Source organism: Gossypium hirsutum, chromosome D12 (assembly GCF_007990345.1).
Source record: "Gossypium hirsutum isolate 1008001.06 chromosome D12, Gossypium_hirsutum_v2.1, whole genome shotgun sequence".
Classification (NCBI taxonomy): domain Eukaryota; kingdom Viridiplantae; phylum Streptophyta; class Magnoliopsida; order Malvales; family Malvaceae; genus Gossypium; species Gossypium hirsutum.
In genome coordinates this window covers 45,128,175-45,200,016 of record NC_053448.1, presented here as the reverse complement: position 1 = coordinate 45,200,016, position 71,842 = coordinate 45,128,175, and the positions used below count along the sequence as shown (strand labels likewise).

Genomic DNA, 71,842 nt, shown 5'->3' with positions numbered 1-71,842 from the left:
AGCATATCGTTTTCGGCATAGCTTCCAACCAGAAATCATGGCTGAAGCGAAAGGAATACGTCAAGCTATGGTGGGAGCCTCGTCAAATGCGTGGATGTGTGTTCCTCGAAACCATGCCCCCTAATGCAACAACTTCAACGGATGCTGACGCTACTCTGCCTCCGTTATGTATCTCCCAGGACACTTCAAGGTTTCACTACACTTTCAAAGGTGGCCTACGGTCTGCAATTCGAGTGGCGCGTGTGGTTTTAGAGACCGTCGCTCTTAACCATACCAACGTACGATGGTATGTCTTTGGGGACGATGACACAGTTTTCTTCCCACAAAATCTGGTGAAGACGCTTTCTAAATATGATCATCGGCTTTGGTACTACATCGGATCTGGCTCCGAGATTTATCAACAAAACAAGTATTTCAGCTTTCAGATGGCATTTGGTGGAGCAGGTTTTGCCATAAGTTATCCTCTGGCTAGAGTTTTGGCTAAAGTGTTCGATTCATGCATAGAACGATATCCTCATCTTTATGGAAGCGATTCCAGGGTCTACTCTTGCTTGGCAGAGCTTGGTGTAGGATTGACAAGGGAGCCAGGCTTTCATCAGGTAATAACAATTGCATTGGTTAAGCTTAACTCATACATTACTTTTGACTTGTGATATGATATCTGCAATTTTCAACCAGTTTGATGTTCGAGGTGATGCGTTTGGTTTGTTAGCTACCCATCCTTTGACACCCTTGGTTTCACTACATCATATGGATCATGTGGACCCAATCTTCCCCAACATGACAGCTACAAAGGCATTGGAGCATCTATTTCATGCTGTAAATGTTGATTCTCAGAGAATTTTGCAACAAACAGTCTGCTATGATCGTTGGTTTTCGTGGACGATCTCAATTTCATGGGGTTATGCAGTTCAAGTGTATAGTAAACACATGTTCTTACCAGAAGTTCTCTCTGTGCCAGAAACGTTCAAGCAGTGGACACCAGGCGGTGTTTTAGCAGGATCTTACACTTTCAACACTAGGGAATTTCACCCTGATCCTTGCCAAAGACCCACAACTTTCCTTTTAGATACTGTATCTTCAGGTAGGCATGGGATTATGACTGTTTACAAGAAATCTTACGAAAATTGCACACTTGACAATGGTTCACCAAGGAAACTTGGAGAAATTAGAGTCTCTACCAAGAAGCTAGACCTCAATTACAAACAGGTAACTAGTAGGTTTCAACTTTTTTCTATTGTCCTTTGTCAAGTCGGTTTAATTGAGATTTATGCAGTCTTTTGTTATATTACTCAAGATGCAGGCTCCAAGACGGCAATGCTGCGATGTGTTACCTTCGAAATCGGGCGAACTTTTGGACATCGCAATAAGGGAATGCAATGAAGATGAACTAATTCACATGCATGCATAGATGTTTTGAACTTCAAAATAAATTTTCTTTTTTCATTTATCATATCAGGATAGATTTCTCAAATGTTAATAGAATAATAGGTTCTGGAGAGCCCCTTAAATCCTGCAATTAGATTCGGTTATCCTCTTTGCCGGCCTGCTGAATAGCTGTGATCTAAATGAAGCTTCAAACATACCACACTGTAGAGTTTGTCAACACTCGAAATTGTAGCTGTTAAAATACTTGGGAATTACTCAAGGGAAATTCGGTTTTTTGGTTCTTCATTAAATTTTATTTGTAACTTTTTAATGCAATTGTCCTGCTAGTACTTACAGAACAAAACAAAGATATTTTCATTCATGTCCGAATGGTACTATGCCTTACTGACTTTTCAATATGACGTGGTATGATTTGGTAGAGAGTTAGGCATGGAAATGGTAAATTTAATAATATATGCCTTATTATTATTATGAAAAGTTTAGAATTTTATTAGTTTCTCCGTATTTGTTCCTACAGAAACTTAAAGAACACTGTTTGAGACTTTGAGATTGGCCAATTTCCATTACACCTTGAGCATGTAATCTCGTGCTGGGAACTTTAAAAAAAAGGTGGGCAGAAGAATATTGGGTTGTACACTTTTACAGGCATAAAATGTGAATTATCTAATATATTAAAGTAAACCCATGCAAAAACTTGAGCTGGAGGGGCTCGAGTTTCATTCATATGAAGCCTTGTTTTCTGTTGCTTCTAAACACGAGTATTCTTAACCTTTGGCTTCGAGGTTTTAATAAAGCAAGAGGTTTTTTTTACATGTTTCCGGGTTGATTTTTGACATACGAACGAAACAGAGCATTTTTTTTTCTTTTTGTTATTTCTATTGGACTGAATGGCGTAGTCCAAGTCTTGGAGTGTGGACTGAAATTATATGGACTGGGAGTCAAAACGATTTCCCACTAACAACCACATTTCTCGATTAGGTGTTAACTGCTTAGGAGATAATCCCTCCATGGCTATACGCCTCAAACAGTGATAAATTCACAATTAAATATTCTTTCAAATCCTTTTTAAGAGTAGTTTGGCAGGATAGCATAATATGATAGGTGGCCAAGTCAAAATAAAATACTGGTAAATTATAAAAATAATCTATTTTTATTTTGGTTATCCAGATTTAGAAATTTCTATTTTGGTCACTAATATTATCAAAATTAAATATTTTGGTTACTCCTTCGTTAAATCACTAATGGTAACTTTTTTATTGACATAATAATAAATTTAGCCCTTCAATGTTTATAAATTCTATCAATTTAGTCCTTAATCTAAAAAAATCAACAAATTTAACCATCAACTTTACATAATCTGTAAATTTAATATTGATTATTAAAAAATAAAAATTAAAAAAATATTTAAAAATAAAAAAGATTTAAAAGTTCATTTTTCAATAAATATCCATAAGATTTTATAAAAAAAATACATATAAAATTATAAATAAATATTTTTCTCATTTTCTAGCATGAAATTTATTTATTAAAATAATAATTCTATAAATAAAATAATAGTCTTAAAAATAAAATAATTTAAAGAAAAAAATCATGAAGAAAACTTACATTCAAATTTTCCTTTTTTTTAACATTAACGACCACCATGTTTAAGTTAGATCAAAATCTATAGTCTGAGGTTGAAAAGGATGACAATCTATTTCTTTTTGTTGTTGCCTAGAATGAATTTATTGCGTTTAATGTTGTGCTTGAGGGCGGGCATGATTAGGAGATATATAGGTGGGGATGAGGTCTTGGAGACCCATTAGATAGAAGGTCATGCCAACAACTCTAGAACCAAATCCTAGTTCGATGGTGCGATGATGGAAGATATGGAAATCGAAGAGTTCGAAGTAAGGGTTATTGATACTAGTGGTTGTGGGCGAAGGTGGTGCCCAACATTCAACAAATTTGATGAGAGATAAGGAACAAGGTGAGACGTATGATAAAATTATTATTTATAAAATAAACAGAAAAAAAAAGGAAAAAGTTTGAATCTAACTTAAGTCTTGTTGTGGGATTTTAATATATATATATATTCTATTTATAAAAGTATTATTTTAATAAATAATTTTTATGTAAGAAGGAAGAGGAAAACATGTATTCATTTATTTATAATTTTGTGTGTATTTTTTTTTATAAAATCTTATGTATTTTATCAAAAAATGAACTTTTAAATAATTTTTTATTTGTTAAAGTTTTTTATTTTTAATTTTGAATTTTCAAGAAATAAAATTAATTTGACAGAATGTGTAAAATTTAGAGTTAAATTTGTTAACTTTTTTAGAATTAAGACTAAATTGATAAAATTTATAAACATTGGAGGATTAAATTTATTACTATACTAATAAAAAATTTACCGTTAGTAATTTAACGAATTAAATTTAGATAATGTTAATGAATAAAATAGAATTTTTTTTAAACCTGAATACAACGAAATTTTTATATAAAATCTAACTTTTTATATAAAATTTCTGATTGAATAATTGAAATTATTTAAAATCATTTAGCAGACACAACTCTTCCATTTCAACAATTAATCTATTAATTTTATCTCATGCTTTTAAACTATTAAGTTGCGCTGGATGCTATGTGGCACGTTTTATTTCTATTAGAGCTAAAGGATGTGAACCTCACCATTTGCATAATTTCCAGAGCAACATCAACATGAATCATGCAATGTACAAGGTTGAAAAATTCAAGTTCAACATTATTACATTTATTTAATGGTAAAAAATATTTACAAAATATTACGAATAAAAACCAACTTTAAACGGGCTTCAGAACAGAGTTTGGGTCTCAAATGTCAAAATAGGGTAATAAGTGTCAAGATTTGAAATTATCCACCCGATCTCGAATACTTAGGGTCAAGTCTTGATACTTGGTGACCAAGTATTGATGTTGGTTTATCCAACTGCAAAAACATATCAAAACTTTGAATAGGCCTTGATACTTATTTATATTGATCTCAAACTTTGAGCCCAGCAGTGCAAAAAAATACTCACTCCTAATTGGTTTTAAACATATAAATATTCATACAAATTTAACACATCATATCAAGTCTAAATCACGATATTATACAATCAAAAACTTATTAAATCAAAAATTAATTACCTAAGTAAAATTACACATATACCAAAATTCAGTCCATAGGTATATCAACATGTCATATAAATGACAAGTAACCAAAATCAACATAATGCCTCGTCATATAGCCATCAAACACCGAATTCACAACTAGGCTCCTAGTACATGCCCAAACTAAGTGAAAAGCGTCCAAAACTTTATTACAAATTCAAAAAACTAGTGGATCCCTCTCAATTGACGTAGCTTGACCCCAACTACAAAGTCATGCATCGATGGAACCTTTGCACGTAAAACAGATCCACACGTTGAGCTTTTCATTGAGCTCAATGGTGCAAAACACATTTCCAATATACTATATGTTATACTAAATTGAAAAGCTTACCAATAATGTTATTAAAAATAGAAATCCAGCAACAAAGAACTCAGAACTAAATCATGGAATCACATTATTAGAGAACTTATGTTGATATCATAGCATGCTCAGTAGTTGCATCAATGCAACAATGTACAAAAAGTTTTATAACATAGCCAACATAACTTGTCCGAAACCATTTCACAATGTAATAGATCAATGTTTCCAATTCTTATTAACATGCTTTAGTGTCCTTATTTAACTAAACTCAAACTTGTAAACGAATACACGGATCCAACCAATTCCTCGACAAGATAGTGCATAAGCATATATAAGAGGTACACAAAACAAATCTCTGGTGCGTGTATAACACGGTTTTCCAACCAAATCCTCAAAGTTGTGCAAAGCATCGCAAAACAAAATCTTTCAAGTGCAACAAGACTAACTTGAAGGTAATAGTAACAAATTCAACATATACATCCTATGGCATGTTAACTATATCCGAGAACTATCCAAAATCATTTAAATGTATAATTTATCATATTAAACATGGTCATCATTCATTTACTGTTTTTAAAGAAAGCAAGCGAGCAGCATCATGGTTTCCAATTAACATACATAAGTAGGCACCAAACCAAGCATCAACTAGCATAAATCATGCTTCATTTCCAAATTAATTTCTTAAACGTATCATCATAGCATCATTAAATGCAACATCAAAAACGAAAATCATAGACAATATCACAAAGTGGGCTGAAAATCAAATCAAATTAACATATCATCGTAGACAATAACAAAAAGTAAGGTGAATGAACTTGTCCTCGCACTATTATAGGAACAGAATTAAATTAGTTCCTCTATTATTAAATGAATCAATTTAGTCATTGTATTATTAAAAAGAATTAAATAAGATCAAATTTCAAGAGAGTTAACATTTATTATTTAAAAAATATCATTTACTGCTCAACAAAGTTAAATTTTGAATTTTTTTATGATTCTGTAAATAAAATATTTTGTTTAGAGTTGAACCGTAAATGGAAAAAAAATTCATGTCACTTTTTAAACCGTAAATGTTAACACTATGTCGCTATCCCAATTTGATTTTATTTAAATTTTTAAATAATATATGGATTAAATTGATCTATTTAATAATAGAGAGACAATTTGATCGAGTCCCTATAATAAAAAGACTTAATAGATTAAAAGTTGAATTGCGTTCGAACTTTCCCCGATTTCGTTTGCTTCAAAAACAATATTAAAATGATAAAATAAATCCGTAGAGCAACAAACAACAATCAAAGCGAGACATTTCTCCCTTTCTCAAAGTAACTATAATTAAGCAGAACTTAGTAAAACGAAAATCTGAAATTGGAATCATGTTTAGCAACTCAAAGTTCAACTTAGGACATTAAAATCTGAGCTAGAAGCTAAAGACTACCCCACTTTCGCTCAAGCACTTAACAATAACAAAACTTTAGAACTCGCCTAAACTTAAAGACATCAAATACCTAGTCCAATGTTTAATAATAAATCTTACTTATCTGGCTGAAAATCAATGTTTGAATTTTAGGAAACTCAAACACCACCCCCTCCTTCAATGAAGAATTTACAATAACACTTAGTAAAAAATAATAATGGAACTTTATTTTAGAAGTTAAAATGTAAATAAATTTGGAAAGAAACTTACCAACCAAAATCTTTCTAGAATTCAAAAGAAAAGATGAGAAAAATATTTGCTTGGATGATGAAATCGTCGGGAATACACTTCCTCTAATGCTTTTTTAGGTCCTTAGTCTAATTCCATTTTAAACCTCCTAAGGTTTATAATTTAGACATTAACTCCAAAAATTTTGCCTCTCTTGTAACTTAGTCCTCACCTCCCTCTCCCATCTAAACTATTGCCCACTTAATCAATGCTAGTTACTATTGATAACACGCTCCCACAAACACAACCCGAAATTCATTTTCGAAAATCTTTCGGTTTGCCTCCACGATGTAATTTAACTTCTAAAATTGATTCAAAAACAGGATTTTCATCATTGGAAAAATTTTAGAGCATTACATTGAAGGTGCAATTAAATGAGAAACTTAATAACAATGTCGCGACTTACCCTCAACTTCTAGACCAGCGACCAACGTTGCAGCGTCCATGCAAGGAAGTCACGACATGGTCAACATTGTGATGTAAGAAATTAAGTAATTTGTAATACATAAAAGAAATACTTAAAACATGAATGAATTGTTTAAAATTTGAAAAGGGTTATAAGATATTATGTAATTCATAATATATGAAAAAAAATTGCTTAAAACAAGAAAAAAAGTTTTAATAAGTAATTTGTAATGAACAGAAGAATTATTTAATACATAAAAACATTTTTAAAAAATTAAATAATTCATAAAACATGAAATGCTTGTTAGCATTATTATAATTCGTAAAATAATAAAAGATTACTTAAAATCTCAATTGTTTTAAAAAAATAAGTTTTTTGAAAAAAAAAAACACTTTTCCATTTATTCCAAATCCTCCAATTAATAAAAGAAAAAAGATATTCATATTCGTACACGCTGGCGCGTATAACTAAAATCCGGTTACGTTAGCATTAGAATATGAATGAAGGCCAGCATCCTCAGTAACAACATTTCAGGCGTCCTTGCTTATCCTCGACTACTGGCGGCGCCAAGGATTAGGATATCTAGGGTTTTTGGTTGTCTCTTTACCATCACTAGTAATCCTCCCTCTTGTACTTTTTCATCTCTTGCAGCGATGTCTGGCGTTGACGCGCCGGAGATGGAGTGGCCTGCGAAGAAGGTGAGGGACACCTTCATAAAGTTTTTCGAAGGCAAGAATCATGTTAATTGGAAGTCCAGTCCCGTCGTTCCCCACAATGATCCCACACTCTTGTTTGCTAATGCCGGTAAGCTTTGCCTTCCCATTTTCAATTTACCTGCCGTTGGATTTAAACTGAATAATTGGCCATTTTCGATTCATTTTGTGTGTGTGTGTGTGTTTTGATTTTTTTGGTTCTATTTGTTTAGTTTATTTGTATGCTTCCTGAACTTTGTGATACTGAGCTTTTTTTTTTCCATCACATGATTTGCATCTAATTTTGCAGTCGAAAATCACTAAATGCAGGTTTTAGAAAGTTGATTTGTTTTTATTTATTATTTGTGATTGTTCAGGTATGAATCAGTTCAAGCCGATCTTTTTGGGGACCATAGATCCCAACACTGCTATGAGCAAGCTCACAAGGGCCTGCAACACTCAAAAATGTATTCGAGCTGGCGGGAAGCATAACGATCTTGATGATGTAGGAAAAGACACTTACCACCATACCTTCTTTGAGATGTTAGGAAATTGGTCTTTTGGAAACTATTTCAAGAAGGATGCAATTGAGTGGGCTTGGGAACTCCTCACCAAGGTATATTGTTATTGACGTTTCAAAACATTTTTAGTGTTATAAGTGTGTCTCACATATCTTTAGGATAGTAGTCTCTTCATATAGCTAATTTAATAGCGGCGTGATTTGTCTAAGTTTGAAATGTTATGTGCAAATTGTTGTCTTGTGCTAATACTGAGCTGCTTTTGAATTTTGTTTATTGAACTACAGGTTTACAGCTTGCCTACAGATCGGATTTATGCCACTTACTTTGGTGGTGATGATAAAGCTGGTCTGCCACCTGATAATGAAGCTAAAGATATATGGCTCAAGTTTCTACCTCCTGAACATGTGCTGCCATTTGGTTGCAAAGTATGCATTCCTTGATTGCTATTTTCCTGTTAAATTTGGAACATCAACAATTCCTTTCTACCTTTTTGTCTGTGCATGTGTATCTTCATCTGTTTCTTTTCCTCCTATATTTTTGGCCACAAGAACTCTTAACAGTTACTGCTATTATGACAGTATACTAGGAATCTTCCTTGACATAATTTCATTTTATTCTTCTTTTTGGATAAACTAGGTTATTCTTGGCGCACCTCTTAAGTATTTTAAAACTTTTGAAAATTTAATGTGAATGTTATACCCTTCTATACTAGCATTTATTGTGTGCATTTGTGTTGTGTTGAATCATATGGTTGAGATCTATTGTCCTCCATTTATTTCTTATTCGAATAAGGAAGTAATATGTTTGATAGAATAAAGAGTGTGGTTTAGGGTTTTTTTCTTTGCATTGCATAATACGACTCTTTCATGAAAATCTCTATACTTAAGTGTATCTTCATGTATTGGAAAAAGTAATTTAATTTATCTGCACTTTATCCTATCCAGTCACTTTAACATGTTACTTTTATTTTTCTAAGTTTGGATCACATTTGAGTGATACGATGCTATGGTCTATCTTATTGATTTTGCCCTTTTTTTGCAGGACAATTTCTGGGAGATGGGTGATACAGGTCCTTGTGGGCCTTGCACTGAAATTCATTATGATCGAGTAGGCAATCGTAATGCTGCTTCCTTGGTGAACAATGATGATCCATCATGTATTGAGATATGGAACCTTGTTTTTATTCAGGTACATGTTATATTGTTTATGGTTATCCTTTCACAATTTTGTTAATTAGCCTATCTCATATGCATTTGGCCCATCACTCTTAAAAATTCGAAGTTATCCCAGAATTTAGCATGCTTACATGTGGGCGGTTGTGTGTGCCTCTCTGGCTCTCTGGTGTTTTTTTGGGGCAATAGGGAGATTACTAAATCTTCCTTAACTTCTTTTACTAACATGTCATGCCAGCCTTTTATGACAATGTCACGATTGGGCTCTTGAAGATTTTTCACTGATATATGTCTTACTCTCAATCTCTCATACAGTTTAATAGGGAAAGTGATGGCTCTCTAAAACCTCTTCCAGCAAAGCATGTTGACACTGGAATGGGCTTTGAGAGATTGACTTCAGTACTTCAAAACAAGATGAGCAATTATGATACTGATGTGTTCTTCCCGATTTTTGATGTTATCCAACAGGTCAGATGATGATGCCTATGGGGATTATTATTATTACTGATTTTCTTTATTCCCTATTTCCTTTGCAATTAATAGCATGACTTATCATATATGTAAGTTTCTAAATTAAACAAATGTACCATTCCAGGTTGGTGTTTTTGCATGTACTGCTTGTTAGAGACTTCTTGACTTTGATACTGTTTCCATTTCCGTAGTTCTGTCTTTTTCTTGAAGTCATATTCTTCTTTTAAATGCTCCATAGGAAGGAAAAAGCAAAAAGGTACTGTACAATTTCTCGATTCAATGATGTTTATCTACACTAACACCGACACGTGCTTATACTTGATGTTGATTTATGTATGGAAATTAAGCTTGACGCTTATGATGCATTATGATACTTTGCTTGATCTTGATCAGCACATTAATAGTTTATATGCTTCTATTTCCATTTACTTTAGGGAGCATTTTCCTTAGTTGCTACTTACTAGTTGGACCACATATTGGAACACTTGTATTTCTTCTTTTATTTATTTATTTGGGTAAACTACACCCATGGTCACTCTAAAATAGAGTTTGTCTTATTTTGGTCACTCCAAATTTTTTTTTCTCAATTTAGTCACTCTAAATAAGATAATTGTGCGAATTAGTCACTGCCATTAAAATTTCCGTTTTCTTTTAACGGATTGCTGACGTGGCACATTAGCCCATTGAGTGACTGACATGTGGCATTCTTTTTGTTGGCTCTTGACTAAAGTTTAGGGACCTCTCTATAAAGTTTAGGAGGAAAAAGTTTTAGACTAATTATAAGTAGGTCCCTGAATTTTAGTCAAAAGTCAACCAAAAATGTCATGTGTCAAACACTCAATGTGCCACATCAGCAATCCGTTAAAAGAAACAGAAATTTTAAAAGCAGTGAGTAATTCACACAATTATCTTATTTAGAGGGACTAAATTTAGAAAAAAATTTTGAGTGACCAAAATAGGATAGACCCTATTTTAGAGTGACCATGGGTAGGAGTGTACAAATTTCGGGTAAAACCAAATTAATTCGATCGGGGGTCAGTTAATAATTTTTTGGAAGTTCGGTTGACGGTTAATTCGGTTCGAAATCGGTCAATTAACCGAATTAACCGAATTTAATAAATAATATTATAATATATAAGTATTCGGTCGGTTCGGTTAATTTTTTGGAAATATAAATTAATCGGTCGGTTAAATCGGTTAATTTTTGACATGTTTTATACTTTTTTTAACCAAAAATATGTAAATTTCGGTTAACTGACCGAATTAACCGAAAAAGTTCGGTTCGGTTAATTTTTTTTGAAAAAATTTCGGTTCAGTTAACAGTTAAGGGTTTAAAAGGGTCCGTTAATTCGGTTAATGGTAGTTCAGGTCGGTTAACCGATTGAACACCCCTAACCATGGGTGTAGTTTACCCTATTTATTTTTACTACTATTGAATTATACTGTTAAATAGAGATGCTAAATAAAGGATGTTCAAAATGTGAAGCTATTTAAAATGCTTTTGTGTTAGATTAACTAACTTGGCTCTAATTGTCTTTTTTTTTCTTTTGAAGTTTTTGCAACTGAAGCTAGAATGAGGAGGATTGTATGCATAATCTTCCATTGTTCTCTCTTTTAACAGGTGACAGGGGCACGCCCATATTCTGGAAAAGTTGGGCCAGATGATATTGACAAAGTTGACATGGCATATAGGGTTGTTGCTGACCATATTAGAACTCTTTCGTTTGCCATTGCTGATGGTGCTTCACCAGGTACATATTGACATGAGATTTTTTTTGAATGTCTGTTCAAATTCAGTGGTCTTATTTCTTACAGTTGATTGTCCATTTTAAAAGAAAAGGAAAAATGTTTCCTACGATTATTGCAAAGGCTTTGGATTGACCATCTTTTATGTGCCTTTTAGTTGATGTTATGTGTGTACGCTGTTAACAAGAGGGTAGTAATTGGATTAGTAGTCCAAATGTTATTCATGACATTTATGTTTGGTGGTTAGGTAATGAGGGACGTGAATATGTCTTAAGACGTATACTTCGTCGTGCTGTTCGCTATGGCAGTGAGGTTTTAAAAGCTCCAGAGGGATTTTTCAGCAAGTAGGAACGACCAATATTTTTCTGTTCAATTTTGTTAACAAATGAATCTATAACGCAATTTATGTCCTTTAAACAATTAAATCAATTTTTGCATATGTTAGCTCGACACTTATGTCATTTCCTTGCACATCTTTATAAGTTATTTGTAATCATTAATTTAAATCCAGGCTTGTTAAGATTGTGGTGGAAGTCATGGGTGATGTTTTTCCGGAGTTGAAGCAGCATGAGGTTCGCATTGGAGACATAATTGCTGCAGAAGAAGCGAGTTTTGGAAAGACTTTGGTCAAGGTGAGCTTGAGAAATTTTGTGGTCATTACTCTATATGTCTTAGAAATCAGTGGCCTGTAATTGTGGTATGATTTGCATGCAGTCAAATAGATATTTCTTTATTGCCTTCTTTACCAATTTTTATAATGGAAAATGCCCTTCCAACAATGAGAAACATGTTTAGCTTAAGCTGCTTCTGATGATAGGCTTACATTTTGAGTGTGTACTTTGTCACTTTTCATCTATGTTACTCAGACCCTTCATTTTTCTTGAAAATACCCGTGTCTGACACTCATTTCCAACACATGGATATGCCTCCAAGAATCCTCCAAATACTTGGAAAACATGGAAAAGACTAACCATACCCAGTTGGATACATTCTTGTATCCAACACTCACACCCGAGTCAGTAAAATAGCTTTTCATCGCTACTAAACATTTTATGATATTGATGTCCAATCTAGAGCCCTTCTTCATTGCTTAATATTTATAATATTTATAAATATTTATAATATGTCTTACCAACATGTTCAATGGTAATCATGAACAATTATTGACTTATGTCCAGGGAATTGAGAAATTTAAGAAGGCAGCCCAGGATGTTCAGGGGAGGATATTAAGTGGGCAGGTAAGTGCATTTCTGTTTATCTTTTTCTGTCATTGAGGAAAATATTCACTATCAATGTGATGTGCTCTCTATTTATTTCGGAATCATACTGTTTTTATTTATATTTGGCACTTAAAGTGGTTTATAAGAAGCTTTTACAATCTCCTTAAAGATTTCTATGCAAGTTTGTTGATACTGGAACTCTGAGGAATTTGGAGTGTTATCTTGAAAAGCAGAACTAAAATTTTAAGTTCTTGCTTTAGAAGTAGTTGATGATATATACATGTGTCTTTATTCACACATTATCTGTGTGTATAATCCGTCTGAATTTCTGAACTTATTTTTTATTTATTCTGGCCTAGTGGACTTGAAAGGAATGAATTTGGTTATGCGGTAAGAGCCATGACCTCCTTTCTACCTACCATTGGCTATCTTACAGCTTTATTGTGTCTTTTTCAGGATGCATTTATCCTGTAGGACACATATGGGTTTCCATTAGACTTAACTCAGGTAGACGAATGGACTTGGTTCTCTTTTCTATATATTGATCTATTTGGCTCTGCATCCTAATGTTTTTCCTTTTGCAGTTGATGGCGGAGGAAAGAGGTTTGATAGTAGATGTTGAGGGTTTCAATAATGCTATGGATGAGGCACGGGAAAAGTCAAGGAGTGCTAGAAATAAGGTAATAGGAGTTTGATTCTTCAATTCCACAATAATCTGCTTAAGTTTTTTTTTCTGCTTTTTAGTAAATAAAAAATAAAAGTTGCTAGGCATGTCTCGACTCTATTTGACCATAAAAGGAAAACAGTTGATGCATCAAGAAGCTAAAAATAGTAAAAAGAAAATTGTATCTTTGGGTAGAGGAGGAATGTTTACATAATTGAGTTTTTCCCATATTTCATGCTTATAGCTTTTTGCAGCAAGCTGGTGGTGCTATCGTCATGGATGCTGATGCTACCTCTGCACTGCTCAGAAAAGGGGTGTCCACAACAGATGATTCCTTCAAATTCATTTGGTTCCAGGTCTGCATGCATCTTATTCATTGATGGAGCTTTAGTTAGATTGTCATTTTGTTTGCTTTCTTATTTTGGCTTGTGAAAATATTGGGAAGCTTTCATTAGGTGTTGGCTATTAGGAGTACCTGTATTTCAACTGTGTTGGAACACTGGCAGCAACAACCAAACAATGAAACACTAAGAGCATAAGCTCTTCAAACAGCAAGCAGAAACACAAAGCATCAAGAGCATAAGCTCTCGGTTAACAGGCAGAAAAAAGAAAAAGAAAGAACAATGGCAGCAGCTCTTAGAAAAAGAACAAAACAGAGAACAAAGGAGGAAGAAACAAAAATAATTTACTTGCTCACAAACGTGCAGCAAGGAAGCAATCTAAGTTTCACAACTGATATGCTTAATTTTTCAATAAGAAAAACAATACATTTATAGCCAACTACATCAGTTATTACTACCTAATACCACTAAGTAGCCTAGTAACTTTAAAAACATTGCTTGTACACATGGATAAGCTGACTTATCAGCTCAACCAACCCATCAAAACATCAACATCAAAGTTCATTCTCAACCAAACTAAATTACAGAATCATCATAGTACCATGCATTTTAACAAAAACATAATAGCAGCATGGTTGGCCATTTTTAACACTCCTCCTTGGACTCCATGCTGCAATACCAGTCATTCATCAAGTTTTTTTGAACTTGGCAGCTCTTAGATGCTTTGATTCAAGCTGACCAATTCATTTTCAACCTTGGCCTCATTCACAAACAACAAATCTGACTTACACACTTGACTATCCCAGTCTTTTGTGCCAAAGATTTGTTCACCAAATGGAGTCTTCTCCTCCTTCACAGCCTTGGTTGACAACTTGTTTCTTCTTGCACAAACAGTTCCTGAGTATAGTTGCTTGCCTTCATTCTGCCATTTTGGCTTGCAACAATACAACACACATTGAGCTTCCACATGTTGCTGAACTCACACCTTTGACAGACTCACATCTTTGCATATTGTCTTCCACAGGTGTCTTCATCAGCTCGCACTTTGCTAAGCTTGCAGCTTTGACATCTTGCTAAGCTTGCACATTTGGAAAGCTCACACCTTTCCTTGAAACTCCTCCTTCAGCTTATTGAAGCTTGTTTGGAGGTCCGATGTTGAGCAGGGGAAGCAAAATCAATGGTCCCTTAAGACTTAGGCTCATGATACCATTTGTTGGAACACTGGCAGCAACAACCAAACAATGAAACACTAAGAGCATAAGCTCTTCAAACAGCAAGCAGAAACACAAAGCATCAAGAGCATAAGCTCTCGGTTAACAGGCAGAAAAAAGAAAAAGAAAGAACAATGGCAGCAGCTCTTAGAAAAAGAACAAAACAGAGAACAAAGGAGGAAGAAACAAAAATAATTTACTTGCTCACAAACGTGCAGCAAGGAAGCAATCTAAGTTTCACAACTGATATGCTTAATTTTTCAATAAGAAAAACAATACATTTATAGCCAACTACATCAGTTATTACTACCTAATACCACTAAGTAGCCTAGTAACTTTAAAAACATTGCTTGTACACATGGATAAGCTGACTTATCAGCTCAACCAACCCATCAAAACATCAACATCAAAGTTCATTCTCAACCAAACTAAATTACAGAATCATCATAGTACCATGCATTTTAACAAAAACATAATAGCAGCATGGTTGGCCATTTTTAACAAACTGTTCATGCCTACTTGGGAAACAGACTTGGTTTCTCTCTGAGTAACATCTATGATAATGCGAGAATCTTCCCAGTGAAGATGGGAAATGATATTTAGACAATTTTATATTTGGTATTTCAAAATGTTCAATACTTCGGTTGAAAAAATTTTGTTTTGGTCTTAAAGCGATTCCTTGTTCTCCTGTTTGATGACTGAGAATATTTCTTCTAAATGATTATACATTGCTTATGGTATCAGAAAGACTAAATGAGTCTGTGAGATTGTCTTCTTTTTTTTCCCTTTTATCTATTTTAAGGGCCAGTGAAATGTCTGCGTCATTATAAGATGAGACTCTTTTATTTCCTAATAAGAAATTTAGAAGTCAGCTATTCATTGCTATCCTTTTCATAGTGAAGTATTCCATGTTTTAATGTTTTCCACGATTCCTATCACTGCTTTAGGACCACGAAAGTGTAATAAAGGCCATCTACATTGGTTCAGAGTTTGTTGAAAGTGTCAGTGCTGGTGATGATGTTGGTATTGTTTTGGAATCTACGAGTTTCTATGCTGAGCAAGGTGGTCAGGTATTTATTTCAGTATATGAGAATTTTTATCCTAACAATCTCTTCATTTTACCTTTTTGGGTTTGTATGAACCACTGTCTATAGTACAGTAGGTGGGTTGCCTCAATTAATTAATTAATTTTTTTAAAGAATTGGTTATAGAGTGGGAATGAAGTTTATGGTTTTGGGGCTCTATTGTTTGGGAGAGGACAAGCAAAGTTAATGGTTGATTTAAGAAATTGAATATTGTGGGGTAATACAAAGTAAAAAACCAGCCTCAAAATGATTAATCTTTTTGGCTATGTATGAACCACTCTGACTGTAGTACAGTATGTGAGTTGCCTCAAATTAAAAAAATGGTTATATCGTGAGCAAGAAATTTATGATTTTCGGGCTTTATAAGTTGGGAAAGAACAAATAAAGTTTATGATTGATTTAGGATTGAAAATGTTGAATCTTGTGGGGTAATAAAAAAGATTAAAACCAGCCTACTAGATGGGGTTGGTTTGCGCAGGAATTAGTCATGGCTTTAAAGAGGCTATTTAGGTTTTGCATGGAATTCATTTTGTGCTGGTTGTAAGTTAGGAAATTTGATTGGTGCATCACATCTAGATTTCCTTACGTAATACGTACGTATATTTGTACATTTATTTTATGAGATTCTATTGTTAGCAATGTCCATATGTTGTTTGAAATTGAACTACATGTTCCATCCATATCTAAGAAAGCAATGGGATAATTAATAGGATGTCAGTCCAATTATTGCATTCTTTATTCACCTGACGTACTTGCTTCTGTGCATAGGTTTTCTTTTTATGTGATTCTGTGTATTTGTTGTTTGAAACTGAACTGTCTCACATCCATATCGGCTTTTTTATAAAAAATATTCAAAAAATTTTATTATTTACGAAAATAATTTATTTTGGAAATTATGTATGTAAATAACCTATTTTGAACAGTAAATACATCTCTAATTTTTTTTAAAAATTAATTTTTTTGGGTGTTGTCGTTGTCATTTGCAGCACCGGACTGAAGTATAATTATATAGAACATTTAGGGATCTTATTTAAAACTTGAGGAAAAATTTTTGAGGGATATATTTGGTTAATTTAAATAAGAATTTTATATATTTTTTAAGTTTATTGTTTTTAAAAAAATAATAAAATTTGAAAGAAGTTTATTTTTGTTATTCTTATATTTCTAAGGGCTATTTAAATTTAATTTCAAAATGGTACAGAACTAATATGGAAATAGACCAAAAGTGTAAAAGCATTGGTGCCGCAGGAGGGATGCCCTTTCTTTCATTCAATCTAAAAAGGGTAATTGCTTCATCAGGCCCCGGAACGTTTTATATAATTATACTTCAATTCGGTGCTGCCAATGACAACGGTGGCACCCAAAAAATATATTTTTTTTAAAACCAGAGGTGGTGACGCAAATGGCAATGGCGTCACCGACGTTTACTATTCAAAATGGGTCATTTACGTAGATAATTTTCAAAGTGGATCATTTTTGTGTATAATGAAAAGTGTTGAGTCATTTTTATAAAAAAGCCATCCAAATCTTAGAAAGCAGTGAGACAATTAATAGGATGTCAGTCCATTGCTTGATCTCTTTTGTTTTGCTTTCTTTATTCTCCTGACATGTTTGCTTCTGGACATAGATTTTTGACACAGGATCTCTTGATGGTTCCTTTGGTTCATTCCAAGTATGTAATGTTCAAATTTTTGGAGGTTTTGTACTTCATATTGGTTCTCTTTCTGGAATGACTGGCAAATTCTCTGTTGGTGCTAAAGTAACTTGTAAGGTAAAACCATAGACTTTAAATTACTCCTATTTCAGGTGCTATTTTGTTTTTTTTCCCCATTTATAAAATGATGTGCTTCTTTTAGTTTGCAACTTTTTGAGTGCTCCAATAATTTATGCAGGTCGACTATGATAGGCGTAGGTTGATTGCTCCTAATCATACTTGCACACATATGTTGAACTTTGCACTCAGGGTACAACTTTATATGCTTATGTTCATAATGCTTTACTCCTTTTTGTTCTTATTGTGATATTCTTATTACTTTTCCATGTTTCATGTCCTCGCAATTTGAATGCAGGAAGTGCTTGGTGATCATGTTGACCAGAAAGGGTCCATTGTTCTTCCTGAGAAATTGAGATTTGATTTTTCCCATGGTAAGTTTAAACTCTGGGTGTCTTTGATAAATTGTTGAAAATATTTAAACCATTCCAAATTGAAGTTTTCAAACTTTAATTTATTAATCATTAGCAGTTCACTTTTAGAAACCACTTAATGGAAGATTTTTAATGAAGAAATGTTTAAAATCTTAGTTAGCTACTGATTGTTGTCAGTCAATTCAATTAAGGAAAACTATGTTTCTTTAATTGCATTAATATCACATATTATCCTTGTAAAGTTTTACCAATGCAAAATGCATACAAAATCAACTCAACATTTAATTTTCAGTAGCATACCAACCAATTTTTATATATCAGAAATTTAGTACTTGAATCTTTTAACTACAAAAACTTCAATACATAATTTGACTTGTTTTAACTTTTTTATTTCATCACTTAGCACCTTAGTTATTTACTTTGCAGTATGATTCAAATTATTGCTAAATTTGATCCAACGTTATCAGATCCGAACAGAGATGGGGCTATCAATGCTGACCATTTGAGAAAAATTGAGTCTATTGTGAATGAGCAAATCAAAGCTGAGTTAGATGTATATTCAAAGGAAGCAACACTTGCTGAAGCCAAGCGTATCAATGGTTTGCGAGCTGTCTTTGGAGAAGTAAGCTTAAGCATTTTCTTCATTATGTGGTTTCTAATTTGGCTTTGAACATTCCTTCTAGAAGTTGTGTTATGCTTTGAATGTAGGTTTATCCAGACCCAGTTAGAGTAGTGGCAATTGGTCGCAAAGTGGAGGAACTCCTTGCAAATCCAGAAAACAGAGAATGGTCATCAATCTCTTCAGAACTATGTGGAGGTTAATTTCTTTATTTGAATGACTTCACTAGAAGTCTGTTAGGAATTTTGTGTTGAGGCCGACTTCAATGATGTTTATAGGTACACACATAACAAACACACGGGAAGCAAAAGCATTCGCTCTTTTGTCCGAGGAGGGAATTGCTAAAGGAGTGAGAAGGATAACTGCTGTCACTACTGAGAGTGCTTTGAAGGCAATGGAATTGGGTGACCTTCTTTTACAGGAAGTAGATGACGCATCCAAGATGGAAGTAAACTTGCTAGATAAGGTTTGTGATATACTTAAATGTTTGTAGGTTCTTATTATCAATGCCTTTATTTTTATTTATGTTCATCTTTTATGCAAAATTAGCTAGGGGTAAAAAGCTTATTCTCTCCTTTTTATTGCACATGGAGGATTCATCCTTCTATGAGGGCGTAGCATACCAATTTCCCTTCCGTTTTGAAATTTATTTTGCTGCTTTACAGAAAGTGGCCTCTTTAAAAACGAGTGTGGATTCTGCATCAATTCCTGCTGCCAAAAAAGCTGATATTAGGGCCAAGATTGCGCAACTTCAGGTATCACAGCTCATCTATGAACACCATCAAATTTAGTTTTCATCACCTCAGCTTGAGAAACCATGTTCCTTTTAATTGGTTTGTTTTATCAGAAGCAACTGAAAAAGGTACAGAAGAAGATTGCTGAACAAAATATGCAGAAAGCAGTCACAATAGCAATTGAATTGGCTGAACTTGCTACCAAAGAGGGAAAAACCTTCTGTATCTCCCGGATTGATGTTGGTTTAGATGCAGCTGCTCTACGTGAAGCAGTTTCAAAAGTTATTCAGCAGAAGGTTTCTAGCTAATGTTGACCCTTACTTTTAATTAATTGAATCTTTTTATCGAAGTTTGCACGTTTGTGTTAAATGTTGCCAATTAATAAACAGGAAATGCCAGTTATGGTTTTCAGTATCGATGAAATTACAAACAAGGCTGTTGTTTATGCTGGTGTACCAGAGAAATCTGAATCTATCAAGCGATTGGAGGTATCAGAATGGTTGACAAAGGCACTTGGGCCTCTGAAGGGGAAGTGTGGTAGAGGCAAGGGTGGTTTGGCTACAGGACAGGTAGGTAACTTGTTTCAAAATTCGGTTCTGTAAGAACTGTTTGGATTCTTAGCACTTAAATCTTGAATACAGTTGCATGTTGTTCTTTAGACTCCAAACAGAAGCGAATCTAGGGGGTGGCAGCGGCCCGGCCCCCCTAATATTATAAAAATTTGATTTAATCCTTTAAAAATTATAAATATATAGACTATTAAAAATTAAAATTTTATTTGCCCCTAAAAAATTTTTCTGGCTTCGCCCTTGACTCCAAACCCTTTGGTGTTTTGTGATAATTAAGTTGGCTCGCAAACCCTCTGTAATTTATGGAAATGTATGTTTCATTTCAGGGAACGGATGCATCACGTGTTAATGAGGCTATTGATTTGGCAACTTCATTTGCGTCAATGAAGTTGAGATGATAACCGATTTTCTAAGCTTGTACTCTGCCGATGGAGGAGGGCATTGCTGCTGCTAAATTTTATCATAACAGCTAAATATACGTTGTCCTAATGCATCCCCGAGCGAGCTACTGATTATTACACCACAATTACTTCTGCAATTAAATTGTTTCTTAACTTGCCGACGTTATCAAATACCAGGATTTGGCATATGCAAGAAAACTATGCAATTTAGTGTGTATTTTAATATTTTATTGTGCTAGAAAGCTCAGGTATTTTTGGGTGCTTGAGCTGGTTTGAGTTCCTGAATACGACGGTAAAACTTTTAGACGGAATAATGTCGGGGGAGTTTATCATCAAACGTGCTCTGAAGTTGAAGTCCGTAAAAGTTTTAGTATGTTATGATTTTTATGTTTATATGTTTGAAATATTGAAATCTAGAAAAAAAAACCCGTAAATTAAGGATTGGGAAAAGTTGATACGTTTGTTAGATATTACTTTTTTTTTTCCATGGAAACCAGCTGGAGCCTTTTATTAAAATAAAATAAAACTAAAACAGAAATAACACCAAAACCAAACGTTAAGAAAAGAGAAGAAATTTTTTTTTAAAGTTGAGTTTAGATCAACGGTACGTTTACTTGCTATTAATATAAATATTATAATAATATTGTAATGTGAGATAAAAAATAAGCTAAACATATCGTATTCAATCGCCTATCTAAATCAACCCTAACCGGTACTTAACTCCAGTCCAGTAAAATGGACCCACTCAGGACTTAAACACCACGGAATCTACCTCTCTTCAAACCTTCTCTTCCTAAAACGTGGGCCACCTTAGATATTACTCTTTTAAAATTGCTGACTTATGTACGCGTACCCTTAGATTAACAACAAACATAGTATAAATTTTATTTTTTATTTTTACTTCTTGCAAAACTTGATGTCAAGATAACGTCATCCCTTTTCGTATTAAACGAACTGATTGAATGATGTTACTAAATCTAAGTGACTACGAGGTTCTCAAGTTTCTTATTGAAAAGAAGGGGACTTTGAATTTTGTGGGCAAAGAAGAATGAAAATGATTCATTCATCAATCGACATTCCCCGCTATTACATGTCGTTTCGTTAGCAATATTTTTTTTAAGTGTTGATGGCCGGTTTGTTTTTTCCGGTACCGCCAAGTCGAGTGCTGCAATAGTTCAAAGAATCCTCTTTCCAAGCACCCAAAACGCTAAAACCCTAAACCCCAAGTTAGTGCCGGTGAAGAATACTGAAAAATATGGCGTCACTTTGGCTCACTCGCTCCGCCTCACGCGCCCGCCTCAGACACTCTCTCTCTTCTTCACTCTCTATCATCTCTTCTTCTTCTTCTTCATCCCCAACCACGATTACCAGCCCCAATTTCATTACTCGACTCTCTCATTTGTTCCCTGATTTCGAAAATTCTCGTCATCATTTCAACGTTTCCAAGAAAAATCTGTCGCTCCTCTCAAACTTCAGACCTGGAATTGCTTGGATTTCGACCTCTTCTGGCGTCGCGGACAACTCGGGTAAAGGTGATCAAAATAACAAGAATGTTGCGGGGGGTCCCTCTTGGATTGACGTTTATTTGCCTAGAGGAGTTCAGCCTTACGCTAAGCTTGCCCGCCTCGATAAGCCAATTGGGACTTGGTTGCTCGCTTGGCCTTGTATGTGGTAAGTCGTCCGTTCTCCTTCTTTCTTTCTTCTTCCTCTAATTGTTGTGTTGTTCGATTTGTAAATTTGTTTGAAATTTTGTTGCTTTTGGCATGAAAATCTTTTACATTTTTGTAGGTCAATTACATTAGCATCAACACCAGGCCAACTTCCTGATTTTAAGATGGCGGCTTTATTTGGTTGCGGGGCTTTGCTTTTGAGGGGTGCTGGTTGTACCGTCAATGACCTCCTTGATCGGGATATTGATACTATGGTAGATTAAATGTTTTCTTCACCTTTCCTGTTCGCAATTTCACATGTATTTTTGCTGGCTTATAATCTTAATATATCAAAGTTTTTATATGATTAAGAGATTTAGGAATTTGAACGATCCTAAGATCAGACAAATGCACGGTTCAATATTCCAGACATTTGATTATAGGAGCATTTTGCACGCAGGTAGAACGTACAAAGCTAAGACCACTTGCAAGTGGTCTTTTGACACCATTTCAAGGCATTTGTTTTCTTGGGTTTCAACTGCTTTTGGGTCTTGGCATTCTCCTTCAACTTAATAATTACAGGTTAGAGTCCTCCTCTTGTTATTGCTTCCGGTTATCGTTTGATTGATTTGGACATCTGCAACTTTAGCAAAAAACCTTCCATGATTTTACTTTAGATTTTCAGTTGGAATACCATTGGGTTTGACTTAATCACAGGAGTTCTGTTTCATATCATCTAATTTTAATATTGTCTTTTCTCAATTTCCTTTTGAAATTTGGAGAATCCAATCTAACATGTTGGTACTCAAATTTTGATGGTATAACTGATATTGCTTAACCATTTCTCGCAGTCGTGTATTAGGGGCTTCATCCTTGTTGCTAGTCTTCTCGTATCCTCTCACGAAGAGGTTTACATTTTGGGTAATGATATTTATATATATCTTTTCTTCTTTTATGCATTGTATTGTTTATTCGTTTACCATTGATTCATCTGGTCAATTCAGCCCCAAGCCTATCTTGGTCTGACTTTCAACTGGGGAGCCTTATTAGGTTGGTCGGCTGTTAAAGGAAGTCTAGATCCTGCCATTGTGTTCCCACTGTACTTCTCCGGAGTATTCTGGACCCTTGTGTATGATACAATATATGCACATCAGGTACAACTTTATCTCTTGAAAGCTATATGTACTTCCTCCTTTCTTGACAGCTTTTACTGGAGTAGAATTCTAGCTTGAAACAGTCTGTTATTGTTAAGTTTTGAGGAGCTAGTATGGTGTTGTTTAGTTGATTCTTGTCTTTTATATTGGATAAACAAAATATACATTTTATTACATTTTAACTCTGGTTGGACTTAGCTGGGGGCGAATAGGTTTGTGATAACTATTGAGGCAGTTGCATTTTAGATGGTAATGGTGATGAGGGTTGATTTATGCAGCTAACAATTTTCCTTTTGTGAACCTAATTTTTTATATAGAAAGAAGATGAGATATAAATTGAAAGGAGAAATTTGGGGGCTCTAATAGTTTACTGTATCTGTAAGATCAAAAAGGAAAATGAAAATTTTATTTGTTAGTTGTTTCCTTTTCCTTCAACCCCCACCCCCCCCCCCCAAATTATATATAAACTGTGAGGTATATTATTATCAAATATGGCTAAAGATATGTTTTCCGTTATCTGTTGGGACTATGAGACTATAGGATATTATAGCTGCTTTCTTTGACGTTATCAGTATTCATTCAGGATAAAGAGGATGATTTGAAAGTTGGTGTTAAATCTACAGCTTTGAGGTTTGGGGATTCAACTAAGGAGTGGACTACTGGGTTTGGGATTGCATGCATAAGTAGTCTTGCTCTCAGTGGATACAATGCTGATATAGGTATATTCCTGCATTCTATTTAAAATTCATTAAAAACATTTATTTCACTAATTTTTCTAAGTTGTGTTTGAGCAGGATGGCCATATTATGCCTTCCTTGCAGCTGCATCTGGACAATTGGCTTGGCAGATATGGACTGTTAATCTAACATGCCAAGCAGATTGCAATAGAAAGTGCGTGATAAGTTTATGAAATCATTTTTTGGTTGCTGTGCTTGTCAATTTATTCTAATGTACCCGCAGTTTTGGATGTAAATAAACAAAATCACTAATCCATACATAAGGATCTTAAACTTCCTTTAATGCCTGCTAACTGGATATTTGCTTTTGCCTAAATGTTTGTTTTTATTTGTACTCAGCTCACATTTCCTTTTTCTCTTGTAACAGGTTTTTGTCCAACAAGTGGTTTGGTGCGCTTATTTTCAGTGGGATTTTATTTGGAAGAGTCTTCTGATAAAGGTATTCATTTATAAATTCTTTTTGCCCCCTAAAGGTGCTAGTGTCCTACCTGTAAAGGGCATAATATAAACAATAGTAGATTATAGTTGTAGAAATGATTTTGCTGTATTTTTATGACCAGCTTAATACTAGTTGGTAAGGACTTTATTATTACCTTGAAGCTGGTATTATGTTCGGTGAATCTCACCTTTTTTACCAACCAGGTACAACTAGACTTCCCAAACTATTGAAACCAGAAACATTTTTTGAGTGATTAGGTAAATAATTTGAAGAGGGTTAAAGTTTACTCTTCGTACATCCGAAATATTGATACTTATCTCAGTGTTTGTTTGATAGTGATCAAATTGGGTGTTACTGGTGTAGTTTAGAGGAGAAGCTTGATAATAATTCAGTTGGGGGGTATGAGGAACCATATTCTTATGTCACGGGGCTAGACCTTTCGTCTCGCAATCCGTGCGGCCTTAGGCGATCCGTTTGCTCCAAACTCGCCCAAGTCAGCCTTATCTCAATGAGGATTCTTTAAGAACTCCTCCAAGGCACCAATTGAACAGCGGAAGCGATTTATGCCAAAAGAAGCTAAGCAAAAGAACAACAGAAAGAGCGCTCGCAAAGTGTTTGAGTAAATGCTCTCTACTTCTCTTATTCACAAGGAATAATGAAACAATTCAGGAGTGAGTACAAATGAGGGGGAGGCTCTCTATTTATAGTTGAGCTCCCCCAAAACTAACGGTTAAGATACAAATACATCGACGGACGAGATTAACCATATCCCTTTATTTTAGAGATTTACAAGATATGTCATATCAAATCTAATCTAATCTTTACAAGATATGATTCTCTCTATCTTCTAAGATTAGTTACCATATTAGCCTAAGTTGCCATCTCTTCGCTATCGGGCCAACCAGGCTTCAATCTGACAGGCTTCTCCAATATCTCATTGAATCGGGCCAGTTCTCGTGGGCCAAATGATCCCCATCTGAGCAATAGACCTTCATTGGATGCATTTGGTGCGATGGTCACGGGCTTTGAACTGTGGCCCGTGACACTTAGACGGGCTTTGGGAAGTGTCATTTATAGTGTGGTAAGGAGTAAAAATGTGGCTATTTTTCCTGTTAGGACAACTCAGAGAAGAGAGAGGGGCACAATTAATTTGCAAGCATAACTATGTTACAATATTCCAGCGACACTTATGGCTCAAAAAGAGTGATGTTTGAACCATATGGACCTAAATATTCTTTACTTTGTTCAAAAGTGTACAATATTTTTGGTTTGTGATCGGTTCAATTTTAAAAATTTTAAAAATTATAATATTAAAAAATAAAAAATCCGATAAAAACTTGCTCTTAAAAAATTTATAAAAACTAATAAAATTACAGATATCTTTAAATTTTAAAATTTAAATTTTTATTATTATAAAATCCCAATTTTAAGAAAAAGTTCAAACTAAAAAATCTTAATTTTTCAAAAAAAAATAAAATTTGTAACAAAATTTGGAAAAAGGCAATAATAAACATTAAAAAAATCAGAATAGTATGCGGTCCCATTTCACAAAACAACATCGATATTTGAACCACATATTTAAGCAGGCATGACATATCCAATTTCAAGCACATACAAAGCCAAGAAAGCAATAAAACAAAATTAAATTGGGACAATAACTTCAATTTACGTCTTTCGAGCAAAAGGAAAAGTATGTCTCCCTTCAAATCAAAGCTATGGTAGGCAGGCGGCGTAGATGATCAAATTTCTTTCTCATGATGGGATTATAATGAAGATAAATTGAGTGTCATATTGGAATTTTAGTATTTAAATCAATTGGTGCGCGGTGTGGAATGATTATTTTTAAAAAAATTTAAAAAAATCATTTTCTTAAAAAGATTATTTTTAGTTTACTTCCAATTTTATAAAAAAAATCATTTTAGTTTTCTATTTAATTTGCCTTATCGTTTAACCCTTAAACTTGTATTATTTGTCAAATCACTCAAAATGGATGAAAAATTTATGTCTATTCGCTTTGTTGATGCTAACAATTAATTAATTTTTTTAAAAATTAAAAATTATTTAAAAAGTATAAAAATATAAAAATAATTTAATTTTTTTAATAAATTGTTAATGTGGCATACACGTCGATTGTCATATGAATGTCACATAAGTAAAATTAACAAATATTAATCTTTCTATCCATTTTAGAGTGATTTGACAAACAATACAAATTTAATAACTAAAAAAGACGAAAAATTAAATGAATTGTTAAAATGATATTTTTTGTAAAGTTGAACGGTCAAATAAGTTATTATGTCTAAAAATTGTAAGTGCACAATGACCTGCAAATGTGTTTTTGCACTTGAATCTAAATAAATATATAAATTTAGTTATTGCAATTAAAGAAGGGTAAACTATACAAATGGTCACTCAACTATGCCCGTGTTTCTGCTTTGGTCACTCAATTTTAAAAATTTTTAATTTAAGCACTAATATTTGTATTCGTTCCTACTTTGGTCACCCACAGTTAAATTGATAATGGAAGTGATGTTGTGACCTTTTTTTTAATTGGTATAATAACATATTTAGTCCCAACACTTACGCATTCTAACAAATTGGTTCTAATTCTACACAATTCAATAAATTTAACTCTTCACATTTACAAGTTCTACCAATTTAGACATAAATTCATATTCATAAAAAATAATAAATATATAAATTCATTACTTTCTCCTTACTCTTTTTACAGAAAGCCAAAAAATAAGAATGGAAAGATTTTTTTTTTTTGAGGTTAGTATTTGGTACATTAGGAGATACTTTTTTTTATTTCACAATTAACTTTTTAAAAAATTAGCATGCACTTTTTAAAATATTTTACCATTCCCCTGTAGGATATTTGGCAACCCCTTGACAATCTACTAAATATTTATATATTTTTTTACTACTTTATAATAAGGTGATCTTAGGGTTTTTTTTTTCACGAGAGAATAATATCAACATTTATTTCCAATATTATAACATTTTATTAATAATTAATTTGAACCGCATAAAAAGTCGGAAGAAACAAAAATTCTTAATTGAAAAAGACTAGTGATTCTCCTGTCCAGACTCGGTATTATTGGACAAGAAGCAAGTGAATTAGACAAATTATACTCAACTTTGCTTTGATATTTAGTTGCATAGATGCTATATCCCATCTTAAACAAAGCCTACAGTGACAGGGGCGGCCGTCGGTGAGCTAACTGGTGCTAATGCTGGTCCCGATGCTAGTGAAGACGATGGTGAATATGAAGAGAACATGCCCCCAATACCGCTGATCATGTCCTTGGCCCAATCAATCCATGACTCATTGGAATTATCTTGTTCGTCAGGACTTGGTGCGTAGGCTTCTGCAGCGTCTGATTCCATTGACGGTGCAGTTGACGTTGTGGCGTCGCCCATGACGGAATGGATTGAAACAACCATGATCATTGAGACCAAAACAATCTTTGCCATTTTGTTTTTTGGGTTTATGTAAAAAAGTGAGAAAGTAATGAATTTTTTTTTTATGTTTTATTTTTTTATGAAAATGATTTTATAATCAAATGGATAGAATTAAATTTATTGAATTGTTTAGAATTAGGATCAATTTGTTAAAATGTGTAAGTGTTGAGGACTAAATATGTTACTATACCAATTAAAAAAAGGGCACGTCATTACTTTCATTATCAATTTAACGGCGGGTGACCAAACAGGAACAAATACAAATGTTAATGCCTAAATTAATTTTTTTTTTAAAGTTGAGAAACAAAAATAGGGACGCGACTATAATTGGGTGATCATTTGTATAGTTTATCTTTAAAAATGATATATTAATAATATTATTATTGTATTTAGAGTGAATATTTGATACATTGACAATTTATTTTTTTATTCCATAAACAACCTTAAAAAATTTAAATGTGTCTTTTTTTAAAATATCTATTTATTAGAGTACTCATACTAAGTCTGCCCTCTCTGGCACGTCTCTATCTGCTCTCTCTGGCAGGTTTTAGGTTTTAGGTTTTATGTCTATTGTTTTATGACGACGGTAAGTCTTCTAGTTTTCTTTATTATTTTGGAAATTTGGTTCATACGATTGAGTTTGTCCACAACCATGGAGTTAGATTTTGCTGGGTTAACGATTAATGAGAAGGAAGAAGTTCTACAATTCCAATTTGAGCCACAAACAAGAAGAGAGGTTGGGGTTTTTCAATTAGTGGGATGTTTCTTAACTGCTAGCACTATTCACTTTTCAGCAATGAAAAGTACAATGGCAAATCTCTGGCATCCAGTTCAGGGTGTGCGAATTCGAAATCTAGGAGGAAAAAGGTATTTGTTCCAATTTTTTCATGTTATGGATATGGAGAGGGTTTTAAAGGGGTCCCCTTGGACCTTCAACAATCACTTGTTGTTATATAAGTTACAATTGGAGGAGGACCCATTAATAGTCCATTTAATCTATATTCCTTTTTCGGTACAGATCCACGATATTCCTGCTGGTCTTTTCTTTGAAAGGTTGGCAATACAATTGAGTAATTTTATAGGTACTTTTATGGAGTATGATGGATCCAATTTGGGAAAAGAAAATCAAAATTTTATGAGAATAAGTGTTCAAATTAACATAAAACGCCCTCCGAAAAGGAAGAAGCAGATTATGTTTTTTGGCAATTGTTCATATGTCAGATTTAAATATGAACGATTATCTCTCTTTTGTTTTTATTGTGGACGATTAGGGCATAATGACTCTTTTTGTGAAACGAAGATGGCGCTAGGAATGGAAGTTGCTGATATGGGATGAGATTTATCTTTGCGAGCACAATCTAGAAGAGCCCTAGCGATGAATAGTGTTTGGCTGCGCGAAGAAGGAGAGGGAGATTGGGGTGGAAATCGTGAGGGAATTCAAGTATTATGATCTAGTGTAAGGGCTTTAAGGAGAAACATGGGGCAAAGTAGTAATATAGATCCAATATTGGGATTTAACTTGGAAGGGAAATTATCTACCTTTAATGGGGGTGAAAACTCACTTATGGGCCAATCACATGCCTCAATGGATTATGATTTAGAAGACAGGGTGTTAATCGAAGAAAAGGGGAAAAAAAAGCAAGAGGGAAATCAAAGATGTAACAGCCAAGGAAGAGATTAGCATTTTGGCAACAAGAAATCGGAGAGTGGTGGAAGCTAATCAAGTAGTATCGGCGGCTGCCAAGAAACAAGCCGACCTATCACAATAAAAATATTAAGTTGGAACGTCCGTGGTTTGGGGAGCCCACGAACAGTTCAAAGACTTCGGTATTGGCTGAGGTTATATAATCCCCATATGGTCTTCTTTATGAAGACAAAAATCAATAGGAGAAAGGTGAAAGGAATTCAAAGAAGATGTGGTTTTTTCAATGGTATTGATGTTGATTCGATAGGATCTCGAGGTGGATTATGTTTGAATTGGCGTGGGGATATTAATATTAGGCTCCAAAGTTATTCTAAAAGCCATATTGATGTGAAAATTGAGGATACAAAGGAAGGTAATAAATGGAGGTTCACTAGTTTTTACGGATCTCCCTATTCAAATGATAAAGAATAAACGTAGAATTTGTTGCGGCAATTACGTAATGTTGGGGAGCTTCCTTGGATGGTTTGTGGTGATTTCAATGAAATTTTGTATGGCTTTGAAAATAGGGAAGGTTTACCTCGAGAAGATGGTGAATGGAAGCTTTTCGTAAGGTTTTAGAGGATTGTGAATTAAGGGACATGAGATTTTCTGGAAGCTGGTTTACTTGTGAAAGGGGAAATCTGCCAGAAACAAATATTCAAGAACAACTAGATAGGGGAGTGGCTATTGATGATTGGTTATCTTTATTCCTGAAGTTTCAAATTCGACACATGCCTCATTCTTTTTCAGATCATTGCCCACTGTTTATTACTACCAAACATGAGGATAATGGAAGAATTAATAGAAGTTTTAAATTCGAAGCATGGTGGGTTTTGGAGGAGACTTTTATTTTAGAGGTTAGATATATTTGGGAAATTACCACAAGAGATTTATTGAGTAAGTTTGAAAGTCTCAAGAGAGGTCTGAAGAAATGGGCTGAGAAGATTCAATATAGCAGGAAAGGGAAGAAAGATGCGCTAATTTTAAAATTAGAAAAACTGGTGGAAAATGAAAGAAATGACGAAGCTTTGACAAAGCTCATTGACACGAAAATTCAACTTAATTTTGATATTGAAAAAGATGAGCGCTATTGGGAACAGAGGGCGCGAGTTAATTCGCTGAAACATGGAGATAAGAATACAACTTTTTTAACAAACAGACAACTCAGAAACAACAGAGAAATTTCATTAGTAGAATGCAATCTGATAATGGCAGGGAAACAGAAAAAATTTTAGAAATAGAGGGTATAGCCAGGTCGTATTTTCAACAGTTGTTTTCTGCTGGAAGAAGGGGCAATTATGATAATATTTTGGCAGGAATTAATAGCTGCATCTTTGATAAGAATAATTTAAAGTTGAAGGCGAGGTATACAAAAGAAGAGATTCGTGAGGCACTAGCAGGATTAGGTCTAACGAAAGCACTAGGTGAGGATGGATTCCTGACATTATTTTACCAAAAATGCTGGCCAATTATTGGGGAAGAAGTTACATCATTCTGCCTTAATCTACTGAATGGAGGTATGGATATCAGTCCAATAAACAAAAATAATATCGTGTTAATTCCAAAAATCCCTAATCTTTTGAATATTACCCATTTTAGGCTAATTAGTTTATGCAGTGTACTTTATAAACTGCTGGCTAAAGTCATTTCTAATTGTTTCCGTCTTGTGATGAATAAATGTATTGATTTATCTCAAAGTGTTTTTGTACCGGGGAGACTGATTTGTGATAATGTTTTATTGGCTTATGAAATTCTTCATACTTTGAAGAATAAAAGGATAGGTAAAAAAGGGTTTATGGCAGTGAAATTAGATATGAGTAAAGCGTATGACAGGGTTGAATGGAGCTTTGTTGAAAAAATAATGAAGAAACTAGGTTTCAATTCAGAATGCGTTGATATGCTAATGAAATGTGTAACCACAATGTCATATTCAGTGGTCTTTAATGGTGTTATCAGAGAAAATTTTTCCCTTCTAGAGGTCTTAGACAGGGTGACCCTTTGAGCCCGTTCTTATTCCTATTCTGTAGAGACGGGCTATCTAGTCTTATGAGGCTAGCAACAGAAGGAAATTTAATTCGAGGAGTAAAGGTTAGTAGAAGCGGACCACAAATTTCACATTTGCTATTTACGAATGATTGTATTCTGTTTGGAGAGGCCACGGAGAGAGGAACAAATTCATTGAAGAGGATATTAAATGAATATGAACTCTGGTTTGGTCAAAGTGTTGATTACACTAAATCCATAATCTTTTTCAACTCTAATATGCGGGAGGAGGAAAAAAAGGGTAACTACCAGGGCGCTTGGAGTTCGTAGCTCAAATAATCTAGAAAGATATCTAGGATTACCAAATTTGGTGGGTAGAAGCAAGAAAGTGGCTTTCCAAAGTCTGAAGGACATATTAAAGCAAAGAATTTATAATTGGAGCATTAAGCATATTTCTCAAGGAGGGAAGGAGGTTTTTATCAAAGCCGTTTTACAATCCTTTCAAACCTACTTTATGGCTTGTTTTTTGCTTCCTAAGTTTCTATGCAATGAGCTGGAAGGTATAATAGCCAAATTTTGGTGGCAAAAAAGTCGAGGCAAAAAAAGGATTCATTAGTGTGCTTGGAAGGACATTTACGTATTAAAAGAAGCAGGTGGTCTCAGTTTTTGAAAACTCGATAAATTCAATATTGCATTATTAGATAAACAGGGTTGGCATCTTATTAATTATCTTGATTCTTTGTTAACCCGTGTTTTGAAAGCTAAATACTATCCAAATGTGAGTTTTTTAACTGCTCAGTTAGGAAACTTACCTTCACTTACCTGGAAGAGCATCTAGTCGGCAAAAGGAGTTCTGGAAGAAAGACTATGTTGGAGAGTTGGTAAGGGGGATCATATTTCTGTTTGGACGGATCTTTGGATTTCAGGCAATGGAGAAGATAGATTGCAGTATCAACACAGAAATGATAATATTGTATTAGTATAGGATCTGATTAATGAAATAAATAGAATGTGGAAAGCAGACTTAATTGTCAATACCTTCAGAGCGGATTTCGCTAGAAAGATCATACAGATTCCTTTGGCAAGTTCAGTGCATGATGATTTCCAAGTTTGGAGAGGAGAACCTTCTGGTAACTTTTTTGTTCGAAGTGCCTACAAACTATTACAGGAGGCTACTCTAAATTCTATTAGTATACAGACCGAAACTAAAGCTTTTGACAAAAAATTATAGAATTTACAGATTCCCCCGAAAGTTAAAATTACAATATGGAGGATATCTTGGAATTACATTCCAACTTTTGTTAATCTAAAGATAAGAAGAGTAGTTACTGATGCTCGCCGTCCTCGGTGTAATCAGGATGAGGAGGATAGTAATCATGTCTTCCGTCGATACCCTACAACGACAGAAGTATGACGGTTTTTAAAGTTTTTTTGGATACTTTATTGTAACATCGACAGTGTATGGAACTGGCTAACCTGGGTTTTCAGCCAATGGACAAATGAACAGTGTCGCCTTTTTTGCTGTGGGCTTTGGATAATTTGGAGAAGTCGTAATAAGTTAATATATGAAAACAAACAAACAACAAGCAGGGATATCTTAACACAAATCTCAAGTTACATTTCAGAATTAAGATGAGTTGAGGAAAAGAAACTTATCTTAGAGGCAAGCAAGGGCCCTAAGTCTGATGAAAGGAGAACGAGTGTGGCAATTTACTTTGATGCGGTTTTTGATCAACAATTCTTAAGATCTGCCTCAGACTGGTAGTTCGAAATGTGGGGGTGAAATATTGGCTTTCAAGTCAGTCATCCATTCCAATGTTGCAACTCCATTTGCGGCAGAGGCACATGCAGGGTTACAAGCTGTAAAATTAGGGATCTCTATGGGGTTTAATGTTTTGCAAATAATAGGAGATTCAAGAACGGTGATTACAAAATGCCAAAATTAAGAATATGATAGATCGACTATCGGCGCAATCATTAGAGATATTCAAAACACAAAAATCCATTTTCAAGATCTCGATTTTCATTTTATTCCCAGATCAGAAAACACATTCTCTCATTTTGTTGCAGTGGAGGCACTAAAGAAGGGAGAAGGACATTAACTGGTTGGAGATATTCCCAGCTCTGCTTGTTGCGCAGCGGAAAGGAAGCAGCCACGACACCTAGGTTGAAAGAGAAGATAGGATTGTTTGAATTTTGTAGCAGAAGACTAAAAGATTTGTGGAGATTTGCTACCATTAAAGCTGTGTCGGTGATTGGAAATGTTAAGACCTTATAGAGGCTAGTTGTTACTGTCGACTGAAATTCTTAGATTAAGATTCCTTTTATTTATTTGATTTTTTTCAGCTTATTTTGGGCCAACCGTTAGAGGCCTGGTTTGTTTTCATGTATTTTTTAAGTCTGCTTTATTGGACTCAAGTCGACTTTGCAGTCTTGGCTTAGGTATTTATTTCAATATAATTCAGTCGATTTCTTAAAAAAAATATTTCTATTTATTAATATTTTATTATACAGCTATTAAACATTAGTCTAACCCTTTAACCCTACTTGTGTAGTCTAAAAACTCTACTGATAGTGTATCAAATAATTTTCATTATAAAACTAGTAATGTAGTTGTTAGATTACACAAACAGGATTCTTATAAGGGTATAATAAAATATTAAAAAGAATATGTAAAAAAACACATGCAAACTTTTTTAAGTTACTAGTGAAATAAAAAATATATATAGTACGAAATATTCACCCAAATATTTTTTAATAAAATTTAATTTTAAATTAGTTTCTACGATTGATTAAAAATAAATAAATTTCAAAGTGGAAGTGATGAGGGTTTTCATTATTTTTCCCCGAAGACCTTACTATTTTTCCAGCTTGGTTTGACTAAAAAAGTACTTTCAACAAGGTTTTATCAACCAAACAAAGAAGTGACGTTGCAGAATATATTAGGGTGTTTTTTCTTTCTTCACCTTTTCTTTTTAACCAACCAAATACATTCTATTTATTTATTTATTTCAATATACTTTTTTTATTAATTTACTTATTCTGATAAATATATATACTAAAAATTTTATCTATATATACAAATTATGTTCTTAAAATATAATTATCAATTTAAAAATAATATATTAACAAGATCTAAATCCCACCACATATAAATTATTTTAAAAAATATTATCAAATAATATAATATTTAAAAAAATTAAATTAATATTCCATAACACCAACTCAAATAAAAGCTAAAATAATAATATAAATATATATTTGGTATTTTCGCTCAGGAAAACCTACCCAAAGATGTGCGAAGAAATTAAAGATGAATGGGAGTGGCAGCGTAGCGTCGGGCGACGGGCCCACTGATTGTATAGCCCTTTCTGTCTGAAACGTGTCGACATGCCATTGGTGGTAGGTTGTAGGTTGAGGACTCAGAATCCGTGCCCACTCACTCACTGCTTATTATTTTCTCCCTATCGCCTTCCAATCCCATAACCATTTTATCCATCTTGGCTTTCTTTGTTTGTTACAAACAATTCTGGTTCATTCAGGTGAGGGGAGAGAGTAATATATATAGTGGAAATGGTAATTTGAGTGAAGAATTGGGGTTTGGTTGCATGCTTTTTCACAGCTTTCTTGAACTTGGCTACTCTCTCTGGCTCTGCATGCCTTCTCTTCTCTATTCCTACTGGAAGCATTAATCCTCAGTCAGTGTATATGAAGCTCAAGAAAGCTGTGGGAAATCATGGACGCCCCATTTTTATTTTATTTTTTTATTCTTTTGCTTCTTTGTTTCTCGGCTTTTGGGCTTCTACAAGGTATGCTTCTATTTAATTTCTGCTTATTATTTCACTTCACTGCTCTCTATGCATACTTCATACCACCATTTTTATTTTGGGCTTCAGGTTCAGTGGCTGTATTTTCACCCCAAGTGTACATTTTGATTACATTTTCTTCCTCATATCACATCTTTTGATTGGATCTGATTGTTAACATATGCAAAAAGTGATATAAACATTACATTCTAAATGTGGCTCTCATTTTAGGGGCCACGCTAGGGAGTCGCTAAAACCTCAACCTTTGAATTTTCTTTTCAATTCTTTATTTTAATTTCCACATTAAACATCTAAAACAATATGATAAAATTTAAAATTTAAAATTTAGTCCTTAGTGTTTTTATTTTCGATAACTTATATCTTGTACTTTTATTTTTTTTTTCAAGAATAAAGTCCTCTTACATTTCAATTTTCAAAATTTAGAGTTTAGGGTTAACACTATTAAAATTATTTTATTAAATTTTGTTTCATTACAAGGCCTTTTTTAGTTGCATGATTAATAATAAGTATTTTTTTATTTCAAAATGTCACATCAATAAATTAAAAAATAATAATTGTGCTAACCATTAGAGCTAAATTTTAAAATATGAGAAAATTCTCTTTATTTAAGTCTTTAACTATTATTTTATCCTTTTTTTTAATTTATTTTTTTGAAACTTAATCTTATTATATGTTTTTAGCATATCTAGCTCTTTTTTAGATACAATGCTTAGAACTATTTATAATCTTTCTCAAACCCTGGTTCAAAGTACTTAACCCACGTTCTCCTTTACTGACAATAATGTCAATGTCAATCGAGTTAAAACTCAAATCGACTTAATTTATTTTAAATGTAACCATTTATCGTTGTTCCTATTTTTATATATAGAGGTTTTTATTAATAAAACAATACAGCCTCCAATTAATTCAATAAATTCTATTACATTTTCAATTAATTAAATGAAAATGCTTTTTTTTCTATTTTGTAATATAAAATTCTATGCATATTTTAATTATCTTACTTATCACTACAAACTTTTTTAACAATACAACTTTAATTCGTACAAAAATTCGATATATACAACTTTATTATGATATTAATAAATTAAAAAAATTTCATTATAAGAATATCTATATATGTTTGCAATATTAATAACAAATTTATAATATTTAAATTTAATATTTCCATTCTCAAATTATTTTTCAAATCCAATCAAGCTTAGGCCTTAGATAAATATATAGATTTGTCCAATGTTCAATCTAATCTATAAGATATTAGATAAAAATTTAATATTAATTTAAATATATATTTTTAATTAAAATTAAACAACAGATATTTTATAAATCTTTTTGTAGCAATTTTATTATTACTTTATCTATAATAAGCATAAAAACATAAATTTGGAAAAAAATTTGAACAGATGAAAATACTCTTTATTTTCTATTATATTACTAAATTTAAATTTAAAAATAATTATAACATTTAATTTATAATTATTAGTTAAAAGGTTGAAATAAAATAAAATTTTTTATAATTTTACATTTAAAAATAAGGCATAATGATTTATTTGACCCTCCAACTTTACAAAAAAAAATCATTTTAGTCATTCATTTAATTTTCCGCCTTTTGCGATCCTTAAAACTGTGTTGTTTGTCAAATCATCCCAAAATAGATAAAAGAGTTAACATTTTTTGACTTTGCTGACATGACTTACATATAGATGTCATGTTAGCAATTAATTAGTTTTTTTAAAATTAAAATATTATAAAGATTATTTTAAAAATTAAAAATTATTTAAAAGGTATGATATTTTTTAATTTTAAAAAATAATTAATTGCTACATGTGGCAATCTACGTGCCATGTGTATGCCACGTCAACGAAGTTAATAAACGTTAACTTTTTCATCCATTTTGGAGATGTTTTGACAAATAATACAAGTTAAATGGCTAAAAGAGGCAAAAAAAATTAAATATAGGCTAAAATGACTTCTTTTTTATAAAGTTGAAGAGTCAAATAAGTCATTATGCCTAATAATAATAATTTAATAGAAGTTATAATAATTACACATTTAAATATAATTACAATTACAATTATTAGTTAAAAATGTTGTGCTAATTCTAAAATAAAGTTATCACTTAAATAGAACTCTAAGCATAAAATATAGGAAAAATTTGTGATAATTATATTTATAATTATAATTTACAATTATTAGTTAAAAAATTTTCACGTAAACAAAAGTTGTGTTAATTTTATTAATCTAAAATAGAGTTATTACTTGAATAAAATTTTAAACATCTTAATTATCACTTAATTAATATTAGATTTAATTATATTAATTAATTACCATTTTAAATAATGTTACTTTTTAATTAATTATATAAATAAAACTATATTATATTTTTTTCTGAGCCAATATAAAATTTTTATTAAATCCCATAAAAGGGAGAAGTGACCAAAAGGTTAGAGATAAAGATAATACAACATGCCTAAAAGACACCAACAATTCTAACTGCAATTATTATTTGAATATGTTATATATTGAATATACTTAAAAATATTTTAATTATTATTTAAAATTTTTGTTATAATATTTGAATCGATAAATTAATATATTTTAATTAAATTTAATAATTTAAATAGGAGATATTATTTTATGCTAATTAGTGTAATTAAAAATATATTATTTAAAAAATTAATTAAATATTAAACATATAAAATCATGTAATGTGACATTAAAATCTAAAATATATATACATGTATGTAAGTATTGTTGGATCTCCTTAACAATATATATATATGTTGGCACATAAATATGTTTTAATAAGTAATATTTGACACATGTCCATATTAAATAAGATATAAATTTAGAAAACCTATTAGTTATACTTTAAAAGAATATATATATATATTCATATTAGTTGAAATATATTGTATTATTTGTATATTTAAAATTTAGTTTTTTTGGGTATGTTGGAGGGGTCGAGTCATCAATGTGAGATAGGTCCAAAAAAAAAGGGGTTCTAGTTATAATCCAGAAACGATTCGTGTATATATTTCACAGAAACACAAAATCAACGTAGGCGATAAAGTAGTCGGAAGGCATGTAAATAAAGGGATCATTTCAAAAATTTTACCTAGACAAGATATGCCTTATTTGCGAGACGGAAGACCTGTTGATATGGTCTTCAACCCATTAGGAGTACCTTCATGAATGAATGTAGGACAGCTATTTGAATGCTCGCTTGGGTTAGCAGGGAGTATACTAGATAGACATTATCGAATAGCACTATTTGATGAGAGATATGAACAAGAGGCTTCGAGAAAACTAGTGTTTTCCGAATCATATCAAGTCAATAAGCAAACAGCGAATCCATGGGTATTCAATAATGAAAAAGATGAAAAAGAGGGAAGAAAATAAATTTAAAATATTTTTGGTAGGAAAGAAAAGTGAGGGGAAAGAGAATAAGATGATCATTTTCTATCCTAATACATAAAATTGATCATTCCAAATTGAAATGATGAAGGGAAAGAAAATGATAGAGATATGCATGTTAGTTCAAAATTATGCATTTTTCAAATCTTTTATGTTCTTTCTTTTCATTTTTCAACTCTACCAAGAAATGATGGAAAAGAAAAATTACTTTTTTTTTTCCATTTTTCCATCTTTACCAAACACATCTATGAAAAGAACATTTATACCTTTCATCTTTCTATTTTTTTTTTATCAAGCGAAGCTTTTATTTTTATTTCAAGAAATTTAGTCTATTTACTTTTCATATTTAAGAACTTAAGTTCAATTGTTAATCTTATTAAATTCAATTTTATTATATTCTCATTTTTTCATTATATGGCTACTAATTTAATAAATTTTAAAATATTGCAGTAACAAATATTTTAAAAAAGTGTAAACTATCAAAATAGTCACTTTTGTTTGACTCAGGTTACATTTTAGTCACTTATGTTTGAAATGTTACGTTTTAGTCACTTACGTTATCATGTTGTAACATTTTAGTCACTGAGTCGTTAATTGTCGACAATGGTGTAACGGTAAGTTGATGTGGCACATTAAATCATCATTTCAAACGAAAATTTTAGGTTAAACTCTACAATTGGTTCCTATATTTTTTTCATTTTCAACAATTTAAAAATTTTCTTTTATGTTCTTCTAACTTTTTTTTTCTATTCTCTTATGCTTCTCCCTCTATTTTCCTCCCTTCTTCATTTCTTTTAACATAGTTTTTCTATGCTTTCCATTTGTAACTAGTCCACAAGCTCGCCTCACTCGAAAAAAATTAAATTGTTCAAAAAAACAAAACATAGAAAAACTACGTTGAAAGAAATGGAGAATGGAAGAAAACAAAGGGAGAAGCATAAGAAAATGGAAAAGAAAGAAAGTTAAAAAAAACATAAAATAAAAAAATTAAATTGCTCCAAACGAAAAAATATGAGGACCAATTGTATAAATTAACCTAGAATTTTTGTTTGAAATGATGATTTAAAGTGCCACATCAGTTTACTGTTATACCGTTAACAGAAACTAATGGCTCAATGACTAAAATGTTACAACGTGATAACATAAGTGACTAAAACGTAACATTTCAAACATAAGTGACTAAAATGTAACATGTGCCAAATAAAAGTGACTATTTTGGTAGTTTACCCTTAAAAAATAGAAAAATTATTTTTAAAAAATAAAAAGAATAAATTTGAATATAAAAACTTGAAATAGGTTTGAAAATTTTATATTATAATTAAAAAAGTGGAGCATGGCGTAGGTCGAAACAGCTAAATTATATTGTGAATAATATGAAATTTCCCAAATGTTAAAAGGTTTTGTTCAAAAAAGAAAAAAGTTAAAAAAGGTAAGTAGCTTAGGATGGAGGTGACAAAGTTGCGTCGTATTGGTTTGCAGGAGTTAAAGGAGTGAGTGATGAGATTTGAGGAAGGGTAGAATTGTCAGTTTATGTTTTTTGTTTTCACGACACTCATACAACGGAATGGAAATGATGGTATGTTTTGATTTGATACCTTCATTTACTTTTCCTTTTTCCTTGCTTTATGAATTAAGGCAAAAAAGGGACCCTGGAAGACAATAGCAGACAAGTTGGGAAACAAATCACTAGAAGTTGTTAACTTCAATTTTTTAATTATGTATTTCATAATCAATCTATTATTTCTCCAAATAATATCATGACGAAAAAATTAATTACTGTTTGTTGGTAAAAAAAAAAAAACATAATATAAGCTTACACTACACCTGTCCAAAGATTTGCCCCCGCCTAATAGGCTTAACTCAATTTGGATCGGGCTTCAACAAAGACTTTTTACTTTAAGCCTAGTAGACTCAGCTTAAATTCAATTTAAATAATAAAAAATATTTTTAAATTAAAATTTAATTATAGAATAGAAATTAAAAATATAGTTTCAATATTTTGTTATTTTTAAATAGTAAAACGAATTTTTTAGGTGAAATGAAAATAAATTTAAATTTGAAAAAAATTTTAAAATTAAACCTCAACTTAATTCGACTCATGAACACCTCCGATCTACACAATCAAAAAATCACACGCTTGCACAAAGGTTGAAGCCCTCTAACATCAAATATGAGCATCATCAAAATGATCAAAGCCCATGTCATTAGGTGTTAACCACCATATCATACATTATGCCAACATCAACACAAACCGTGCTCACCAGGGAACAAGTCAAACTTTTTTTTAGGTGCCAAATAAAATAATTAACTTTTAAAAAAGTTATTAGTACAAAATTTTCATTTATCCAAAAGATTAAAATGTTAAATTGAGTTACATTCAAAATGAAAGATGGCTATTTAAAAAAGGGTCAAGTCTCTTACTTGCCTCTAACTTCGCTTCTAATGCTTACCCTAGCAAACCCATCGGATTCTAATTCTAATATATATAGTACCTAAATTTGTTTGAATACGAATTTGCTAGTCAGAAAATTTGATTTGTGATCTATCTTGAACTGCCCATAAAGATTTACACCGCTTTCATAAAATGCATTGGAAGTATAATATACAAACTGTTAGTTTTGCACTTTCCCTGAATCGGCCTGAAAAGTGCCCCGAAATACTACGGGTACCTTAGTCGCAATTACTCTCTAAAGAAGTGTAAGGAAATAATTTCAAGAACAAAAGACTGTCCATACATAGGTGGCTAGGGTTCTTCTTAATTTCAACCCACATTTTCAATTCAACCTTTATAGGGAATTTGATTAGATCTAATATTAATCTAAATTAATAAAAGAAAAAGAAAAGTCCAACATAGACGGCAACCCAAGTCCAATAAGGACTCTCATTGCCGCCAACCATGAGCCCTAATGAGCTTCCCTTATGTCGGGCCCAACCACGTTTTCTATTTGGTAAATTTGGCCCACATCAGTATTTTAGATGCCTAGTCAATTTTAATTACCCTGTTTTAATTTTTTTTAGAGATATTTTAATTTTGTTAAAGTTAAGATCACTTTACATTTTTATTTTATTCTGTTCTAAAGAATGAGATAATATGATATCTTATTTTTTTTTGTCACAAATATGATATCTTAATTTAATTGCACTTAAAGATTCATTATTTAATTTAAAATAGATATTTATCCAATTAAATGAATATCTAAAGTGATTAAATCAATACCAAATTAAATTAATCATTAAATTAAGAAAACATCTACATATTTCAATGAGTACATCCAGTCATCTATTCCTTTTTGTTAACTTGTTCATGCTTCAATGCAAGTGTTTGTGTTAAAGTAATTGTCATGAGTTACGTTGAACTTGTAAAGGGACGAGATGAACATTTATAAATCAGGTTATGATAATTCATGTAAACAAGTTTCAACTTTATGTCTGCCAATTACAAAATTCGTGTCCTCGGAGTCGTAGCACTGATAAGCAAAGCTTTGTCCATTGACATTGTTATACATGTAATTCTCTTAAGGCACTCGTGTGATTATGGATGTAATCAAGCTGAGCTAAGTCTGAAGTCTGAATATTGCCAAGTTCGAATTCGACTCAAAAGTCAAAGTTCGATACTTGCTTCGAAATCGATCAAACATCTATTTTTAAGCTCGAGTTCCGATCAATATATAATTGAGCTACTCGAGCTCGACTTAATAATTGAACTTAAGGCTAATAATATATATTAAGGGTAATAATATAATTTAAATATGAAAAACTCAAAAAGGCTTGTGAGCCGTTCTCAAGCATCACTAAGCTCGAATTCGGCTCAATTGATAACTCAAGTTGCTCAAGTTCAAGCTCAGCTTAATAATTATTGAATCAAGTTTGAATATGTTATAGTAAAACTCGAGTAGTTTGCAAGCACTGATGTTTCATTTGCACTTCTAGTTGCGACTCTTTTAGGTTTTATAAATGCACTAGCTTTGATAACTTTTTCTAAAAGTTCCATTATATATACCACAATGTAAAATAAATAATTTAAGTCACTTTAAAACAATTTCAATTGAGTTTGTAATACCTCAAAATAATTAATTTCATAATTTGCGTTATTCCGAAAATAGTTTCGAAAGGAAGCACAATTCATTCTTAATAGAGGCTTAAAGGTGAGAAGGTCTAATGAGGATAGCTAGAATATGTTATTATGGACATTTCTCAAGAATTAATATGTATATTATAAAGTGGGAGAGAAGGACCATTATATCAAATTACAAAACCTCGTACTAAAATATTTAAAAGAAATCTTTAAAATTGATTGCAGCTAGACTTACTGGCAGGTCGAGTGACCCGCTTTGGGCCAGGCTTGAATAAAGAAGTTTGTAGGTGAGCCGAGCCTTAAAACGCAAACCAGCACGACAAAATTAGCCACGTCACAATACGACACGTGGCTTCATCCAAATGGCTAAGTTAAAATGATATTCTGATCAAAACCCAACTTCCAATGGAATTCTCAGCTTCTGAATTTCCTTGAAGCCCGCCCTCTCTTCTTTCCCAAACCTTTTTTTATAAAGTTTTTATTTTAATTAATATTTTCTTTTTGGTTCACCTTCGACTTCGAGAGAAAGCTTAGCCAGTGCCGAAAATAACTATGGCGATGGCTGCGGCGGCGACAACCAGCCGTGTGGCTCGGCGTATGGGTGCCGACGATGATAAGTTAGTTTTCGAGACGACGGAAGGAATCGAGCCCATACTGAGTTTCGATCAGATGGGGTTGAAGGACGATCTCCTCCGTGGAATCTATAATTACGGCTTCGAAAAGCCATCTGCCATCCAACAGAGAGCGGTCATGCCCATAATTAACGGCCGTGATGTTATTGCGCAAGCCCAGTCTGGTACCGGCAAAACTTCCATGATTGCCCTCACCGTTTGCCAAGTGGTCGACACCGCTAGCAGAGAGTATGTTTTTACTTTTACTTTTTTTTTATATATATTTTAAAATCAGTTCTTTTGTGGTGATTTCCATTATACGTTGATATGCATTTGCTCCCTGAAAGCCCTAATTCTTATATACCTGATAGCTAAAACCCTAATTTTGAAATAATATAATTTGCTTAATGGTAAGTTAGGGTTTAGTCTTTGAGGCTTCAAATCTCATGATGGATTTCCCATCTTTCAAGGCTTAGTCTTCAATTTATTATGTCGTTGGAATCTTCAATGTTTATAATGTTAACTGGTGTTATATCAGGGTTCAAGCATTGATCTTGTCACCCACAAGGGAACTGGCATCGCAAACAGAGAAAGTGATACGGACAATTGGTGATTTCATGAACATACAAGCACACGCGTGTATTGGAGGTAAAAGTGTCGGTGAAGATATAAGGAAGCTAGAAAACGGAGTTCATGTTGTGTCGGGAACACCTGGGCGAGTCTGTGATATGATAAAGAGGAGAACCCTACGTACTAGAGCTATTAAACTATTGATTCTTGATGAATCTGACGAGATGTTGAGCAGAGGGTTCAAAGATCAAATTTATGATGTCTACAGGCATCTTCCGCCAGAGCTTCAGGTTCTTCCGTCACTTTCTCATCTGGCCTTTTCCTTAAACTTTGCTCTATTCTTTGTTATGAGTTCTCTTCCTATCCCTTCAAAAAAGTGAAAATCCCAAACCTGGAAAGTCCTATAACAGTTGTGGAGTTCTTGGTTCGACAAGTCTTTGTTGTTTACTGTTTCATGCTTGATATTGAAATTCTTGAATTGAATTTGAGTTGGCGTGGTCCTTTTTTATTTGTTTTGCTGCTGTTATCTTGCAACATTCTGGCATTTGCAGTATAGGCAGGCACAATTCTGTTGCATTGTTTCTCCTTATCTAGTTTGTTTATGTTGTTGAAATTGGTTTTAAATTAATTAATTACTGTAGGTTTGTTTAATATCTGCTACACTCCCTCATGAGATCTTGGAAATGACGAGTAAATTTATGACTGATCCTATAAGGATCCTCGTGAAGCGTGATGAGTTGACTCTGGAGGTAATCAAAAGCCATTATGCTAGCGGAATTTCTGCAACACATACTTTGGGATTTGATGCAAGCTTTTGTTCTTTTTTCATTGTTACAGGGTATTAAGCAATTTTTTGTGGCAGTTGAAAGAGAGGAGTGGAAGTTCGATACACTATGTGATCTTTATGATACATTGACCATCACCCAAGCTGTGATTTTCTGCAATACAAAACGAAAGGTCTCTTCCGAGTCTTATAGACATGCATAATGCCTTTGCTTTTCAACATTGGAACAGTAACCTCTCTAACCGTGTTCCTAATTGTACTAGTTTTTGGACATGCTATTGTATTGAGGTCTGCCTGTGTGATTTTTGCTTTTGTGACAGGTTGATTGGCTAACTGAGAAGATGCGTAGCAATAACTTCACAGTATCATCAATGCATGGAGATATGCCTCAGAAGGAAAGAGATGCGATTATGGCTGAGTTTCGTGATGGTGCAACCCGTGTTCTTATCACAACAGATGTTTGGGCCAGGGGGCTCGATGTTCAACAGGCAAGTCTCGGGAGATTATTATGTCTGCCATTTTTTTCATGTATTTTGCTAGTTAAATGCTTTCTAGTTGAGTAAATGTTAATTTTCTTTTTCTCCAGACCAGAAATTGTAGCTTGATGCAAGTATAGTGGGGTTTCAGAGTATGGTTTATATATAGTAGTAGTAGTGGAACCTCAAGGCATGGTTCTTCTTCCTGGGTGGTTTGTGCACAAAATGCCTTGAGGTTGTGGTTATGCTAGAATTAAGTGTGTATCATGTTTCCTTGATCGACATGCTTCCTTAATCCAAGGGGGAAATAAGTGTTGTAATGAAAAGCATTGTGGTTTCTTCAACTTTCAGAAGTCCTAATATCCTTACCTATTTTGCTAAATTTTACTTGCTGGTTTCAGGTGTCCCTGGTGATAAATTATGACCTTCCAAATAATCGAGAGCTTTACATCCACAGGATTGGTCGTTCAGGTCGCTTTGGACGAAAGGTATTTCTTTTGTTATTTAGTTCGATTTGTGACGAAAAGTGTTTTTAACTTGGTTATCCGTTACTTATATCCATTGCATATAACGTTTCATGTTTACAAGAAAATGTTATTTTGTATATTCTTGATTAGTCATTGCTGTCATCTACTCCCTGCTTAAATTGTCATTCTCTGGTTGTTTTATATATATGTATATGTATATATACGAGATTATAATGTAGTGATGGTGTGCAGGGTGTTGCCATTAACTTTGTAAAAAGTGATGACATCAAGATTCTGCGAGATATAGAGCAGTATTATAGTACCCAGATCGACGAAATGCCAATGAATGTGGCGGATCTGATATAAGAATGGCATGGTTGAAGAAGAATGTCATTTGTGTTATTTGCAGCGTCTTTTAAGAGATAGGATTTGTAGTTTGTACACTGAGTGGAAACTGAAGGCACATATCAGATTAGGATTGACTTTGCTTTTTGTGTAGTTGATTTGGGATTTGCTCCATTTTAATTTCAAGTATATTCGAAAGGTTTTGGGGTGCATGTCTTTTCGTCTATCGTCACATTTTATGTGTATCTTCACACAATTTTATGTGTATTTGTACCAAGTTAAAATCTGATTTATTTTATAATTCATGTAAATTTCATGACTTTGTTTTTCAAAATATGTCAAGTGTACATTGATCATTTATCGACTATTTAAAATCTGACAATTCTACAGCGGACTCATATCATGGTTTCTTAAAATATATGCACTCAGGACTAAAAAGTTAAATTAAAAAAAATTATCTTTCATTAGTGGTTTTTTTTTTTTTGCATTAAATAGTTTAAATTACAATTTTTAAAACGAACTTTAAAATGAACGAGTTAAAGTGGGATTGTAAATATTTGGGTGTGACTTTGAATCAATATATGTTAATTTAATATATACTTTTTTTCCAATAGCATGACTGTTACATAATTTATTATTATTGATTTGTTGAAATTTGAAGTAAATGGTTTACATGAATGGAAAAATTATATATTACAATCAGGATTTTAGGATATTAAACAAGTGCTTTTATACCTAAATAATTGAGATATTTTCGAGTAAAAATGTAAATGGAACATAAGAATTTAAAAAAGAAAAATAGTGAAAATAAGTGGCATGATGATCATTTTAGCTTGGAACATACGAGAATTTAAGAAATAGTTAACTGGCATGATGATGTTTGAGACCAACAGAACAGAAATGAAGATCAAACTTTTACCCTGTACATGTACCATTATCTATGCAAATGCAAATATTATTTATATGCTCATCTACAAAATGATACACTTCTGTCAATTTAAATTATATATATATAAGCCCCCAAAAAGCAGCACAAATGAGACACCAGATCATTGCTGTGAGATGAAAAACCAAAAGGAGCTACTAGTGGGGAAGAAAAGAGAAAATCATTCCTTCCAAAACAATCAAAATATACATGCATACATACATCCGGGGAAGGAGGAAACTTGTTTAAGACACATGAATTTACAAGACGGTGTTAATATGAAGGGCTTTGAGCAAGGAAGTTGCCATTTGCTTCACCAACACTTGGCCCCCGGATCGCTGTCCATCCCTTCGTTCCTCTATTAGAGTCTGAAGCTTCTGTGGTAAATCATTCTCCACGATTAATTGTTTTGGCCGTGGGTGGTGCTCATACACAGCCTGCCAACAATTAAATTTTACAATTTCAATCACCACCTATTTACACACCCCTCTTAAACCGTCATTGACCAACATAAATATGAACCCAACTGAACTCTAATAAGCAACTGCTAATAATAGCTACCAACTGAAACCTTCGAGTTATACATCTACTCTCCCCCTCTCTACATTTAGAAAATTAGCCCTATTTTTCCAACTTCTAGAACCATATATTTATTGGTACATCCTCTCATATATGCAGTGAATTATACCACCTATAAGAAATGAGAACTAACATATATCATGTACATTTTCAATCGCACAGTAGCTCCCCTTATATGACTAACAGAGGAATACATGTTTGTTTCCTTAAAAAGTGGCAAACGTTAAACGGCAAGGAAAAAGAACAATCTTGATGGACCTAGCTAAACAAGTTTCAGGAATCTGCAAATTGATTTTTAGAAAAAAGAAAAAAAAAGGCACACAATTCTGACAGCGGGAAGCGTAATACTGACCTTAATTAATTTAAGTAGATTAAGACGGGCAATAGCATCCTGATGATCCAACCTTGCAATCAGCAGTGGTGTCAAACCATTAACAGCTAATGTTGTGTTTATTCGGGATGATTTCCTGCATTCCAATAATAAATAAGGTCAATTCCTCAAAACCAAAATCAGGAACCAGAATTTCTATACACGCTAGTCTTATTTAATTATAAAGAACGAGGATAGGTACTTTTAAAAAGTTAAGTGTGACCAAACTGATCATGCAACTATGTAAGCATAAAACCAATTTAAACAACGAATGGCTGAGGGTGTTTCCCTTTTGGTCATTAACCATCAGTAATCTGATCCACGCAGATACTGCCATCTCTAAAAACTACGAAATAACCAAAGCAAGGGTGTAGAATCTCCTACGTGATAATTTTCAAGAATGGTTCCAGTATGTGGAAAAAATGCCGCTCTGGACAACATTGGAAAAACTTCACCAATCTGTGAACTGCATCCTTCTTTAGCAAAGCTTGTTCCACCTTTTGGTTGTCACTGTCATTAGCCAAGCAAATAGCAAGTGCATCTAATGCTGTCACAGACCACAGCTCATCATCAAGCAAGCTCAAGAACACATCCAATCCACCATGGACCCTCAACTGTTCCCTTGAATTACGTGATGCATGAGCCATGTCACACAGTAGCGGCAACGCATGTTGCTTCAAGGGAGAATCTGATATGATGAAACTCATCAAGTGTGGAACGATTCCATTTTCTGCTGCTTGTTCCTGTCTCTTCTTATTTATCTTGCACAAGTTGAACAGGGCATTGAGAACCTTCAGAAAAGAAAATGTGATGGAAAATTAAAAGAACAATACCAAAGGCATGTTGGCAAAGAGAAAGAATTAAAGCCAATTTAATAAGAACCATAATTAGATAAGAGAACTTTAGACAAAATTTGGTTTGAGATTTAAAGTTGCACTTGCAGTAACTATCATGAGAAATTAACGGAGTAACTCATAATTAATAGGCTAATCAAAACAAAAAACTGAACTTATGGCATAGTGTTCAGTACCCTCAAGGCTCAATGCTCAGCTCCCTAAAGCTAATTTACAATATTTTACCCACATATTGAAAGGAAAATTTAGGTCTTCCAAAAAGTATAAATGTACGAAAGAAGAATCAATAGTACAAATAACAACAAAAAGGGCATAGATGTGGATGTTTCGGTTGCAAGAGCACAGCAGGGGTAGAAAAATCTGTGATCCATGAGTGAAGAAAAAGGGAAAAAAAATTGCAAAGTAACAAAAATCCAGTTCTTCAAAAGCATAGAGCAATTATTTATTTATTTAGCATAGCAACTTTAATTTTCGCATTGTTATGAGCTCTAGATATGATCTAAGGTAAGAAGATAAGATATCACGAGTTGCCAAGATTTTTCAAACACCATGTGGGTGCCATCGTATAATCTAAGGAATTCAGTCAACATTAGAATTAAATCCAGGGAATAACTACCAAAAATATAGATTGAAGTAACATAGATGAAGTATGAGACTGGCAAGACTAAGATAAAAACCAGGTGAACCACAACACAGAATAAATGTGAAGTCTCAGACAATCACAGTTGATAACCCATAAGCAGACTACAACGCAACATTAGGCATAATGATAAAAACTAAGCACGCAAACCTCGTGCTGCATTTGGGATACAAGAGGGCCATCTTTGAGCTCTAGGTTGGGGATCAAATACTTAATTGCATCTGCTCGCTGAAGATTCTCTAAGCAGTTTGGATCGGTGGACAAATAATTGATACACTTCAGAATCTAAGAAAAAGATAATGAACAATGAGCACAAAGCATACAAGACTAAACAACGTGAAACATGAAACTGAAAGCCAAAATATTTTCACCTTTAAAAGAATAGGTGGGTCAATGCGATTGAACATCTGGAAAAGACGGTTAAGCAAGCTTTGGCTACACATGTAGGACTTAACGGTAGTATCTGCTTGGGCAAATTCAAGAAGAAGGTCTGCCACCTTTTCCAGATACTCCCCGGCAACATCCACATTCATTGTTGATACCATGTTGGACAGTAACCCTGATGAGGTTGTGCTTCCTGGTCTAGCATTTAGAACACCTGAGCCAGATAATACACCTGATGTCGTCTGAGAAGCTATACCGGATCTCGATGCTGCTCCTTCATAGAATGCCAGTTGTCCAACTTTCTTACTCGCTGATTTATGAGAAATTCTAGGTGTAGAATCCACAATTCCATTTTCTCTTCCACGGCCAGAGACCTCTGAAATCATAAAAAAAACTCCCAGCCTTGAATAAAAGTAGTAACTGTGTCTTAATTAATAAGCAGCCCAGCGAAAATGTCATAAGACTCATTTAAAGGTAAGGTTAAAACATATTATGTTGACTTAGGAAGTTCAAGCATAAGCATCTTTCAAGGATTCACCAATTCCCAATGATGATACGAGTATGGGAAGGATAAGGTCAAAGTTTACAGATTTCAACCTTTGCATAAAGCACTGAACACTAGGTCAATTGCGAGTATATACCTGCAAAGTCAGCCATCAAGTAATCTAGTTCACCATTGGTTTTCCTGTCATTAGCATGTAGTAGAGGCAGTACACTTTCATGTTTCTCTAATCCTGGCAGGTGGCGTACATACTCCAATTGACAGGAGAAACGTCTAGAAGGAGGTTCCTTCTCCAATAAGCTAAGCAGCGGGCGAACTTGTTCTGCCTGAGTAGTTCTTGAAGTGGTAAATCCATTTGACATAGCTTCTATCAATTTGGGAGGTCTGTCAGTAGATGTCCTGTTTATAGAGTTACTTGCCTTTGGCTGTCTGAGGTCAGCAGGATCAATTTTCCACCGATCCATGTTTTCTCGCCCTTTGGAAGTTGTAGAGGATTCTTTGGTGCCTATATTTGCAACTTTTTCCATGGAAGTAAAGTATGCCAATTTAGAACCAACTGAAATATCTGATGCCCCATTGCTAGACCGGGGTCTGTCACCGTCAATAGAAAGACAACGAGGATCCGGCAGATTGATATCTGACCTCTGAGAATGTGAAGTTGAAGCCCGTGAAGATTCTTGAGTTACAGTTGGAAACGAATGCTCAGTCATTCCATGTCTGTCTAACAAATGATCAGTTGGAGAGAGTGGAATTTCGTTCTGAGAAAACAGAGGATGACTGGAATCTAAAGGACCAGAACGTTGCTGTTGAGCAGAACCATCTGATGAGAATCGACCCCCAACAGATTTAGCAGCAAGTCGAGTTGCCTCATTTAAACTATACAGAGTATTAATAAGCCTCAGTAATATCCCATTTTTCGCAGCTATCTGACAGAAATCATTCCTTGGGGTTGATCGTTGAAGCTTGAAAACCTGCCACATGCCATCAATTGCTAGGTGCACCATTTCCCTGTGAAAGAAGAGGATACTGAGCATTTTTCAAGCAGAGAAGTACACTAGAGTATTTAAAATGTAAATGCTACAAAAAGGAAAAGGGTAGAAGAATAACAAAGGAGATTCTGAATGGATAAATTTTATAATAATTACAGAACGGTATACTGTTATCTGTCTTGCATTAAAAAGCGTATGAACTACAATCACATATACATACAGACCTGTACTTTGCATAATCAGCCTCTAAAAAACCAACTAAAACAGGGATTCCACGGCAAGCTATGAACATCTGCAAAGTCAAGGAGCTATAAAGAAGGAACCAGCATGTTCAGTACAACTCTTTTCCATCAATTAAAAGCAACTGAAATAATGAGAGGTGAGTACTCAACACCTTGACAGACAAAGCTGCTGCAAGAACCAAGCTGCTTCCATCCGAACTTCCCGAGGACGATCAGGCCCCGCAAAACTCATTACTAAAGGGATCTATAATATAACTTGAAGTGAACAAAACTGCATAAATACTACAATAACATCACTCTCTCCCTCCCCTTTCTCATTTGAGTTGAAAACATCAATCCAGGAAGTTAAAAGCAAACACACAAAGACAAACATATATATGACTGAAAACCTTCATTCACAGGAAGAACAACAACCAAAGGATAATCTAAAGGTTCTAAAAACCAAGGTGATGCCTCATTAAGAAATCTCTTTAGTTTACTTTCACCTCCAACTCCTAAAGAACTCTCAAGGTAAGAGCTCATTAGTGTGGAACAAGAAGGCTTCACAAGCCTGGGAATTAGCAAGGTTGTGAAATTGCCTAGACACCTTCTTATCCATTAAGGGGGAAAAATCTTGTGAGGTCCCACAGCCTACTAAGTAATTATCCAATAACTGCACAATTGCGCACAATTCTTTTTGTGAATAAATAAAACTTTGACAATAGCACTTACCAAGCCAACAAGACAAGCATTCTCCTGGAAATCAGTGTTGTCTTTTACAAGCTCGTTAATAAGTTGAAGCACAGAACATATAACCTGAGATAACAGTAAATATTAACATTGTCAGTCCGTCTTCACGGAGCTCATAACCGAGCTGAAAACAATCTAAAACTCTCTCTTTAAATCCCCCTACCCCCCTCTCCTTTGTTCATCATAGGAAGTGTTTGGTTTGGGGGGGGGGGGGGAGCGAAAGAGAGCCTCATGATTGACATACACGAGTTCTTGGGATATCAAGCAATTCCATCAAAGGCAGCAAACCATGCTGGGAGACAAAAACAATTTTCTGTTCAGGTCGCTGGTGGAAGATTGCTATGAGTTTCTGACAGGCAGTCATAACAGCATCCTCTGACTCTTCTGGTCTTAGTGAGCTAACCAATCGACTAAACTCAACTGCCTATAGTGCAAAGCAAAATAAGCTTTTAAGTCTCTCCACTTCCAGAAACAACAGTAACTTAAGGAAGATGCAAAATGACAATATCAGTAAAAGGTAATTCAAAACATACAATATGGAAAGGCAACAAGGGTAATAAGTATAGAAAAGATAAAAAAATAATTTTAATTACTTAGAAGACCATGTTTTTGTCCTTGTGATATTGAGATATACATTCAATCATAGGTCTAAAGGAAAAAAAGTCCTAAAATAATCTCCTTAGTATTCACACAGTCTACTTATAATAGGACTAATGAGATGCAAAACCAACCCAAGACTCCCACTACTTGAGATACCTGCCCAATTTGAGACAGACAACTAAAGAAAATTGTCATAGCTAAGAAGAAAAAAGTGGAAAATCCAGAATCCATAAAAAGGAGTGGCAGTATAATTTGAATTTTCAAATACAAAGATCTTAAAATTAGAATAGATTGAATTGCACAAAAAGAGATTTGCTAGACTGAACTTAACAGCAAGAAATGCAGGTGGAACACCAGATGGCTAAATCAACCAAAGGAAATTTAAGACTAAAACAACCAAACTATCACTTAATAATATAAGTAAAAATATAACACTTAGTACTTAGGAGAAGGAACCTGACAGTAGGTTCAGATGAATAAACTTGAACACATGCATCATTATAGCAATCTACAAGGTTGAACATAAATTCTGTTGTTGTCAGAAATTTTGAACCTTCAACTATCAATACAGATAAAATTGCAAAAATTCTAATAAGTTGCTGCCCATGCTCAATGGTATAAAAGTTACTTTAAACCACATATAAATTAGGTTAACGAACTGATATGCATCTAAAATGACCATAGGTAAAAAAACCTCAATATACTCAAAGCAAGAGCATTTCTCAAGCAAAAGAAAGTTTATAAGAGGTTCCACAGCACTAAATAAATCAAGGCCACTTTTTGAAAGTAATGAGGAACCTGTAGGGGAAATATATTCTCAGAGGGTAACTTCTCTTCAAAAACCTGTCCAAATGAATATCATAAACAAGAGAAAATGTCATTAGTTTCATGTCTAGCACAGCACATACGCATAGTACTCCAAACATAGCAAACCACATGGATAATTTTAACATACCAAATTATCAATGTCAATAACATCATCCTTCAAAACACCCATCATTAAGCGAAGTATGTCACCACCACCATTTGACTGTCCCATTTCTTCTTCCATTTGTTTCTTAGCAATTGTATCCCTTAATTTCTTAGCTAGATCATTTTTGCCTGCATCAGGTACAGTAGCTTGGTTCACATTCAATGCAGATGCAGATGTTGAAGCATCAGCTACTCTTTCCTCCAAGCTTTTATCCAATGGATGAAATAAGTCATCCAAGGAAGCATCTCCAGGAGGATCACTAAACCTACTTAGCTCATTCCCAGGTGAGGTCACCGATGCTTTTGTAGCCTTCAAAATTGGAATAAAATTGTCAGAATCCACTTCTACATTCAGCAGAGAACTAAAAAGGAAGGTGAGAAAGATGAATGCTAAAAAGATAATCAGCAGTGTGCATAGACTGAGCGTTTACAAAAGAAATTCATAGATAACTAATATCACAATCCAGAAATCTGTGAACCAGTAACAAACATTCTTTTAAGGAAAAACAGAGGACCAGGACACAGCAGAATACCCAATATTATAACCATTGCTGTAAATTTGATCTGAAAAACACATATACACAGGAACAGATAATGAATGCATATGCTGGTCGGTTTCCTGAACATCTTTAAAATCTAAAAGAATAGCTTATTTGTTCTTAACCAAACCATATGAGTGAAGAATATGTTTCATCAAGATAACCGGACAATGATGTCATAGAAACCAAGATTAAGTCTTTCAAACAATGCAGGTAAAATGTACACAAGCACACACCTAAGTACCCACTAGAGCTGTCCATGGGCCGGGTGGCCCAATCGGTCTGGGTTGACTTGGGCTGGGCTGGGCTTGGACTAAGAAGCTTTGTCCATGGGCCAGCCCAGTCCAGCCTGAATGTAGATAAAATTATTTCTTTAATTTAATTATAAATTATATAAATATTAATATAAAATATATTTTATTATTTCTTAAGCAATAATATGGGCTTTTTGGATGGGTCAGGCCGGGCCAAGCCCGGGCTTGGAAAATTTTATATTCAGGCCTAGGCCCAGCCTGGACCATGGACACATCTAGCACCCACATGTAAACATACATGGTAACGTCATAGAATACAGCAAAAAGAAACTTTGAAGGTAAATAAATATAAACTTTATTAACCTAACATTTACTTTTTCAGTAAGACAATTTCAGGTAGTATTACCTTTTGCAGGCCAGCATCCTGAGTAGGTCCAAAACAAAATGATTTATTCCCAATATCAACAGAAGTCTCTTCGCCTACAAGTCCTTTTTCCACATGTTTCTTGCTTGATTTAGGAGATCCAAAATCATCATCTTGCTGTGATATCTCATGAAGCTGAGCAGGACCAGGGGTTGCCACTACATTCTTAACAGACAGTCTACCAGAACTACTTCTTAATGAAGATTTCTCATGAATGGACAAGGTTGGAACTTCGTCTGATAGTAGATCATCATCTAAATTATTTATTCTTTCTTCACGAAGATTACTATCTGCAGAATGATCATGATCATACTTGCCTTCATTGGTGCCCTCTGCTGATAATAGCTCTTTCCTGGAGCTCTGACAATCAAAAGATTGAAAGTCATTAACGTGATCAAATCTGTCTCACTTCAGCCAAATGGAAAAACTAATAATTGTTCTTCGAACAACTTAAACTAATTTCTATTTATTGATCTTGAAGCTTTCAACTTTATCCAAGGCTTCCTAGCAAGAACGGTTCAGGTTGAGAAAGTTCTCACTGTTTCAGATGCCTCCGCTTTGTGCACAGGAAGAGTCTTTCCAGCACTTTGATTATCACCAGTAGAGCTTTCTCCATCTGCTGCAACAGTTTCTGATAAGTTTCTGCCAAAGGAATAGCAAAACAATTGGGGTGCAAGCCATCATGAGATAATGCAAAAGTAAATATAACAAGATCAAAATGGCTAAATAGCATTATTTAGTTGTCAGTTCGACAAAACAATTGGGGTGCAAGCCATCATGAGATAATGTAAAAGTAAATATAACAAGATCAAAATGGCTAAATAGCATTATTTAGTTGTCAGTTCGACTAAGGAGATTTTTTTTTTTTGCAGCTTCTAGCTAAAATACAGAAGTGAACTATCTCAACAAATGAGATGAAAGAGACACAATTTTCAAATAATTAGATAAAAACTCAGAAATTTTCAATCTATTTTATTTTTAATTTTTAGTTTTCTTTTGGTCTTTCTGGTTTCAATTTTTGAAGTGTACATAATGCATGGAGGTAGTTGGAATGAAGTTGGAGCAAGATCTGTAAAATCTTAGAAAAGGCTCAAGAACCTAATATGTTCCAACTTGAAAAATTGTAGTCTCACATTCAGACTGTCAGAACAAAATATGGCAACATAAATCAATTATCTAAGACAGGAGTACTGATGTAAAACAAGGTGTCTGCCTCAAAATGGAGCGGACATATCTTGTGTGTATAACATAATGGATGATCAATATATTATTTTCATGATTAGAAGGAGCTGTAGGTTTCTCTTAAAACAAAATCCTAAGCAAACAAATAATTGCGAAATAATGCAGACGAAAATCAATCAAAACTCTTATCACTTGACAGATTAGTTATTGTAGCTGTCTGTGTGACAAGCAGGACCATATAGTTCAAAAACACTACCAAAACCCAACAAGACAACAACCAAAGAACATTAACTACAATATAATATACTATCTACCTAATGGTTCCACTATGGCGCAGAGAAGACTGCAAGGCACGTTTGCAGTTTCGTATCCAAGGATGAGAAAGCAGTGTTTTTGCATCGGGCCTCTGTCTAGCATCCTGAAAGGTCAATGAAGTATCGTCAAACAAAGTAACAAATTACCAATGACTTAAAAGGGGTCGACAGAGGATTAGTCCTCAGTCTGATACCACTGTTTGAACTTAGCAAACATCATCATATTTGTGGACAATTATTTTAACAGATGTAGTTATCGTATAAACTAACAACTAAGATCAAAGGCCATATATTCTTTCAGCCCCATGGTCCAATTAATCTATCAAATTTATCATGATATTGCACTTTCCTTAGCTTTGTTACTTCATTTCATGTTAAGGGTGGCTTCCACCTAAAGATTTCATGGCTACAAGTATGTTCGCTTATTCTAGAACTTAAAGAAAGCAGCTTGCTTTTTTCTTATTCTATTTGTTTATTAGAAAGTGCAACAAAAAGGAAAAGAGAGATTGCACAAGAGAATCATATGAATCACTGTTAAGGAGGGCAAAGATGAATATCTGGTTCCCTTTCGGTCTTCACATGTTATAAGATCAGCATTCATCTCATTCACATAGATAAAGATCTTTCCTTGCTAATAATTAAGACTATTCTGTCAGTTCAAACCAAAAATGATTTATGGATAATAAACTTTTGATAAGCTGAGAAATAATCAAAACACAAATTAGGACTTCACTTTATCTTCCACCTTACCTTCTTAAAGCACTGGCGCAGAAAGTCAGTAATGTCTGGAGATAGACTATCAGGTATCGGTGGATTCTCATCCTGAAAGGAAGATAAAAAATAGAAAACGATAAGGAATTTTAATACATGAAAAAAAAATGCACTTGTTAAAGCATTTTTCAGCAGTTAAATAACATGACAATATGAAATGATTGATTAATCAATATAAATGGCAGATAAAAGCTAGACGGAAATGCAAAAACTCAGACAGGAAGAATCCACTCTTATTCTTATCAACTTACTACAAGAATTGCAGATATATATATCAGACATACCTGCACAATCCGAAAGAGAGCTGGCATTGGCTGCAGTTCATAGTAAGGTGGCACACACGTTAGTAGTTCGACCACGGTACATCCAACACTCCAAATGTCAGAAGCAGCAGAAACCCCCGACATTTCGATCACCTGAAATATTTTAACCTCCAAGTTAGGCATCCGATATTACCTCAAATAAGACAAAAAAGAAAACTATGAAAAACAAGTTTAACAATCAATAGCTTCACTCCAATGATTGAATGGGATCAATTAAGTACCTCTGGGGCCATCCAATATGGTGTTCCAACAACAGAATGTGTGTTAACATCAGCCTCGGTTAGTTTGGTCGCAACACCAAAATCAGCGAGTTTCACAAGACCCTGGAAAGAGAAACTAAGTCAAGGATAAGTCAGGAATAAACCAAGAGAATCCATAGAACCTAAAGACACAACCATCAGACTAACTTGGACATGGAAAAAACAGACCATGGCAACTACAATGAATCTGCACAAACAAGCAAGGGCACAAGGTTAGAGGAAATATGGCCCAAAATTCAGCAGCTCATATGTTTTCCACTCTAGGAAACTTCAGCACTTCAACTTCATTTATTATTTTATCTTAGCAGATTTCTCACAACATAAGCAGCTGAAGTACAATGAAACATATGAATGAAGTGAACCAAATTCAACCAGTCTCCAATGTGCCCCAAAAATAAGGAGGTCAAATGGTATTGTACTCTATCAGATCTCTGTCGCCATGATCATATTTATAGCAAGAAAATCACTAAAAAAGGCTGATCCAGAAATAGTAATAGAATTCCTGAAGGACAAGAAATAAGAGAAATAAGAGAAAAGAGAACTAGTTGGTAGGTTACCTCTTTAGTTGTCAAAATATTTGCACCCTTGATATCCCGATGGATAACACCCTGTTCATGTAGATAAACCAAACCTTCCAAAACCTGTTCAACAAGTAATTAGCATATCCAAATAATACTTTAACAGGGAAATGAAGCAATAAATTGCAGTAGAAACAAACCTGGGCAATATAAACAGCCACCAATGATTCAGGAAAAGGCCCAAATTTATTTGGCTTGATAATGTTTGCAAGCGAACCGTTCTCCACATACCTTCAAACATGTAAAGCAATAAGTACAAGTTTCAAACAGCTCAGAGTACACTACAGTCACAATGTAAGGTTTCTTACTCAAGAATTATATGCAGGTGAGTTGTTGTCTTCAATGATCCAAGATACTTGACAATGTTTTTATGATTCAAATTCTACAAATAATTCAAATAAGATACCAAAACCCAACTTGTTACCATCAGTAATGAGACCAGCAGCAGTAACTAACTACCATGAAAATGGCCAGTGAAAAGCAAAAAATTAACAGGAAAATTAAAAGGGATTGATAGTTGCAACATAGCCAACCAGCAGTAAGACATCTTCAGTGCACATTTGCAGAACTCATGAGCATCAAACATACAAGGGAGAACACTGATGTAGCATTATAACAAGCAAAATGTTAAAAAGCACCAAAATGTAGTTAAGGCTTAAAGGAGGGAGTTACCTTCAATAAATCAATCTCTTGCTGCAATGATTCATTCCACCAACCAAGCATATTCAAAAGAAAAAGCCACTTGTCAGACAAGCTAACACAACATAAACTGGAAATGGTAAATGCATGATTCAAAGATAACAATCATATGGAGCAAATATAAATATACCGCTATCCATTTTCATTTTACATGTTTATCACCTAAAATTTTAAAATGTAGAACATATGTTAAATACACTACAATTTAGGGCTAGAATGATAAATTCCTAGTAAAAAAATTGCAGCAGGTTTCACAGGAACACTACAGTTTTTTTTTATCAAAACCCACAAAACATACATATTCTCCAGAAAAACTGGTAAGTTTCCAAAAGATGTTCGAAGACTAAGATCCAGTCTCCCTATTATTCGCAGACGAGAGTTTTCTGCAATAAACTGATAAGTTTCCAAAACATGTTACATATGCATGTCCTTGGAAGCAGTAAAAACAAATAAAACTTCAATATTGCAAATCTTAAGCAGCTTTGATCAAAACATGATGCTTATCAATATGAGTCAACTATTACACGTCAAGAAGATAAAAATACTGATGAGAAAAGAATTTAGTATACTTCCAAAAAAATAAACACCCTAAGAAACATGCCAACCGTTCAAAAAGCACCCTAGCTTAAACAATCTTTCATCAATCATAATGCCCTGGAAACATAGTATAATCTAAAACAATAAAAACAGTTCTAAAATGACTGAACCCAACTGTTGTTTTAAGGACATGGAATATAAACACTAATGTAATGGCCAACAGAGCTAAACCCTTTCAAGTAGGCCATCATAATGAGACCCAATATCAAATTAAGCACGTGCACATTTACAAACTCTAGAGCAAAAAAGAGAATATAAAATCGAACCATTATAATATTGAGATCTTCCTGGGCTATATTCTCCAAAGATACTTGTTTAATTGCAACAAAGTCTCCATTCTCCAAATCCAAACCTTTATAAACACGTGCATATGCACCTTTTCCGATTTCATCTCCAAGCATCTGCACAAAAAAAAGAGCAGAAAATATATAAACGTCTTCTTTCAATTTTCTCAGGGTTTGTGCTATAAGTATTCAGCAAGTCATTAGCAGGATAGAAAGGTAAATAAATGGTTCGTAAGAAACTTAACATTAATCACCAAAAAGATTTGAACGAGGAAAAAGAAAAAAGAGAAAGGAAAAGGAAAATTGGAAGTGCGTAATTCTTTCTTCCACCCTCGTTCTTTTTGCCCTCCGATTTGTCGTCAACTAATTGAAATGAAATTTGCAACCACGAATCCAATCAGAGAAATTCAAAAATATAAATTAAGCCAGCCTTTTTTTTATTCTTTTCTGTAAAATGAGAATTGAGAGGAACCTTTGACGAATAAAGCCTTAACATTTTCCTTTTTCATTTCCATTATTTACTTACATTCCACAATTTTTATAACCGACCACACCGTCATTAACAGAAGAAGAAAGAGATTGATAAATGAAAAGGAAAAGGAAGGCAATGGGGAATAGAAAGACAGATCGAATTATGGAAATTGACTAACGTATTTGTTGCCGAGAGTTTTAGATTTGTGGAAAGCGGAGGAAGTAGCTTGGCGAGACATTGCTTTGTGTCAGGATTCTTCTTCTTCCTCCACCCTCTTCTTTGCTTTTCTTTCAGAAATACGGAGGAAAGCAATGGGTGGCTCTTTCCAAAAAAATTTTTAAAAAAATCCTATAAGAAGAAGAAGAAGTGGTCCATTTTTTGGAGACCAAAAGATTAGGGTTTAGAAACGCAGGAATCCAGCGAGGAGGCCTCAACTCCTGAGTGGTACCCAAAAATATGGAATAAACAGAAAGGAGGCAGAAAATGAGAAAACGGGCGAAACTACGGCTACTGACGTGCTGTCGTATTGAAGGATGAATTCTTTATTTTATTTTATTTTATTTTTTAATAAGAGTAAAGAAGAAAAAAATTTGTTTAATTACATCATTCATTAATACCAAATCTGACGCACTGTGGTGAAATTTTGTTCAATTTGTTTTTTTCCCCATAAATATTAGTATTTTTTTTCTAAATTAAAAAAAATGGGTAACTTTTTAAAGTGAATAGGGTGGAGACTAAATTTTAAAAAAATGCCTAATGCTTCCAATTGGGGAGCATTTTCTGGCCAATATTTTTTTTATTTTTTTATGCTAAAAATAAAATTTACAAAACAGTTTTTTATAAAAACTCTAGTCTTATTTTACTTATTTTTTTAAATAATATGATATATGAATATATATAATAAATTCATGACCTAACTCGATTTTTTTTAAATGAAATTTTTTAGTAATTTAATCTAGGTGGGCGGTTTTTCCAAATGAAATAGTGGTTTTTTTATTATAAATAAATAAGTTTTTTTATCAGGTTTAAAATTAATCTTTACAATTTATTTTTTCCAGATTTTTGGCATGAAAATTTTAAAAATGGTATAATTTAAAATTTAATTCTTAACATTTATATTTTTAATAATTTAATTTTTATTTTTATTAAATTTGATCTTTATTTTTTTTAAAATAATTGAATATAACAATCAACATTTTTTAAAAAAAATTGAGTTGTTGTCTTCTTAACGAAAAAGAATAAGCAAAAAATCTCTTATACTTTAATAAAATTTTCAATGTAGTTTTAATTTGTCAAATATAATACATATATTATTTTATTTCATCTATCAATTTGATCTCTCTTTCAAACAGTGTTAATTCTGAACATAATTTAATCCGTAAATCAATTAAAGGTTATCACATAGCACTATGTTAGAAAAAACGTAAATCATCAAAACGGGAAACCTTCAAACAATTATACCTTTCTTAAATTTAACATTTATTTTCATTTAATTACCCAGCAAAGCAAGTCATTTAATAACCCAATTAAGAGACTAAGCGTTACGATCCAGCTGCAATGAATTTTATTTTATTTTTCATTTATTTTGATTTAAACAAACCAAACCCATTTAATTTATTATTCTTTTCATTTAATTACTCATTCTAAAAATTGATAAATTTCGTTTTTCTCTCAATCAATCCTTTAATGGAACCCTGGCCGCCGCGTCTTTGTCATTCTAGCGTCGTTTCTAACATTGGGCACCTTCAAATGACAACACAAAGCCTTCTCTTTACTTTTGTATGTTTGGATTCCTCGAAAATTAAGTCCAAATGCTCAAATTGAATCTTGAAACCTATTTTTTCTCTCATCTGACCCTTAATCTATATGATTGTATCAACTTGGATTTCTCGTATATTGTCCCTCTCCTCCTCCTTTGCCTCTTCATCGTTGGGATTGACCATTGACCTATTGAAATTCCTATCAAGGTTTGTGATTTTGATTTCTGTGCTTCTATTAATTTATGTGTTAAGCATGTTGCAATTGAAGAACGTGGTGGATAGGAAAATACATGAAGCCATTAAAGGAAGCGGTATTGATTGCACTACAACGTACAAACGCCGAACAAAAAATCAACACAAAATTATCAAAAATTAAAGCAGCTTAACTGCAAGTGTTACAGCTGAATACAAACTATTTCAAGGATATAACCCAATATTTTTGTGTTGCAACTGAATACAAACTATTTCAAAGATCGAACCTAAAAGAGATCGGGTGATAAAATGACTAACAATAAAAATATATGCAATTACGAAGTCTAGCTAGCTGCTCACTAAGTATTATAGTATGAAAAATCATTATCATAAATTAATTATACTAACTTATACCTAGGAGGACTAAATTACAAAATAGAGAAAAGTGCACAAATTTCAATTCAATGGACTAAAGTGGTAAGTTGACTTCCATGTTGCTAGTTAATTCTTAAATTAGGGATCTAAATTATTCAAATTCCTAATTGGTCCAATTTTACCTTTTGGTCACCATTTTACCTAATTTTGGAAGTGGAGTTATATTATAAGTGAATTACTTATCCAAAAGTCAGTGGAGTTATATTAGAAGTGAATTAAATTTTGGATAAGTAATTTTATCTAATCAGTGTTTAATTAAGGTACGATGGCTAAATTGTAAAACTGATAAAAGTTCAGTTGTTGGAAAATTTTAATTAGAAGCAAGGAGCAGGGATTAAGAAAGTAATTACACCTTATTTAAGGTATAGTGGGCAGTAAGAACAAAGAAACACAATGATTATATTATAAAAATTTATAACTAAATTAATAGTAAATAAAAACAAAATTATTAAATGGAAAAAAAAAAGAGATTTCTTTCTTTCTTTCTTTCTTTCTTTCTTTCTTTCTTTCTTCTAAAACTATAATCGAATGTGGAGAAGAAGCACCAAGAACGTTCGGCTCTTAAGGTTTCAATTTTAATTTCAAAATTGGTTAGTTCAATTTAGTCATCTTCTTGTAATTTTTATGTTTTTGAAATCTCGGGAGTTTAATCTAACTGACCCGTGTGTTAATTTTTAAAACTGTTAAAGATTTGGAAAGATGTCATTGATGGATTCTTGAAGTTTTAGGTACTAAATTGATAGATTTTAAGTGTAAAAGAGAAAAAAGACTAAATTGAGAAGTCAATTGATAGTTTTGTTCAATAGGGACTAAAATGCACAAATTTCAAATTTTGTGGTAGAAATGAGAAATGAGAGGTCCTAAAAGGACTATAGTGAAAATGAATTGAAAATATGAGTTCTAGATTGAAAGTTATGTTAGTCCTAGTTTTAGGGACTAAATTGACTAAATTGTAAAAGTTGCTTAAATTTGCAATTGAGTATAAGTTTGTTTGTAAATTGATGATTTGGTGTGTTTATGTTAATTCGTAGACAACGTCGACCTGTATTCCTTGAAAAAGAAAAGAAAAGATAAAGTCATCGATGAATAGCTCAAAATTTACGATTTGTATTTCTATAATCGAAACCATATCAATTGTCGCATTCATAAACTGTTGTATGGTAAGATCATAAGGTGAGCTGAAAATGATAAAAATGAATTGGATTGACTTGATATGGATTAATTGTTTATGATTGGAAATAAATTGAATAGTTTTGAAATATCAAATATTGTTAAAAATGTGAGATGAAGTCTATATTGTGATTAATTAAGTTGTTACGTAACAATGATCGGTTAATGAGATTCCGATAAGAAATTGAGAATTTGGCTTACGAAATGAAATTGAGAAATGGTTACCCTATTAACTATTCGAGCAAGGTCGGGTATAATTGACATGCCAGAGGATAAAAAGTGTTCAGGGTTATACGTGTAACACCCCTAACCCGTATTCATCACCGGAATGGGTTTACAAGGCATTACCGGACAAAACACAACTTTCATACATTTAACTAATCACCACATAAAATTCTAAAATTTCAATATAATCATGCATATATTTCAATCTAATATAGCATATATCGAAACATATTGATTAATAGTATATGCGACAAGATTCATGGACACATGGTTTATTAACTAGCATTATTCATTGTATATATATATAGTACCTCAACACATAATCACCAATTTCATTAACTTTCTTGCATAAATAATAATACTAAATAAAGACATTACATGTCATTAAATAACAAAACACATATCACTGTAAGGTCATACTATTTGACTAAATATAAAATGCACCAAACTACTCATTCTCAAAAATTAACATATTACCATTCATTTGGTCATTTTCCAAAGTTTAAGCCAAAATCACAAATGAAAATTAACAATAATAATAATTCAACTATGCACATATGTATATACCTAAACGGACATTAACTTATCCAATTTTACTAGTCCATTTTACTAAATTATCATACATCATTGCTGATCACATCTTTTAATTCCATAATCTAATATATACACATATGCATAAAAATGTCTTCTGTTAATTTACTACCTTACTAAGCCGTATTCTAGTCATTTTCAAATGTAAATCAAACACTATTCAATTACATGCAAAAACATATCATAAGATACAATTATTATATATATAGTATAGAAGACAATTTACTAATGCATTAAACATGTCAAACCAAACCTGTATAAATATATATAATGCTAATCCTGTAACATATCAAATGATAATCCAGCATCCCAAACTCAATTGCTTAAAAACATTTTGACAAGATAAATTAACACAGTTCACATATATATATCAATATATAATAAAAAACCGTAACCCAACCACAAATTCATAACCATTAACAACATGCCAAACACATCACACACACATATATATATATACCATAACCGAAATTTGCATAAACTTAAGCATCATATCTAGCTATTTTCGCATGGCTTAATATTTACAAATTCAAAAACTAACCCAAAACACAAACTAGCTTATACATGCCATAAGAGTAAAGTTCAACTTTTAAAAATACCAAAATAACGATTGATAGTGTGACTAATTACTCTGACGATCCCCGAGCTCGTAACTTGTTTCCAAAAATCTATAAAACAACGAACAAACACACACACAGTAAGCTTGAATAGCTTAGTAAGTCATAAGCAAGTAAATCATTTAAATGGCATTTATAATATAATTTAACTAAGACGAATCAAACAACCCTTAATCACATATACATTTAACATAGTAACGAATTCATATAGCATCACAAAAATATATTCGCAGTTAAACATCACTTGGCCGAATTCACATATACTCATAAACACACATAACTCTCACTTCCGATATAAAAAAATACATCATTTGGCCAAATATGAGCATTCATATAAATACATATTATTCTCTATATACCATATATAATTATTATCATCATTTCAAATACTAAGCTTACCTTATTTTCATTAACATTGAATTTAACACTTATCTACCCTTTTAGCTCCATTTCACATTCCATCACAACTAAATAAAGCCTATTAAACCAATCGGAACTGGATAGGATGCTCGAATAATCATATTTATCGTACAATGCCAACGTCCCACACGTGGTCTTACATGTAAATATGTAACGATGCCACTGTCCCACACGGGGTCTTATTCGTAATTACAAATCAATGTCACTGCCTCACACAGGGTCTTACTCAAAAACACTTATCGAATTTCCTTTGGTTCGTACAGGACTTTCAGACGTCCTAATTTGATCGAATCAAATTAGAATATATTATTTCTATGCATAATCATATTAGGCTATCACACTTATAAATTCCTAGAATTCAAATCAACATATTTAGTTTACATACAATTCAAATTAACAACGTTTATTTGCCTATAGACTTACCTCGGACGAAGACGGACAAACCGGGACGACTATTCCACAACTTTAGATTTCCCCCGATTCAATTTCGAATTCTTTTTTTCTTGATCTAAATTAGTATAATTTAAATTGATTTAATCACATATTCAATCAAATTCATCCAAAAATACATAAATGGGCAAATTACACTTTTTCCCCAACATTTCACATTTTTCACAAATTAGTCCCTATTTCACAAAATACAAAATAAACAAAATTTCGTTGCACAATAGCTTGGCCGAATATTCACTAAGCTCATGTAAGTCCATGCATTTCATTTATTTCATATTTTAGTCCCTCAATTTATTATTTTTTCAATTTAGCCCTAATTACTTAAAATCATCAAAAATTCAAATGCAACATATGTTAATCCATTTATATCTTTTTTTTCTAGCATCAAACAACAAAAATCACAAGCTTTAAACAATGGCAAAACAAAAAATCATCATCAAATTCAAAAATTCAAGCATAGGTCGAGTAGTATTCGAAGTAACGATATCAAAAACGTAAAAATTATCAAAAACCAAACAAGGATCATACCTAATTTTTGTCTTCCAATGGCCGCATGAACAAAGGCTCAAAATTTTATTTTCTTTCTCAATTTTTCGGTAATAACAAAGACAAAAATGCATAGCCACTTCGTTTGGTTTTATTAATTAATATATTATTTACCTATTTACTATTTTAACCTTTATAATTAAATTATAAAACCATATAATATATGCCCTTAACCGCCCATCACTTTGTTTCATGGTATAATTGCAACATAAACACTTCTCATTAAAAGAACAAATCAATTTAGCGCTTTAACAAATAGTTAGTAACTTTTACCTTTTATGCGATTAAATCCTTTTATTAAATCGGACACTCACACGATAAAATTTCAGGACGAAAATTTAGCACACACAAATTCATACAGTATAAACAGCAAAAATAATTTTAAAATATTTTCTGACTCAGATTCGTGGTCCCGAAACCACCGTTCCGAATAGGGTCAAAAATCGGGCTGTTACAATACGACTTCATGTCGGGGAGTGTTTGACACGTCCATTTGTTGATTATATCAACCAGTGCGAGGCACAACTATTTTTCGATTATATCGACCAACGCTGGGTGCATCTTACTACAGATTTATTCGATAGGCACTGGGTGCCAAACTGGTATGATGGTTGGATCCGCATATCTATCCGAGTTTGAGTCAGGTTAATAGGGAGTTAAAAATGTGGATCGAGATAATGAATTATGAAAAGAATTTGTATGAAATCAATTGTGTTATTTGATATTGAAAGCTCGGAAATGAATTGAGAAATATGGCATTATATTATTGAAATATCGATTACGAAATAAAATGTATTAATATAATGATATTTAAAGGATATATGCACCTTATGTTCTTCATATCATTGTTTTGTATGTTTTATATTATGATTTAATATTCGGATTATAGAAATATCACTGAGTTCATACTTAATGTGCAATTTTGTTTTTCGTGCGCAGGTTAGGTTTTGATTGAGTACTCTTATTGCTATCAGCATCCAACAGTAAATCCCAAACTCAACAAGTGGTGATGTTCTTATTAGTTTAATGGCATGTACCTAAAGAAGTCTATTATTCATGTTTTGCTAAGATTTAAGAATGATTTGGTATTTTGATGTGGATTGTATATATGTTAATGTTGGTAAAAATCTTGGTGATGAATTAAATTATGTGCATGCTTAATGATGTTCTTGATATGTGGATTTGGTAAGTGTTATGCTTTTAAGTTTTAGTGGATAGTTTAGAAATGTGGAATGGCCTATTTTAGGTAAATCTATTGAAGTGTCAAGGCATGAATTTATCTTGGTAGTTGAAAGAATTGAGGATTACCAAAACTTTAAATTGTTATATGCTTTGTATTTGAGTTGAGCTTAAAATGTAGTAGAATGAAATAGTTTGATTGAGCTTGAATGTTGAAATGGAATGTAGGTGGTAAATTTGACACAAGTTTGTATAGAATATTACAAATGAATAGGTATGGAATTGCTAATCAGAGTCTAGTTACTAGCATATGTATAGTTGATGGAAAAAAGGAAGAGAATTGTACCTAATATGCCATGATGTTTGAGGTAAATTTGGAGACATGTTAAGATTTTGATCAAGTTAATCTTATAGTTTTGGTTGTGAGTTGATGGATTTGTAGTTGTGAATTATGATGTTATGTTATATGCTTGAATATAGGTTTATATGGTAGGTTTGAGGTGTTTAAGATTATCATTGGAAAATGTTTTGTATATAAGCATGAAATGGAAACTTTAAAAGGTGATATTGACAATTTCTGCACAAAAGTATGGATACCTTGGCACTAGGTATTGATACTTGACCATATGAGCAGTTTTCTAAAACAAACAGAATGTTAAAATGGTATCGGAACTTAATTAGGTATCAATGATTTACAAAAAGTATAGATACCAAGAAATTAAATATCGATACCTTTGTTTTGCAAAACAAATAGGTTCACATTTTGGTATCGGTACCAAATAATGTATCGATACAGTATTGGTACCAAGTAATTAAGTATGATGCCAACTCTAAAAATTTGAGATTTTACAATTCAGTCCTATTTCATGCTTGGACTTCGCAATTAGGCCCTTATATGTTCAATTTATTGGATTTGGAATGAATGTGTATTTATAATTGCATGTTTTGAATATAAGTACGAATTAATTGACGATAGTTGCTCCGACGACAAATGTGACATCCCAGTAGCATTAGTTTAAACCCCTATAGGTTCTTTCACTCTAAATACGAACAGGGCGATAAGATCAAGATTTGTTTCGGCAAGAGGTTTAATCAAAGATGAAAATGGGGACTGGGTGTGAGGCTTTACAATGAAGATTGGCGTGACAGATAGCTTACAAGAAAAACTTTGGGATGTTCATGAGGGAATGTGAATTGCAAGAGGGTTAGACATTCAATGTCTAATTATTGAATTAGACACAATGCTAGTGGTGAAATTTCTTCAACATCTTCATATTTGTATCATCCTCTATACACACATTTAGTTAACTACTAGAATTGGATTAATGAAGGTTGGGTGTCAAAAGTGTGCCATATTTTTCGAGAAGGCAATAAATGTGCCAACCACTTAGATACTCTTGAACAACAGCTCGAGATTGAGTTCTTTTTTTTTTATGACCCCTCACAGTTTAATTCCTTTACTGCAAGTTGATGTTTGTAGGAAGGGTGAATTAAGGTTTTAATCCTTTTGTCTTATAATTTAGTCCTTATGTACCAAAAAATAATAATAATATTTTATTTTTATTTTTAAGAATATTTAAAATTTTAAAATATTAATCTTAAATTCTATAATTTTCAATATTATTAAACATATATATTTATATTTAATCATGATGCGAGCATCAACCTCTAATTTCAAACACATGAACGTGATGAGTTTGGCTTTCCTCAATACCCAATTACTTGCTCTAAGTCCAAACAATTTAGAGCTCAATTGAATGTATTGGTCCAAGTGTTCATGACAAGAGGATTTCAAGAAAGTGATTTTGAGAGCTTAAACATTCAAAACTCCATTTTGAGGCAGATTTGGCCCATTGATGCAAACACAAAAATTGAATTTGATTGAAAGATGTTTTAAGCTTGAAAAAGTTAAAGTATTAAAATGAGTAGCCCAAATGTACACTCCTTTGAAGACCAGGCTATTTGAAGCTTATTTGGATCACTTGAAAACTTAGTTGCTTTATTCTATTTTATTTTTTGGTCTAATTTGTCAATAGTCTAATTAAGAAGATTATTTTTAAGACCAAGTTAATTTGTTTTCTTGTAAATTTAGTCTATGCACAACTACCATAAAGCTGGTCAAATTCATTAGTCTTGTATTTTCTGTTTTTAAGGGTGGGTTTGGACGGGCGGTTAGTATAAAAACAGTAGTGGCGGTGAGATTAGATACTATAGTGATATTATAGCGTGAGACAAAAAGTAAACTAAACGTATCGCACCGCATCGCACCGCACCCAATCGCCCATCCTAACCCACCTTAAGTTTCTTAAAAAGTAAGAGTTACCTTTCATAGTTGTCCACATTTTTAGGTTACATTTTAGGGATTTGTTTTTTAACTTAGCCATTAACATTTTTTAGGCTAGTTTATAGGAATTTATTTATCTTTTTTTCAGCTTCTTCTTGTATCAAAAGGGGTAGCCACCCCACCATAGAGGGCACCCAACTTTGATTTGAATAAAAATACTCTTTGAGTTCTTCTCATTTACAAGAAATCTTTATTGTATCTTTTAGAAGAGTTTTCAACTCAATCTTCTTCGAGATTGTTGGTGGGAGTTATTTACCCTTCAGTTTGCCAAGTTATCTAGCTTGGAAGGTCGATTGAAACCATTAGTGGAATTTATTAAAACTTGTTTTTCAGATGATTTCATTGAATATTTTTTTCCTCATCTCGCAATCATCATTTTTATCATCCTTCCATCTCCATCCCTCTTTATTTGTTCTTCTTCTTCTTATTATTATTCTTATATTGTTTCTAACTTACTTATCTTCTAATTTTAGATTTTACCTCATAAAACAAGATTTTGACTTTTCTTCCTAAAAAATTAATTAAACATTGGTTAAATCTATCTCCTTTTCTTTCAATATCCCTCTTTTCAAATCTGTTCTATTTTCATTCTTTCTAATAATTTGTTTGTTTAATTTTCAAATTCAGATTCTAAACATTTCCAGCAATTTGATATCAATCCATTCTCTACTCTCTATCAAATCATATAATGAATTATTAATACAATTTATTATTTTAACAAGATTTTTTAATATTATAATTTTATTTTAATGATAAATTTTAACACTAACAATAATTTTAAATTTTAATCCTAATATTTTATTGAAAAAATTATAGTAATATTTTTATTATAAATATATATTATAATTTATAGATATTTTAATAATATAAATATGAGTATTTATTTAAAGCCTACTTAATTTTATTTATCCATTCTAGCTCCAATTTGTATCTAACCGCTATTATATATACTATAAGTAACTTCAAATTAAGTTTTAATTAGATATTGATTATTATTAAGTCTATATAAAATATTATTTATTATAAAATAAAATAAAATTTAATTGTTAAAGAAAAATTGTTTTATAATATGTTGTAACAAATATATTTATGCTGTGTTTGTTTTACTAAAAATTAATTTCAAAAAATTATTTCAGAACAATTTGTCAAGCAACGAAAAATATTTTCGAAAATTGTTTTCAATG

General features: G+C 32.9%; 5 protein-coding genes and 2 long non-coding RNA genes across 10 annotated transcripts in view; 4 read left to right on the top strand and 3 right to left on the bottom strand.

The window, feature by feature from the left end:
• The window catches only part of LOC107947561 (uncharacterized), a 2,238-nt gene extending 427 nt beyond the window's left edge, over window positions 1-1,811 (top strand). Inside the window, exons 1-3 of the mRNA XM_016882176.2 lie at window positions 1-599; window positions 679-1,209; window positions 1,298-1,811. The exon at window positions 1-599 is cut by the window's left edge and continues 427 nt beyond it. Of these exons, the coding sequence (XP_016737665.1) occupies window positions 1-599; window positions 679-1,209; window positions 1,298-1,411 (1,244 nt within the window). The 3' untranslated portion in view covers window positions 1,412-1,811. The remainder of the gene's footprint in view (window positions 600-678; window positions 1,210-1,297) is intronic.
• A 5,593-nt stretch (window positions 1,812-7,404) lies between these two features.
• On the top strand, window positions 7,405-20,930 carry LOC107946129 (alanine--tRNA ligase). The gene is given in 23 exon segments (XM_041106863.1): window positions 7,405-7,779; window positions 8,045-8,283; window positions 8,473-8,613; window positions 9,230-9,376; window positions 9,676-9,828; window positions 11,453-11,582; window positions 11,825-11,921; window positions 12,089-12,209; window positions 12,756-12,815; window positions 13,254-13,304; window positions 13,382-13,477; window positions 13,716-13,817; window positions 15,961-16,083; window positions 17,726-17,869; window positions 17,991-18,062; window positions 18,168-18,243; window positions 18,711-18,865; window positions 18,952-19,060; window positions 19,141-19,328; window positions 19,528-19,617; window positions 19,710-19,892; window positions 19,986-20,165; window positions 20,492-20,930. Coding segments are annotated over 23 exon segments (3,033 nt in total). The 5' UTR covers window positions 7,405-7,475; the 3' UTR covers window positions 20,564-20,930.
• On the bottom strand, window positions 13,630-15,951 carry LOC121224142 (uncharacterized). Its single transcript, XR_005921684.1, has 2 exons — window positions 13,937-15,951; window positions 13,630-13,829 (listed from the first exon to the last, which is right to left on the bottom strand). It is a non-coding gene; the product is annotated as an uncharacterized lncRNA (long non-coding RNA).
• A 487-nt stretch (window positions 20,931-21,417) lies between the features above and the next one.
• On the top strand, window positions 21,418-24,831 carry LOC107946115 (4-hydroxybenzoate polyprenyltransferase, mitochondrial). Its single transcript, XM_016880331.2, has 8 exons — window positions 21,418-22,237; window positions 22,355-22,490; window positions 22,676-22,797; window positions 23,067-23,136; window positions 23,220-23,369; window positions 23,953-24,088; window positions 24,164-24,260; window positions 24,474-24,831. The coding sequence occupies exons 1-8, from the start codon at window positions 21,822-21,824 to the stop codon at window positions 24,538-24,540; spliced, it is 1,194 nt and encodes a 397-aa protein (XP_016735820.1). The 5' UTR covers window positions 21,418-21,821; the 3' UTR covers window positions 24,541-24,831.
• Window positions 24,832-27,526: 2,695 nt separating this feature from the next.
• LOC107946117 (uncharacterized) lies at window positions 27,527-33,988 on the bottom strand. The gene is made up of 4 exons (XR_001696835.2): window positions 33,781-33,988; window positions 33,154-33,537; window positions 32,716-33,071; window positions 27,527-32,590 (listed from the first exon to the last, which is right to left on the bottom strand). It is a non-coding gene; the product is annotated as an uncharacterized lncRNA (long non-coding RNA).
• Window positions 33,989-43,402: 9,414 nt separating this feature from the next.
• On the top strand, window positions 43,403-46,565 carry LOC107946114 (eukaryotic initiation factor 4A-3). Its single transcript, XM_016880329.2, has 7 exons — window positions 43,403-43,853; window positions 44,143-44,464; window positions 44,816-44,923; window positions 45,012-45,131; window positions 45,279-45,446; window positions 45,836-45,922; window positions 46,154-46,565. The coding sequence occupies exons 1-7, from the start codon at window positions 43,546-43,548 to the stop codon at window positions 46,265-46,267; spliced, it is 1,227 nt and encodes a 408-aa protein (XP_016735818.1). The 5' UTR covers window positions 43,403-43,545; the 3' UTR covers window positions 46,268-46,565.
• Window positions 46,566-47,185: 620 nt separating this feature from the next.
• LOC107946113 (MAP3K epsilon protein kinase 1) lies at window positions 47,186-61,240 on the bottom strand. 4 transcript variants are annotated; one of them, XM_016880326.2, is made up of 24 exons: window positions 60,908-61,240; window positions 60,240-60,374; window positions 59,350-59,370; window positions 58,986-59,059; window positions 58,818-58,908; window positions 58,657-58,740; window positions 58,061-58,162; window positions 57,801-57,932; window positions 57,496-57,567; window positions 56,746-56,849; window positions 55,789-55,891; window positions 55,232-55,609; window positions 54,016-54,342; window positions 53,859-53,903; window positions 52,705-52,884; window positions 52,443-52,526; window positions 51,884-51,975; window positions 51,714-51,797; window positions 50,640-51,508; window positions 49,986-50,374; window positions 49,765-49,899; window positions 48,505-48,911; window positions 48,103-48,217; window positions 47,186-47,608 (listed from the first exon to the last, which is right to left on the bottom strand). In XM_016880326.2, the coding sequence occupies exons 1-24, from the start codon at window positions 60,965-60,967 to the stop codon at window positions 47,432-47,434; spliced, it is 4,260 nt and encodes a 1,419-aa protein (XP_016735815.1). In that variant the 5' UTR covers window positions 60,968-61,240; the 3' UTR covers window positions 47,186-47,431. The 4 variants fall into 4 exon arrangements, with proteins under 4 accessions (XP_016735815.1, XP_016735816.1, XP_016735817.1 ...); XM_016880327.2 differs by lacking the exons at window positions 59,350-59,370; window positions 60,240-60,374; window positions 60,908-61,240 and adding an exon at window positions 59,211-59,252; XM_016880328.2 differs by lacking the exons at window positions 59,350-59,370; window positions 60,240-60,374; window positions 60,908-61,240 and adding an exon at window positions 58,247-58,286 and having other exon boundaries at window positions 58,986-59,177.
• Between the last annotated feature and the right edge of the window lie 10,602 nt (window positions 61,241-71,842).

Excerpts from the sequence above, each read along its gene's own strand:
- LOC107946113 (XM_016880326.2), bottom strand. The coding sequence starts at position 60,967 with ATGTCTCGCCAAGCTACTTCCTCCGCTTTCCACAAATCTAAAACTCTC. Across the intron at positions 58,163-58,656 it reads ATATTTTGACAACTAAAGAG|GGTCTTGTGAAACTCGCTGA; the intron begins GTAACCTACCAA and ends TTCTCTTTCCAG. Across the intron at positions 51,798-51,883 it reads CAGCAGCTTTGTCTGTCAAG|CTCCTTGACTTTGCAGATGT; the intron begins GTGTTGAGTACT and ends CCTTCTTTATAG.
- LOC107946114 (XM_016880329.2), top strand. The coding sequence starts at position 43,546 with ATGGCGATGGCTGCGGCGGCGACAACCAGCCGTGTGGCTCGGCGTATG. Across the intron at positions 44,924-45,011 it reads GTGATGAGTTGACTCTGGAG|GGTATTAAGCAATTTTTTGT; the intron begins GTAATCAAAAGC and ends TCATTGTTACAG. Across the intron at positions 45,132-45,278 it reads TCTGCAATACAAAACGAAAG|GTTGATTGGCTAACTGAGAA; the intron begins GTCTCTTCCGAG and ends CTTTTGTGACAG.
- LOC107946115 (XM_016880331.2), top strand. The coding sequence starts at position 21,822 with ATGGCGTCACTTTGGCTCACTCGCTCCGCCTCACGCGCCCGCCTCAGA. Across the intron at positions 22,798-23,066 it reads CTTCAACTTAATAATTACAG|TCGTGTATTAGGGGCTTCAT; the intron begins GTTAGAGTCCTC and ends CATTTCTCGCAG. Across the intron at positions 23,370-23,952 it reads ATACAATATATGCACATCAG|GATAAAGAGGATGATTTGAA; the intron begins GTACAACTTTAT and ends GTATTCATTCAG.